General features: G+C 43.0%; 1 long non-coding RNA gene and 1 pseudogene across 1 annotated transcript; both read left to right on the top strand.

Annotated features, from left to right (window-relative positions):
* Nucleotides 1-31,040: 31,040 nt before the first annotated feature.
* Nucleotides 31,041-71,098, top strand: LOC121039767 (uncharacterized). The gene is made up of 3 exons (XR_005794976.1): nt 31,041-31,326; nt 35,147-35,431; nt 70,840-71,098. It is a non-coding gene; the product is annotated as an uncharacterized LOC121039767 (long non-coding RNA).
* LOC121039766 (14-3-3 protein sigma-like) lies at nt 56,054-57,039 on the top strand (annotated as a pseudogene).
* Nucleotides 71,099-72,089: the final 991 nt, after the last annotated feature.

Raw genomic sequence — 72,089 nt, 5'->3', positions numbered from 1 at the left:
GTGACGAGAGTTTTCACATTTGGGGCAGATGTCTATGTAAACAGCTATGCACAGGTATTACACTTAGGGGTGCTCAGAAGACTTGTTTGGCTTATTAAAAACTGAGGCCTCAGGGCGCCTGGGTGGTTCAGTCGGTTAAGCATCTGACTTCAGCTCAGGTCATGATCTCACAGTTCGTGGGTTCAAACCCTGTATCAGGTTCTGTGCTGACAGCTCAGAGGCTGGAGCCCACTTCAGATTCTGTGTCTCCTTCACTCTCTGCCCCTCCCCTGCTCACACTCTGTCTCTGTCTCTGTCTCAAAAATAAATAAACATTTTTAAAAAAAGCTGAGGCCTCAGGGAGCCTGGGTGGCTCAGTTGGTTAAGCACTTGACTCTTCACGTTGGCTCAGCTCATGATCTCACAGTCTGTGGATTGAGCCTCGCACCGCACTCTGCGCTCACACCTGCTTGGGATTCTATCTCTCCCTCTCTCTCTGCCCCTCCCCTGCTCTCTCGCTCTCAAATAAACATTAAACAAATAAACAAAACTGAGGTCCTGCAAAAGGAAAGCTTAAAACAGCTGAAACCCAAATGATTCTGGTAATGTCTCTGAGCGAAGCCACCCCGTCACTCACCTGCATAGGAGTGGCTTGCTCCGGTACTTTCTTGAGAGCACCTTTTGATGGGGAAGACGGCAGTAATGGATGGAGGCAGAGCCCAGCTAAAGCCCGAGGACAGAGGTGGCCGCTCTATAGGTGTCCGCCCTCTGCGCTAACAGTCCTAGAGGTGGCCCTGCTCAAAACCTTCCAAGGGGAAGGGTCGCAGATGCTCTTCCCACCTCAGAAATGGGTCAGAGTAAGCGGCATCCTGAAGGCCAGCACGTGCAGCCACACACAGCCCACGGGTTCACAATCAAAGTCCTGCTACTGTTTTCCACTGTACATACTAAGATGAGGACTCAAAAGCAGCATCTGTTTTCAGCAAACTTCAAATTTCATTCAGTTTTAGTAAAATTTAAATGCAAGTTTCCTTCTGTTTTTGGAACTGGAAGAGGCTTTGACAGGTCACATCACCCACTGCCTTGTCTTCTCTCTCTGCCCCTCCCCCACTCACGCAGTCTCTCTCTCAAAATAAATAAATAAACTAAAAAAAAATAGTTATGAGGACAAGGACAGGAGTGGGGGCAGGGGGATATGAAACAAGACTGGCCATCGGTTGATGACTTGAGATTGAAGGAGGAATATATGGGATTTTGTTTCATTATCATCTCTTCTTTTGTGTGTACCTAGCATTTTCCCACCACAACAACAAATTTTTAAAAGGGGCATCCACCCTGTTAAAAGGGCTAAACATAGAGATTTCATTTCCTTCTAAGATAATGTGTTTTATTGTCTCAGAACATTTGCTTTCAGTTAATTCTTACTATTACTTTTTCTCCTATCTTTCCATGGCCATTTGAGTCTCTACTCGTCATCAGGTATTCCGCAGCAATAAGAAAAGGGGCCTGACCCCTCACTTATCCATTCCATAAATGTTTACTGAGCAACAACTATGGTCACTGAAGAAGACAGAGAGTGGCCCTCTTCTCTCATGGAGTTGCCTGGGAAAACTAGAGTGCAAACAAGTAAATAAGAAAAAGAACAGATGATGTATATGCGGAGAATTTTCGTAAAGGGGGCTTGATAATACCAGAGAGGTTACACTGAATTTGCTGGTCAGGAGAGATCTCCTAGGGGAGACAGCATCTAAGCTGAGATGAGCCATCCAAAGTTAACGAAGAACATTCTAGGTAAAAAGACCAGGCAGTGCAAAGGCCCCATGGCAGAGCAAGCATGGTGATGTCTGCAAACCAGAAAGATGGCTGCTATGATTGGTGTATGGTGGGCAAATGGGACTGAGGCTCAAGGTGAGAGAGAAAGGGGGGCGCGTGATGGCTCAGTCAGTTAAGTGTCCAACTTTGGCTCAGGTCAAGATCTCACGGTTGATGAGTTCGAGCCCTGTGTCGGGCTCTGTGCTGACAGCTCAGGGCCTGGAGCCTCATTCAGACTCTGTGTCTCCCTCTCTCTCTGCCCCTCCCCAGCTTGCACTCTCTCTCTCTCAAAAATAAATAAAACACTTAAAAAAATGTTTAAAAAAAGATGAGAGAGAAAGAATGAGATGAAAATTCAAGGCAGACTTTGAAATCCAGGGAAGAATGCTTGATTTTCATTCCAAGTGTGTTAAGAAAGCAGTAGGAGGGTTTATGGCAGGGAAGTGACATGGCACTCCATGGAAGAACAATCGCAAGGCAGGGGTTAATGGCAGGCAGACCAGTTTGGGATCTCTTGAGGAAGTCCTGGCCAGGGAAGGTGGAGATTTAGGCCAGGGCTGCTGGCCTGGATGGGGGTAGGACACTGGTGAGGACAGAACAACTCTTGGGTTTGGAACTTGAACAGTGGGGTGGATGGAGACACTGTTTTCAGAAACGGGGAAGACTGAAAGGAAACCAGGCTTTTTTGGCATTTGCGTGGGTCGAGGGGGTGGGAGTAGGAATCATCTGTGTGTTCTAAGTGGTTAATGCCAAGTAACTAAACACAGTCTTGTCATAAACGTGGGTGGCAGCTTCTCTCATTGACATTATATTTAGATATGCAAAGGAAACAATCACCTTTGCAACTGCCTTTTTGTTCATGAGCAAGACTAAAACTGCTTCTTAAATAAGTTAGTAGAACCAAGCACGTGATTGGGTTTTCTTTTCTTGGTACATCTTTATGTGAAACGAGGCCCTAAATGAATGTTTTCTCATGATATCAATGATGATAACTCACAGCAGGTAACCTGACCTTTATCTTCCAGATTGCATCAGAATAACTGTGTAATTGCTGGTTTAACGGCTGTCTCCATCAGCAGAACATAGGCTTCACATAGGCAAGGAGTTTATCTGTCTTGTTCAGTGCTTGGTACATCATGGATGCTCAGTAAACAAATGAATAAAAGCTTAAAGTTTAGAGAATCTTTGGAAAGTTATTCCAGTTTTGACTATTAAAAAGAAGTTTTTAAAAATAAGGTAGCACGGAGAATTCCATTTCCTGTCATTTGAAACAGATGTCTATGAAATAGATTTATTCCCCCTGCTAAGTACAACTAAAATAAACATTAGAGGACTCTGGCAGTAGAGAAAGGAAGGTGTGGATGTAGGGATCTCAGAACCTGAGGAAAACCCAACATTCTTTGGGTTTTCTTTCAGCCTCATCTGTCCCAGACCAGGAGCTGAAAAAGCCAGATGAAGCTTCTTCAGCCAATGGTGCATACGAGAGAAATCTGCAGCAAAAGCCTGCTCTCTCTAGCCAAAGGGCCAAAAAGGGGACAACCTTGCAAATCAGGACGCTTGCATACAATAACCTCTATACTCCAAACACCTTGGAAAAACCTGCAGCCTCACCCCATCCATGTCACTACAGCTCAGTGGGGAGACTGGACTTACACCCATACAGGCTGTCACAAGGTGAAAGTAGTGTCCAAAAAAGCCAAACACATAGTCAATCATGAGGCTCCCTTGTCACATCAGTGGAGACCACAAGGGGAGCCTGGCTCTTCTTTCTCACCCACAGTAATGAGGTATCTATCCCCATACTACCTGGGGTGGTGTCAGGGGAAGCCCAGTAGGGATCAGGACTTCCAAGATCTACCAGCAGTAGTGACACTTCCCTCAGTGTCAGTGAAGACCACGAAGGGAACCAGGAATCTCACTCCCAACCAATGGCACCAAGGACTTCCCTATCCACCACCTCCTCGGGTGTCAACAGAGGATATAGTGAACCTGCATTTCCACCTGTACCTCTCAGTCAGCAAGAAACAGCTAAAACAGAAAGTTCAAATAAGATTTAGGGTGACATAACATAATGCAAAAATGTCCAGGTTATAAGAGAAAGTCATTCATCAATATGATCAATAGAAAAGCATATAACCAGGAAGATCTTTAAAAGAAGGGAAAGGGAGAATCAATAGATGCCAACAGTGAGGTGACAGAGATGTTAGAATTATTTGACAAAGATTTTATTGCAGCCATCGTAAAAATGTTTCAAAAAGAAATTAAAGGGCACCTGGGTGGCTCAGTTGGTTGGGCGTCCAACATCGGCTCAGGTCATGATCTCACAGTTTGTGAGTTTGAGCCCTGCATTAGGCTCTCTGCTGTCAGCACAGAGCTCGCTTCAGATCCTCTGTCTCCCTCTCTCTGCCCCTCCACCTCCCCCTCCCTCCCTCCCTCTCTCTCTCAAAAATCAATCAACATAAAAGAAATTAAGAACTTGAAGTAAATGGAAAAAATAGGAAGCCTAAGCAAAGAAATAGCAAATCTCGGGAAAGACACAGAAGATATAAAGAAGGAACAAATGGAAATTTTAGAACTGAAAATATAATAACTGAAATAAAAAACTCACCAGCAGAACAGAGAGGGTAGAGGAATATAGGCAGGGAACTGGAAGACAGAACAAGAGAAATCCCCCAATCTGAACAAGAGAGAGAACATAAGCTAAAATTAAGTTAACAGAGTTTCAGGAACCTGTGGGCTCTAACAAAAGATCTAACATTCATGCCATTATTGTCCTGAGAGGAGAGGACAAAGAGGGCAGAGCTGAAAATACACTTAAAGAAATGATTGCAGGAAACTCTACAAGTTTGGTAGGAGATATAAACCTACAGATTAAAGAACCTAAGTGAAACTCAGCACAGTAAAGCCAAATAAAGTTATGCAATGACACGTTATGACTGAACTTCCAAAAACGAAATAAGAGTAAAAAAAAAAAAAAATTTTTTTTTGAAAGCAGCAAGAGAGAAATGACACTTTACCTGCAGAAAAACAATTAGAATGACAGCATACTTCCCATGAGAAGTGACGGACCCAGAAGTAAGCGGCCCAAGGTATTTCAAGCCCTGAAAGAAAAGAACTGTCAATCCAAAATCCTATATCCAACAAAAGTATCCTTGAGGAATGAAGGGGAAATGAAGACATTCTCAGATAAAGAAAAACTAGTAGAACCTGTTGTCAGCAGCCTACTCTAAAAAAATGGCTATAGGAAGTTCCCTAAACAGAAAAGACATAGTAAAAGAAGAGACCTGGGCTCAAAGAGGAAATCTCATGGGAAATAACAAAATATGATAAACTGAGTAAAAATGAAAATACAACATAGGAGAACTTGGGGGATACAGTTAAAGCAGCACTGGCAGGGAAATTTATAGCACTAAAATGCATACGTTGAAAAAGAGGAAAAGTCTCAAACCAATACTCCCATCTCAAGAATCTAGAAAGAGAGGAGCAAAATGAACTCAAAGCAAGCAGAAAAAGGAAATAATGAAGGGTGTAAATCAATAAAACCAAAAACAAAAAAAAAAATAGAGAAAATCAATAAAACAAAGATGGGGTTCTTTGAAAAGTTCAGTACAATTGGCAAACCTCTGGCAAGTCTGACAAATGAAGAAAGAAGAGAAAACACAAATAACCAGCATCAGAATGAAGCAGGGGATATTACTATAGACAGTGCAGATATCATAAGGATAATGGAACACTACAGACAACTGTACACACATAAACTTGATTACTTAGGGAAAATGAACCATTTCCTAAAAAACTCCATAAACTACCAGAATTTACTCAGTATAAAATATGTAATTTGAACAGCCTAATTGAGTTTTAAAAAAACTTCCAAAAAATAAATTTCAAGGTCCTGAAAGCTTCACTTGGAAGACACTTCAAATGTTTAAAGAAGTAACATCAATTCTATACAATCTCTTCCAGAAAATATATGAGAAATGAATTATGTCCCCAATTCATTGTGTGAAGTTAATATTACCCTGATACCAAAATCATACAAAGACAGTACAATTAAAAATACCTATAGACCAGTATCCCCATAATTAATGATACAGAGGTTCCTTTTTTAATGTTTATTTCTGAGAGACAGAGTGCAAGTGGGGGAGGGGCAGAGAGAGAAGGAGACACAGAATCCGAAGGAGGCTCCAGGCTCTGAGCTGTCAGCACAGAGCCCAATGTGGGGCTCAAACTCACAAACCTTGAGATCATGACCTGAGCTGAAGCCAGATGCTTAACCGACTGAGCCACCCAGGCGCCCCAACGATATAGAAGTTCTTAGCAAAATATCAAGAAACAGAATTCAGCAACATATCAAAAGAATTATGCACTATGACTAAGTGGGATTTATTCCAAGGATGCAAAGCTGGTTCAATATTTGAAAATCAACCATTATGATATACTATATTAAAAGGCTATAGAAGAAAAACTGCATTATATTAATCAATGTAAAAAAAAGGATTTCACAAAATCAACATCTATTTATGATTTTAAAAATCAGAAAAATAACAATAGAAGGGAACTTTTACAACTTGATAAAGATTTATCTACAAAGAAGCTATAGCTAACATACTTAATGGTGAAAGATGGAATGTTTTCCTCCTAAGATCAGAAACAGGGCAAAGATGTCTGCTCACCACTCTAGTTTAACAAAATGCTAGAAGCTTTAAGAAGAAATAAAAGTATTCCTTTTTGCAACTAACATGATTGTCTTTGTAAAAAATCCCAAAGAATCTCCCAAATCTCCTAGAATAAATGAGTTCAGTACGGACACAGGATACAAAATAAAAATACACAAATTAATTACATTTCCATATATTAGCAATGAACACGTGAACAATGAAATTAGAACTACAACACCACTGCATTCTCTCAGGAAAGAAATGCTTAGTATATATCTAACAAAACATATTCAAGACTGGTATTGTGAACAGTGCACCATACCGGTGAAAGAAATCAAAGATAAATAAATGCAGAGATATACTATGTTCATAGATTGGAAATCTCAACAAATTGATTCCCCTAAAATTGATCAAAATCCTAGCAAGACTTTTTTGTAGATACAAACAAAATTATTACAAAATTTATATGAAAGACAAAGGATCTAGAATAGCTAAAACAATTTTGAAAAAGAAAAACAAGATGGGAAGAATCAATCTGCCAAGTTTCAAGACTTATTATATAGCTACAGTGATCAAATCTGTGTGGTACTGGCAGAAAGACACAAGATCAATGCAATGGATTAGATGTTAGGGGCTGAACTGCATTCCTCCCAAAATTCATATGTTAAAGTCTTATATTAGTTCTTCAGAGAAACAGAAACAATAGGCTGCAAATATATATATATTTATTGTAGGCACTGGTTCACATGATTATAGAGGCTGAGAAATCCCACAATCTGCTGCCTGCAAGCTAGAGAACTTTTTTTTTAAATTTTTTTTAATGTTTATTTATTTTAGAGACAGAGCATGAACAGGGGAGGGTCAGAGAGAGAGGGAGACAGAATCTGAAACAGGCTCCAGGCTCTGAGCAGTCAGCCCAGAGCCCGATGCAGGGCTCGAACTCACGGACCGCGAGATCGTGACCTGAGCCGAAGTCGGACACTTAACCGACTGAGCCACCCAGGCGCCCCTAGAGAACTTTATTTTAGTGTTTATTTATTTTCAAGAGAGAGAGAGCACAAGCGGGGAAATGGTAGAGAGAGAAATGGAGACACAGAATCTGAAGCAGACTCCAGGCTCTGAGCTGTCAGCGCGGAGCCCGACACAGGGTTCAGACTCACGAACTGCGAGATCATGACCTGAGCCAAAGTTGGATGCTTAACCGACTGAGCCACCCAAGCACCCCTGCAAGCTACAAAATTAAAGCCAATGGCATAATTCAGTCTGAGTGCAAAGGCCTGAGTGTGTAGTATTTAAATCTGTATCTATCCATATCTATATCTATACCTATACCTATATGTATATCTCTGAAAGAAAGAGAGAAAGAGAGATTATAAACAATTGACTCATGGGGTTATAAAGTCTTAGAAGTCCAAAGATCTTCATTCAGAAACCTGGATACTCAGGAGAGCTGAGGGTGTAATTCCAATGAGTCTTTTTTTTTTTTTTTAAGTTTATTTATTTATTTAGAGAGAGAAACAGAGCACATGAGTGCGACGGGGCAGAGAAAGAGGGAGACACAGAGAATCCCAAGCAGGCTCTGTGCTATCAGTACAGAGCCTGATGTGGGACTTAAACTCATGAACTATGAGATCATGACCTGAGCCGAAGTCAAGAGCCAGATGCTTCACTGACTGAGCCACCCAGGTGCCCCTCCAGTCTGAGTCTTAAGCGTAAGAACTAGGAAAGTCAATGGTGCAGTTTTAGTACAAATGCCAGCAGACCCAAGAACTAGAAGAGAACTGATGTCCTGGTGTCAGGCAGTCCGGCAGAAAGAGCTCCCTTCTACTCCCAGGAGGAGGATCAGTCTTTTTGTATTATTCAAACTTTCAGCTGATTGGATGGACCTGCCCATATTAGGAAGAGCAATCTGCTTTACTCAGTCTACCCATTTGAATATTAATCTCATCCAAAAAAAAACCTTTGCAGACAGACCCAGAATAATGTTGACCACATGTCTGGGCCCAGCAGCTCAGTCAGGTTGACACATCAAATTACCCATCTGGAAGCTCTAGCCCCAGTAGCTCAGAATGTGACTATATTTGGTGACAGGGCCTTAAAAAGAGGTAATTAAGTTAAAATGAGATCATTAGGGTGGATCCTAATCCAATATAATCAGCGTCCTTATAAGAGAAAAGGAAATTTGGGCACAAACACATACAGAGGGAAGACCATGTGAAGACACATGTCAAGTCAAGGAGAGAGGCCTCAGAAAAAAATCAACCCTGCTGACATTTTGATCTCAGACATCTGTTGTGGTGCTCCCCAAGTCTGGGGTACTTTGTTACGGCAGTCCAAGCAAACTAATACCATAGAGAATCCAGCTATACACAAATATGTCCAACTGATGTTTGACACCAAGGTGCAAAAGCAATTAAACATCCGTAGGCAAAATGTAAACATCAAAGTCTAACACCTTTTGCAAAATTAAGTCAGATGATGGACTTACATATAAGACATAAAAGTATAAATCTCTTAGGAAAAAAATAGGAAAAAGTCTTTGGTTTCCAGAGTTAAAAGATTAAGACTTGACACCAAAACCCAATTCCTACAAAGAAAAATTGCTAAGTCAGACTTTATCCAAATTAAAAACTTTGTTCTGCAAAAGGCTGTTAAGAGGGATGTTGTTATTTTAAGAGGATGTAAAGATAAGCTACAGACTGGGAGAGTATATTTGCAAGCCACAGATCTGACAAAGGACTAGAGTCTAGACTGTATGAAGTACTCTTAAAATCCCTCCTAAAAACAACAGCAAATCTGATTTCTCAATTAGAAAAATCGGCAGAAGACACAAACAGACATTTCACCAAAGAGAATACACAGTCAATAACCACATGAAAAAATATTTAACAGCATGAGCCAATAGGGAAATGCAAATTATAACCACAATGAGATATCCCTTCATATCTATCAGAATGGTTTGAATAAAAAATAGCGACAAGGTATCCAACACTGACAAGAAAGCAAAGAAACTGTATCCCCCATACATTGCTGATGGGAGTGTAAAATGGTCCAGCTACTCTGAAAAAGTTTGCTGACTATGCAATTTACCATATGACCCAGCAATTACATTCCCAAAGAAATATTTATGTCCACATAAAGCCCTATACATGGATGTTTTATGACTGTTTCATTAATAACAAAAAAAAAATGGAAACAGATGTCCTTCAACAGGTGAGTGATCAAACACACTATGGTACATCCATACTGTGCTATGGAATTCTGTTGTATAGAACACAGTGCAACAATAAAAACCATGGACATAGTGATACACACAACAAGCTGGATGAATCTCCAGAGAATAATGCTGAGTGAAAAGTAACCAAGAGGTTACTTACTGTAGGATTCCATTTCACTTTTTATAAAAGTGAAAAAGAGATTAGTGGTTACCACAGATCGAACAGGTGATAGGGTAGGAGGAAAGTGGGTCTGGCCATGAGGGAGCCTTATGATGATGGAAATGTTCTGTGTCTTGACTATATCAACATCAATATCTGGGCTGTGACATAATACTGCAGTTTGCAAGATGTTACCACTGCAGGAAACTGAGCAAAGGATGTATGGATTTCTCCATATTATTTATTACAACTCCCCATGAATCTGTAAATTAGCCCAAAATAACAAGTTTAATTTAAAAAATGAGTTATAGGGGCACATGGGGGCTCAGTCAGTTAAGCGTCCAACTTCAGCTCAGGTCATGATCTCATGGTTCATGGGTTCAAGCCCTGCGTTGGGCTCTGCGCTGACAGCTCAGAGCCTGGAGCCTATTTCGGATTCTGTGTCTCCTTCTCTCTCTGCTCCTCCATCTCCCCCCACCCAACTCTCTGTCTCTCTCTCACCTGTCTATCTCTCAAAAATAAACATAAAAAATAATAAATAAAATAAAAATGAGTTAAAAAATAAAATAAAAAAATAACAACACGCAGAATGGAAGTATAGGACATGACGGCTAGAAGGGACTTTAGTTTTCTTCCAATCCAAAGTACCCTACACCAGACAAAATTCATTTAATCATTTTGGTTTAAATTAATAGTTTCCCTTATATATATGTTAGGACATGCGATTATATGAAGAAACTTTATTCAGCGGCTGTTTAGTCTGAATTTATTAATGACATGCAAAATATAATCCAGAGTATCTTGTCCTTAAGGAAATGGGTTAAAATAATCCTCTATGGCTATGAAGGAACTGTCAGCGTGAGGTCCAGCTGTATTGAACAAAGAAGTGCTCTGGCCCCTTCTTTCCTGAAGCCTTCGTATATTTCATGAGAAATTTACCTTGAAAAGAATCCTAGTTTACCTCTTTGAGAATGTGGACGTAGATCCTTCTAGTTTCTAGCACAAGGACTGATACATGGTAGATCTTTAATAAATGTCTGTTATTTGGCATGGACATTTCTTGCTTTACTTTCTAGGCTTACCTATTGCTTTTTCAAGTGTACATACTTGTGGCAGATCACTGAAGTGAAGAGATTAAGGACAAGATGACCTATCAAAGAAGTATCGGTGACAAAATTCCTCAGTACCCTATTAAGAGGGTAAGAGACACCTTACAACTCCTTCCGGTATTCCTCTGCTGATGGGTGAAAATGTGAAGAAATCCAAAGTGTACCATTACAGTGTTTTATTTTTAAAGGCCTTGGATGCTTACAGATATTTTTCTAACCTAATGTGCTAGATTCTGCTACTGGGCATTGTCCTCCTCTGACACAATGGATGGCTCTAATGGCAATGACTGAGCCATCTCATAGAATGTTCTTTGTCTACATTTCTCCTGAATTCTGTTGCCAGCAGAGAAAACTGAGAGGCAATAGAATCGGAGGGCCAGAAGCTGAAAGGGAAATTTAGATGGCCTGTAATTACCCTCCTCACTCTCTAGGTAGATCATTGACATGTAGGGTTCTCTGGTACCATAACAGTGACAGGATGCAGATTTCCACATTCCAAACCACTGTTTCCCTCACTTACATTCCCCCCTAAACATATGATGTCTACTCTCAGGAGAATAAAGGCTACACTGTGTTTTCATCTTTTGCTTGTATGAGAAATATTAAATCCTAAGTCCCTGAAGGGTAAAATGTCTGCTCTTTTTACACATTGTGTATACAATCTAGCTTGGTACTGTGTGTAGGCATGTAATATGCTCAGTTTTTGAATCGATCATTTGAGAACTTGTCTCTTCTTTCTTAAAGTGAATACTGCTAATTTTTCTTAAGGCCAAGGGCTTGCGTGGCATTTGCACAGCTCAGAAGGGAGTGGTTCCATGGAGGGAATTCTGTGTCAGGACAGCCAAGCCTTGTCAGACGAGCCCTGGCCTGTGCTCTCAGCAGGCTTGCTTTCTCACAGGCTGCTAACCCAGGGGCCATTTGATCTCTCTGGCACGGTCCTCAAAACCAAGGGGTGGCCCCAAACTGCAGCAGAAAGACACTCTTCTTACTGCTTATTTGTCCTTAACAGATTGATTTAGGGTCCAACCAACTTGCAGTGTTACCAGGAACAAGCGCGTGCGCACACACACACACAAACACATGTTCACATTTTATAAATGTGCTAAGGAAATAACCTGAATCAGATTTCTACTTAGGCATCCAAAGCCAACTGAGGACCTTTCAGGTATTTTGACATCTACTAGTATAATTGCTAATTATCTGCTTTTATTTGAATCCTTTTAATTCCCTCAAAGCTATCGGATCATGCAACTTCTCTGAGAATCTAAAACTTATCGTACAGGTGTGCAGAGTTTGAAAGGAGGTCACCAATCATATGAAAATCAGCGTGTGAATAGCTCCTGAGGCAGAATCTCGTACTGCTTTCCAGGTATCAGGAATGAAAGAATAAGAAACCTTAAGGTTATTCACAGTAATTGGTGTTAGATGCTGAAAGGTTGGCCACGTCCATGGCTCTCAGAGGGCTGAGCTTCTTAATGCCCTCTAACTGGGAGCATAACTTGACAGAGACATGAGGTAGCACAAACTTGAAATGATAGATTTGCTTTTGACTACCATACGGCAATCCTTGTTAGGCAGCGTAGCCAAATAACTGATCTGGAGAAGAGCTTTGCAATCGGGAGCCGCCCACTGTTGGCTACTATCTTCCCCATCACAAAACCCACAGTTCTGCACTATCTCTGAACCCTGGTCAGTGACCCAACTGCTATGTGCGCTTCCTCCTGTGGGAGCAGGTCAAGGAGGAAAAGACAGGTCAGCATTAATCATTCTGTTGCCTCATGAGTAAGCCAGGGTTAGTGGCCTTTTGTACATGAAAAGCAACCTGTCCCATTTTCTAATCTCCAAATCTATATTGCTAAAAAGACAAGGGTCTGAAAAAGAGCTCCAAGCAGGACCATAGTTCAGAGCCCTGAGGCTCAATTCATGATCACAGATGATTGCATGGTACTCCTTCACCTATTCGTCGTCCAAGCTCCTGGATGATAGATGAGCTTGTTTAAAAGGAAAAGATGATGTTGGCAGATTGCTGCCTGGACAGAGTGTCTCACAGAAGCAAGATTGCCCTTCGCCAAGGCTCTGTGACCGTTGAGATGCCTGGAACCTTGGATGGTAGCTGGTTTTACAGTTATGTCCTTTGATGTGGTACCTAACTGTTTCTTTGAAAAGTTCACAGTGCATTCCATTTTTTAAGACGAACACAGCAGAAGGCATGGCAAGTCCAAACCCATCCCTTTATTCCCAGAGGTAACATTTAGCTGGTGAGCATTTCTGCAGCCCCTCTGGCTGTTACTCCTTTGACTTCTAAACAGGACTAATCAAGTGAGAACAGAATTGGAGAATAGGTTAGTGCACCCACAGATCTGGGCTTCTATGATAAGTGAGAAAGGAGAAACACTAAGAAGTAGAATTTATGCAAAAGTAGTAATTAATTTTGTTGTGAATTTTTGTGTATTTTGTACTGAACTATAGTTTATTAACAGTATAGCATACAAATCACAAGAATATAAGTGGATCTTGACAAATGCACATGCTGGTGTCACAATCATTCAGTCAATCATTATTTTTAAGTGCTTAGGTTTCTAAAAGCACATTAACAGGCCAATCTAGTTTCTCCATTATTTTCAAGTAAACCTGTAACATTTTTTTTTTTCTTTTAAAGGCCAGATCAGATCTTGGGAAGTTGATAAATAGAGAAGGGATACAGTCTGCTTCTTCCTAGACTGAAGTGTCTTATGTGTTTGATCTAGGTCTGAACACACTCTTCAGAAAGAAACAGATCTCAGGGTAAACCAAATTTTCTTTAACTTTTGGCATTATGGAAATCTTGATGCAACTCATTTAAAAAAATACTCTTTCTAAATGTTACAAATTTCACAAGTATTACTATTTTTTTATTATTATTATTTTTTAATTTACATCCAAGTTAGTTAGCATATAATGCAATAATGATTTCAGGAGTAGAATCCAGTGATTCACCCCATATGTACAACACCCAGTGCTCACCCCAACAAGTGTCTTCCTTAATGCCCCTTGCCCATCACAAGCATTATTTTTGATGTATAATTTTCATTCAACAGGGTACTAAATTTTATCAAAATCCTAAAACATTGGACTTATTTGAGGTACTTACTAAAAATGTAGTCCCCACTCCACTCCAGTTATATTGAATCTCTGAGAATCTGCATTACATCAAATGGCTCTGAAGCTGGGAGACCTGGAAATACTTTGAGAAACCCAAACTTATCGGGACCCAGGGAACAGCCCTAATGAATATCCAGTAGTGCCTACAACCATGCTAAATTATTCTTTTTTTTTCCCTTTTTAATTCTATGAGCACCCCTTTTGGTGAGCAGGCTCTGAAGTCCACAGAGATAAGCTTGCAATCTGGCAGCACAGCTGCATGGTTAACTGTGGAGCCAAATGTAACAGGTTCAAAGCTGGACTTTGCCATTTCCGAGCTATGTTACTTGCCCTCTCCGTGACTTGGTTTTTCATCTGTTAAAATGGCATTTTTGAATTTTGCCAATAAATTTTTCTAAAGGTTATCAGGATTGGGGAGGGGCAGGGACAGTGCCCACCTCATACTGTGGTGTGGATTAAACAAGTTAATACAGGCCCCAAGCTTATTTGTAACCCCCAAATCCACACCTGTGGCATGGCCACGGCCATTCTTGGACACATGCAGTGTTCAAGAATGTGAGTCATGTGACGTGCACAATCTCAGCTGAGACTAAACAGGACAGACACTCTGCCTTCTTGTTTCAGCTCTCAGACTGTAAACAAGTGTCACTTTTGAAGTCTATTTACAGTGCCACCTTTTTGCATTTTTGTGCTCTTCATTGGTGATTCTGCTGTTTAAAATGGCCCCCAAGCATAGCTCTAAAGCACTGTGTAGTGTTTGTAAGCACAGACGGCTTTGATGGGCCATGCGGGGAAAATAAGTGCATTAGAGAAGCTTTATTCAGGCATAAGTTACAGTGCTGTTGGCCGGGAGTTCAATGTTGATGGGTCAACAATACCAAGGTGTCTTTAAACAGAAAACACACATAAAGCAAGTTATGTACTGACTGGACGATGCAAACGCTGTGACCGCAGGCTCTCAGAAACCTACCCCCAAATCTCCTCCAGGAGCAGCGGTTCTGTATTCCCTAATTCAGTATTTGCTGCGACTCTCTAGAAAATCACTACCACAAATAATGAGAGCTTGCTGCATACTAAGTAAAGAGCCTACAGTGCTGCCAGGCACACAGTTACTGCTAAAGAAGTGTTTGTGAAATTAAGAAATCCTGACTGAGTTTAGGGAGTCCAGATCCCATCTTTAGGGAGGCTGTACAAGAGACCCAGGAGGAAGCAGAAGCAGGAGATCAGGTGTCTCCACAAGTCCTTCTAAGGAAAGCCAGGGATCCAGGTAAGGGGAATCACAATGGGCCAAGGCAGACTGGGCGGATGGGATTCCCTCAGGTTTAAGGCCCTTTACAAGCACTGGGGCTACTTGAAGCGGCAATCAAAAGTGCTGGTGGGAAGGCAGTGTGGTTCAGTGGTCCAGTGCCTGAGGGTCAGAATCACCAGGAGGGATTTAGAAACAAACATCTGCTGAGGCTAATTTCCCCAGCCTCACCTCACAAGTTCTGATTCACAGTCTCTGCAGGTAGGTCCAGACATGTGTCACCTTGAGCAGCTCCCCAACACCAGTCCAAAAACAGCACTGGGAGCCACCCAGGTGAGAGAAAGATCTCTTCCTTTCGAATAGGACAAGCTTGTGTTTGAATCCAGCCACATGGCCTTGGGCGGGTGAATGAAATCCGTGAGCCTGGGTTTCAAGAGAAACCTTGAAGCATCAGTGCTGAGGAACACCAGAGAACGTATGTAAATATCTAGACCTGATGTCTGGAATGTTGTGAAGTATCTAATGCATGGTAGGCTGACCTGCCTTCTCGTTAATTCATCCCCAACTGCTGTTCCCCTGTCTCACTTTATGTATGAAAGGGATGCTGCCCTAGGAAGCACAGGGTTATTTTCCAGCAGGGTGGAGAATTTGTGGCACCCCTCCCTGTGGCGGGCCTCACACATCTGGCTTAGAACAAATGAGTATGAAGGCACCTGGGCAGGACTCGGCCCAGGCTCACTTTCCTTGTAGTTTTTGCAAGCCAGGGAAGGCTGCAGCCTACATTGTTGGTGAGAATGGGAACCACAAAGAAAGCATTCCTTCCTTGGGCCTCATGCCAGCCTTCCTTAGGAACTTGATCTGGAGCCCCGGGGACTTTGCAGATGTCACTGGTGAATTGAGTAAATGCAGATGGGCCAGGTGGGTAGCGTGGGCAATGAGCACAGGTGGCCACCGGCCTTCGCTGCATCTGGCCCTGGCTGAAGCTTCCCCAGAGTCCTCAGCAGGCCCTCCAAGCCCCATCTGTTTGCCACTGTCCAGGATGCAGGCCCCTGAGGCCCTGAGCAATAGCTCTGTACTGCAGGACAAACTGTCCTTAGTGAGAAGGCCCATGCGGCCTTCTTCACTTCCTCCCCTTCTGCCCCTAACATCTTGTCCAAACCTGTCTCCCTTCCTGTTCTCTCCACCCTCTGCCCCAACTCCTACCCAATCTCCAAAGCTAAATTTCTTCAGGCCACTCCCAGCCTTTGTCATTCATGGTTTCCCTGGATCTTGGCTAAGGGCTCTGCAAGTAGAAAACCTCGCTGGTGGCAAAGCCATAACCGCCAATAAAAGCAATTTCCCTGTGACTCTTTGGCAGGGTGAGAGGAACCCCACATGGTTTCCCTTCATTCCCCTTGACTGGGTTTTGTTCCAGCCAGTGTCCAGGGCTTGTTGAAGTTCAGTCCTGTCCATCAGAAGGCAGGACTTATATGAGCACTCATCAAAGCACGGGCAGTGGAGTGGAATTTTCCTAGGCTTTTAAGTATGTTCTGTTGACATCTTCCACCCTGACTGAAAAATGAGGGCAGCTACACAGGGCAGTGGAGAGTTGAAAATTTACAAACACATACATTATATTACCTGACATTTCTTCGGTGCCATGTGTCAGGCCTGGTGTGAACGAAATAACTCATTTAATAGTTTGAATACCCAAGGAGTTAGGAACTCTTAGCATCAGGTACTATCTTGATTTTACTGATAAGGATATTGACACATAGAAAGATTAAGTAATTTGGGGCAAGAGCACAAAGCTTGGAAGCAGCAATGTTAGCATTAGAAACAGCAGAATGTCCCCAGAGTCAGCTCGTGTGGCCTCTTCACTAAGCTGGGCTCTAAAACAGCATTTTTCAACCTAAGAAACCATTGATTGAATCTTAGGGTTCCTGGATACCCTGGGGACTGTCAGGGGGTGGGAGGTACCAAATTTGGGGGGTACCTAGTTACCCAGTCTGCACCCCTCTCCACAGCCCATTTCCCCAGCATCTGCTGCAGCCCCAAACCTTGTGCTTTTCTCTGTTATATCCCGTGGATTCTCATGTGAGTCTTAGTTGGAAAGGGGAGCCTAAGGGAAGTATGTAACTCATCAGACAGTTCCGTTGGTCCAGGACAGTTTGGTTGGTGTTCACTCCAGCAATTAGCAGGAAAGCTTGTATTTGGTGGTTGCCCAACAACTGTTTGTTGAATGAGCAAATGATGCTGCCACCCTGCCTTCCCTTCCTCCCCACCGATGAGGAGATGAGCGCAGGAAGGGGAAGAGTGGGACCGAGTGGCAGAATGCAGCAAGCAAAGCCCTGGGAGTGACGCTTCCTGACTGTGGCACACGTCCAGGGAACTCAGCAGGCCTTGAGGGTCTCGGCTGTAGACTCTGGGTGTTGGGACTAAAAACCTCGAGTTCTAGTACGAACCTTACATTTCTGTGAGTCAACAGCCAGGACGCCAGAACCGGGAGCCAGCTAAGCATCAAAGGTGTCAATCACATCTCTTATCTCTAACAAGGGAATCCTCCTCCCTCCAGTGAGTGCACAGGGCTGCTGTTCAATGTTATCTCTGGGAGCTCCCTTAGGGGAAAATTAACATGAAACCTCCCAAGGAAAGAAACAGACATGTATAGACAGTTACTTTTAAGTATAACTAGGTCAAGGATAGTAAGTGGGAGTGGGACCATGAAGAAGGTTCTGTCTACAGGGACAAGGTGGAAAAAGGAATTACACAGGCTGGAAAGTGATGCACACTTACAGGAAGGCCCCACTGTCATTTGGTCAGAGGCAGAAACAAATGCAGAGACAATGCCAATCAAGTGACATCCCTCAGACTCGTGTACACACATCAAAAGTCAAATGTATTAACACTCGCCTGCAGGAGTGAAAAGTAGCCCTTGTCAGAGGCATTAAGACAATTTTAAAAATCATTCCTTTTACAACATATTCAAAATGGGATTCTTTCTACTTTACTTTTAGGTGAGGCACCCAATATTCATTTCCTGGGGCTACGGTAACAAATGAGCCCAACCTGGGTGGCTTAAAACAACTGAAATACCTTCTATCACAGCTCTGGATGCAGGAAGTGGCAGGCAGTATAATGGGGCTGAAATCAAGGCATCCGGAGGGCTGAGCTCCCTGAGAAGGTTCTAGAAGGTTTGGACACCAGTCCAAATGGGAGGGCGGGAGGGTTCTTGCCTCCTCTGGCTTCTGGTGGCTGCTGGCATTCGTTGGCTCGTGACCACCGCTCTCTCTTAACTCTATCTTCCTGCTTATGTTACCTCCTCATCTTCTACGTGTCAAATCTCCTGACTTAATCATAAAGACACTTATGATTGCACTAAGAGCTCACCTGGACAATCCGAGATAACCTCAAGATTCTTAGTTTACCATGTCTTTTGGCATCTAAGGTAATAGTCACCCGATATCTTTGGGGGATGTTTTCCAGCAACAAAAGGCCAAGAATGAATTGCTACGTGCCAGGCCAATGCAGGACTCAAAAACCATCCAGATGAGGGCGTGGGGGATAGGGGTAGGGGGTCAAACACCCAACACCATCACCCACCTTGAATCACCCACCTAGATAAACAGAGGTGGATGCTGAACAGCGCCAAAAGGATGCTGCTCATTTTCCCCCACCCCCGAGGAGGAAGACAGAGAAATTTCCCCTTCTCTAGGCCGTGGAAAGTGCTGCCAAGAACATAGAGGAGCACGGTGAAAGTTTTAGCTTGACTGCACCCGCCTTGAGTGTGCACCTGCACTGGGCTGTGCAGGAGGCGCCGGGGGACAGAGCACAGGGACTAAAGTCAGTGCTGCTCATGGCCACATCGGGCTTTGGAAGACCCGGCCCCACATGGCTTCCAGGAGGGGCACCGGGATCCAGCAGAGGGACCCACATGCAGAGGCCCCAAGACTGAGGAGGGAATTATCATAAGGAGCTTGCCAGAGAATGGCACAACCCGAAAGTGCCCCAGAGAGGAGCACAACTGGTCAACTGTCAGAGCCCACATCCAATCCACTATGATTACATCTGTGCCCCTCCAGAAAGACCTCTGGCTCCTTCTCACACATCCCTTGGCCCAGCTCCAGCCTCAGAGAAACCAAAAGCAGTTCAATGAGGCAGTAATAGGAGGGAAAATCCTATTGTCGGACCTTGAACCCAAGGCAGGCACAAAACGGGAGAAGGAAAGCTTTAACTTTGACGTCTTCTGTTTGGATGTCTATGCTGGCCTGGTTATTTTAATTATTGAAATGCTTAATTTTCAAAGTGAGACTCATTTGGGGACTTAGAGAACCCAGAGGGCTCTTTATTACCAGCAGTGATGAAGTCATTGGACCTGCCCAAGTCTTTCCCCAGCAGCAGGGAACAAACCAGCCCACAGAATTAGTAAATGGATTCAAACACACCAGGGTGAAAATAAAGTGGTTTTCTGCATGCACCTCATTAAGGCTAGCTAGCCCATTCACTGTGATGTCTGGATTTCTTTTTATCCTTTGGTCTCTTTTTATTATTTAGAGCAAAGAGTTGGATTTCACCCATGTTCCTGAGCCTCAAGGGAAGGCCACAAAGGGCACATGTGCCAACTAGAACTGCCCAGGTCTTTCTGTTTTCGAAAATGAACTGCACAAATCACCTTCACAATGTATGTCCTTAAGCTGTGAATTGCCAGGATTTCTGGGTCAGTGGGGAGTGCCTGCATTTCTACAATTAGCTGAACCAGTAACCTCACTAACTTGAAGAGCTACAGTTCACTTGGCTTCCAAAGGCCATCCTCATGGGCTCATTTCAGTGTTGATACAGCATTGGTATCCAGCCTGGGAAGACAGTTCACTGTTTTACTCATTCTTCCAGTGCCTGGGAATCCCCATGCCTTTTATCACCCTTTGTGACTAGCACAAATGTGGTCATCTCTGCATTTATCTGCTCCTAATGTTAAGTGGCCTTAACAGTTGTAGCAGATAAAGAAGGGCCAGGATGGAATAAAAGCATTTTAGACCAGGCTTCCCTCTTCTATTTCTCTTCTTTGTAGACTCAGGCAGTGAACTTGAAATCTGAATCAGGGTGATAAATGGAATCATGGTTTCCCATAATCTCTGGTGGACCAGAGAGCATCATCCTTCCTAGTTACAGATGGTGTCCTCAATACAGGCCAAAACACAATACGGAAACATGCAAAAGGCACCAGGTTAGAAGTCAGGAAGCCTGTGATGTGCTTCCAGCCCAGGAATTTATTGTTTGCATACCATTCTTCATCTGTGCGATGGGCATTTGACGGCCTCATGACCTGTCCAACCAGGCTGAGAAAAGCCAATGAATCAAGGACTGGGAAAGTGCTAATACCCAATTTCAGCAGCATGAAAATAGCCAATTGTCTGTCCTTCTAACAGAGGTGGTGATGAAGAGCTCAGACTCCTCCGTGAGGATGATGATTGATCACTTATTTAACTCCACTCCTATTTGTTTCCCCGGAAGAACGAGGGGACAGCATTAAATCACTAGGACAAATAGACTGGACAGAAGATCCTATAACAAATCCACACATATGGGAATGGATATGTGCGTGTGTGTGTTATATTCTTAAAAAGGAGAAGCACAAATGATAACTCACTGGGCATATTCTAGCAGATGCATGCTAAGTCAACAGCAAGGGAAGCTGGAAAACAGTTTGCATCCAGAACCGTGAGAAGCCTCAGGAATTGGCAGCAGTTACCTTCAGAAGTGAGGATGAATGAGGGGCCAAAAGGGGAGCAGTTGGTTAAAAGTCTATTTACAAAGCAGTGAGGTGCACAGTCCTCCTGCCAACCCTGTACAGGTTTCCCACCCCTCCCCCTGGAGATTGGAGGCTGATTCTCTAGGGAAGACAAAACAGAATCTACAGATCAGTGATCTCCAGACCAGCTGAGGGCAAGAGTACTTGGTTGAAAACAGGGGGATTAACTGAAATAGCCTCACCCTTCTTCCCTACTTCAAAAGTGCTGGAATCCAGGGTAACACTCTTCAGAGAGAAGACTAGAAGATCCTTCTCTGGGGAATGTGAGCATCCTGAGAGAAAAGATCCAAAGACACTGACCTTGGAGTTTCCTGCGGAAATGCACAGTGAAGCCAGCTAGATGCCCCCATGTGCATGTTTCAGATTTCTTTAACACCTAGGAGCAGACAGCCAAGGGCCACAGGACATCTGAGGCAAGCCTCAGATATGAAAAGCCGATTCCAGAAAAGATAAATAGAAAAAAGCAACTTGGAGTAAACAGATACTATGCAAAGATATGAGAATTACTCCCTGTCCTTGTCAAAAACAAACAACAAAGAAATTTATCTTTATCATTCCCAGAGAGATAACAACAGATATTACAACTCAGAAACAAGCATGGAGTTGTTTAAAAAAGGAAAGCATAACCATGTAGCGAACGTACTACACAGCTCAGCCGAAAACAGTATTTACATAATCCACATAATGCAATCTGCTGTGATATAATCAAAAGAATGGTGCAGTTATATATAAATGAGCAGTGATGGGTGGTAAAATCTATGCCATCATCTTCCATGTGGGAAGATCAGAGCTAATGCTTAAAACTGCAAAAAGCAAAAGTACCCTTATAAACAATACTGGTGAGAGACATACACATATATATGAAAAGAAAAAGTAAGACCACTGAAAGTGATAGCTTTGAGAAGAGGAAATTGGACAGCTGGGGGGTGGAACTAGAGGACTGATAGAATGGTATTTTGGCTAATGAGCTCTGAGAATTATTTGATTCTTGAAACCATGTGTGTTTCATATGAAACCCAAATCGTAAAAGAGCTTAGGCTCTGGAATCAGGCTGTCTGATTAGTAACTGGTTCTCATCCTTGGCTCCCTATAAGTCATTGGGAAGTCTATGTAACCTTTGAGTGTCTGAGCTATCTCCTCATCTGTCCAGCTGGGATCATGGAATTTTTGGAGGATGTAATGGGATAATGCATATAAGGCATGGAGCATGGACCCTGGCACATAGTATGTGCTCAGTAAATGCTGCCTAGTGTTTTTATCATTGTTTTCCCACCCTCAGGGATCTGACTGAATTGGCCTGGGGCACAGCCTAGATACAGGGGTTTGAAAAGCTACCCAGGTGATTCTAACACATGAAGGAAAACCAGCAGTCTACAGCCTAGAGAAGTGATGGGGAATATAACTACTGCTAAAAAAAAAAAAAAAAAAAAAGATTCCTGCATGTTTCATTGTCTGTCATCCCACTTGAGTCCTACAGCATCCAGACGATAAAGATATGGAATGTTAGCACCCCAGTGATTTTCATTTTTCAAAAGAGTAAAAGTTGATAGAAATGTTGACTATACACAGAAGTTTTCTAAGTCAAACCCCACTTGCTCACTGAATTAGATTTGACTTCAAACATAAGTTTTCATAGGAAAATGCTGACCCTAAGACGATACTAAGACTCAGGCTTCAGAATGTAGCAAAAACTTTAAGAGCACACAATGTAAGCATAAAAATATTATGAAAAATATTAGCAAGCTCTGAGTTTTTTTTCATTTTTTTTTAACGTTTATTTATTTTTGAGACAGAGAGAGACAGAGCATGAACGGGGGAGGGTCAGAGAGAGGGAGACACAGAATCCGAAACAGGCTCCAGGCTCTGAGCTGTCAGCACAGAGCCCGACGCGGGGCTTGAACTCACGGACCGCGAGATCATGACCCGAGCCGAAGTCGGCCACCCAACCGACTGAGCCACCCAGGCGCCCCAGCAAGCTCTAAGTTTTTGGGAGGTTCAACTACTGGCATCTTCAGAACACTTATGTCGAACCAACATCAAAAGCTTGGGAAAAAAGTCAATTTATTTCATCTTTAGAGATTTACAGTTCCGCCTCAAATTTCCAACACAACACAAAGTAGCTTAAGCAGAAGAGGGAGTTTGTAGGCTCGGGTAGCTGGGAGGACCCAAAGGGTGGTCAGCAGAATGAAAGGATGGGCAGAGGGAACCAGCACTTTAGGGGCCAGCATCGGAAGTCACGGTGCTCCTCACATTCCAGGGCTCCCCGTATGTGCAATGAAAACAACCATACAAAACTAAGAGATTTAAACAGCATGCAAAAATAAAAAGATGTCCACCTCAGAGGATAAACATTTGTTCAAGAGCAGTGAGGAGGCCAGTGAGATCCAAAGATGAGGGGGACAGCAGGTTATAGGGTAAACTATTGTGAGACTTTGGCTTTACTCTAAGTGACATGAGGTTCCTTTGAAGGATTCAGAGGAGTGACAGAATATAATTAATGCTTCAAAACTTTGTGCAAGCAAACAACCAAATGACCCCTTTGTTGTATGCAAAAGTGAATGTGGACGAGCAAAACAGGAGCAGGAAGCTAAGAGGCTAGCAGGTAGGAGGTTACTACTTTTCAGGGGAGACACTATGCTGGTTGGACTTAAGGTTGTCATAGCAGAAATGATGAGATGTCATCATGTCACCAGGATCTGGTTCTTTTTCAAAGGTGGGGGTTAAAGGACTCACCATAGATTTCACTGGGCTGCAAGGACAGCGAGACATGGTTGATTTCATGCTACCAGGACTCTCTCCCTCCCCATGAATCCTCATGAATGCATCAATCCATCTTTCACCTCTGTCTGTCCTTGGCTTCATTCTAATTCTCTACACGGCAGGCAATGACATGGTGTCCAAGAGCCCGAAATTCATACCCTCCCAGCTAGCAACCATAGGAGCATCTGTATACATCAGACCTCAATAAGGTCCTATTTGGGTCATGGGCCTAACCCTTGGATCAATCACTGTTGTCAGGAAGATGCATTCAATGATTGTCCAGACCTAGAATACACACTCACCCCCATGAGTGCTTACCCCCAGGGCCGTGTTTCTGGAATTGGAAAGTCAGGAAAAGCTCTCCAGGCATGCAAACGGTCTAACCCACGTTCCCCACCCCAGTGAAAACCAACTTGTTTCCCCTTTGAGATTTCTCTTCTTCCCCAGACGCTGAAGTCTCTCCCTTTCCGCGAAACTCAGAACAGCTTTCAACATGGGGCACTCACCTCAAAAGGGATATTGTTCTTTCATTATCTAATGATAAGAAATCAAATTAAAAGTCCCAGTAATTTTAAATCTGGCCTCAGGATCCAGCTTAGTCTGTCACTCAAAAGCAGGTGGAATAGGGAGGGGAAGAGAGAGAATTTCGAATTGCCAGAAAGATCCTCCAGCCCCGATGAGCCTAACTGTTGAAAGAGTCTTTCAAATACTTTCACAAAAAGATGCCCAGAGAAGCATTTCTAGTCAGTTCTCTGAGAGTCCTGACATGTTTTAGAGCAAGATATGCCTGCATTTTTCACCTTACCTAGGCTTTACCTTAACTCTTTGTCAACTAAGAATTCTTGGCTACAAACCAGCTCTACCCCCAACATTTGTGAGTTTTGGAAAACCTCTGCTGAAGAACTGAGGAAATAGTCCATAGTCTGAAAATAAGTAAATGATTTGGCCATTCGGGATCTTGAAGGGTGTGTTTTCAAAATGGCAGGGGGCCCCGTGTGCTGTGGCACGGGCTGCCAGTCCACATTAACATTCAGGGACTGCTGCGATGAGTCCGATCATTGATCCCACTGAGGCTGCCATCTTTATCCTTCCTTCTGGAACACCTGCTCCCACAGTCACTGAGAAAGACTGATCTCTGTTGACAGTTTTCCCTACCCCAAACACCCCCGGGCTGTTTATGGTAAATAGCGCACACTAGTGAGGTTTTATTGATCTCTCTTTCCCAGACACCCCACCATCTCCTCCCACCCCACTCTGATTTTTGTTCGTCTGCCACCTGGAAGCAGCAAATGCTGCTCCTCTTGCTTTTCTGCATACCAGAGGCAATGATAATATTTACAGTGGCGGCGAAAGGCCCTTCCTGCTGTCTTCACAGCTCTGGAGTTCAACTGTGGTGAGACCCAGGGAGAGCCAAATGCAGAGAAAGGGCTCCTTCCCTCTGCTTGCCTAGAGAGGTGTTCACTTCCGGCCTAAACTCCAGATGTGACTCTGTATAGAAGCCCCTCCCTTGACCATCTGGGGCAATGGTAACCAGGGACTTCCCAGAAGTTTCCAAAAATGAAAGGGCCCCTGTAGGTGTTCAAGAAAAGGTTACATTTCCTTTTGGAAGAGAGTTACAGAAGAGAGGAACACACCTGGTTGAATTTGATGAGTTGCCTTCAAACAGATTTCATGTGCCCCAGAGGAAACAAAGACAACCATTAAGGTATAGGAATAAAATAATACTAATTAATTAATCAATGTAATTTTGTATATATTTTTACTTTTTAAATCTTTTTTAAGTTTATTTATTTACTTTGAAAGAGAGAGCGAGCAAGAGCGAGCTGGGAGTGGCAGAGAGAGAGAAAGAGAATCCCAAGCAGGCTCCACACTGCCAGCATGGAGCCCAATGCAGGGCTCAAACTCACCAATTGTGAGATCATGACCTGGGCCAAAATCTAGAATTGGGTGCTTAATCGACTGAGCCACCCAGGTACCCCTGTATATATTTTTAAATAAATATACTAGTATAGAAGTATAATTATGTCATTTAAACATGAACATGTAATTTGAGGCTACATGCTCAAATTGTTACTGCTTTGGGTAAATGTTCAAAATAGTTTGAAAACCATTGAACTAGGAGATACTCATTTTCTTTTCTGACACTGAAATTCTACGGTTCTGTGATTTCATGTCTTAGAACAAAGTCTGCCATGACAGACCTGATAAGCGGAGGTGAAAGAGACAACTGGCCTCCCAGTGGCAGCCAGATTCTAGTAGAATTTGTGCCACCTGGGCCTTTTTGCTCCCTCCCCACTCCTCACCTCTAATGCCACAGAAGGAGGTGAGGGAGGTTACAGGCACAGGGCAGAGGATGGGCGTCCTTGCTGCCCACCCAGGGCTCCCTTCCTTCTGGGGGTACAGCTGCACCAAGTATTGAGAACAGGCTGCACCTGACAAAAAAAAATGATGGCTTCTGTCTTTCGAGACGTGCCGCATAGGTGGTACCATTTTATTCTAGTTCTGTTTAGGTTTTTGGCTGCACACTGGCCACATCACCCCTAGCTTCAAACCAGAAGGGCCTGTCTATTGATCTTCTGGCCCAACTCTGACCACATGGTAGTTTCTCATTTGGGGATTAAGATATGATTTTTCTCAACCTTCCACATATCGTTACTCCTTTCCCATTCAACTTTTCTCATTTGCTCTTCTATCATTTTCCTTCTTTCTATTACTTAATTTCACTTTCCTCTTCTTTCCGAGGATCTGTGCCTGCTCATGGCCAGCTCCCTTTAGGCAGTACAAACGTCATTCCATTTGGTAACCGTTTTTTGGTCTTATTTATTTATTTTGAGACTGAGAGAGAACAAGTGGAAGAGGGGCGGGGGGAGGGGGGAGAGAGAATCCCAAGCAGGCTCTGCACTGTCCATCAGAACCTGATGCGGGGCTCAAACTCATGAACCGTGAGATCATGACCTGAGCCCAAATCAAGAGTCTGACACTTAACCGACTGAGCCTCCCAGGCACCCCACATTTGATAATCATTTTGTAAAGATCATGTATGGAGTCTGAACCTTCTCTTCAGTTGTACCACATCCCTTAAGCACATCTAACCCCTCCTCCAAACACTTCCTGTCTGGAAAACTATGATTTATTTAAAAAAAAAAAAAACACAGCTTAGATGTCATCTCTTCCAGAAGCTTTCTCTGGTTCCTTATACACCATCCACACAAGCTAATAAATCCCTTCCTTGCACTTTCTACAAATACTTTATTTTTTATTAACATATAACTGATATATAACATTGTTTTAGTTCCAGGTATAGAGATGAGATTTCATATTTGTATGTATTGCACAATGATCACCATAATACATTTAGTTGACATCCATCACCATACAAAGTCAGAAAATTTTCTTCCTGATGAGCCCTTTTGAGAGCTACTCTCTTAGCAACTTTCAAACACACAATCCATATTATTAACTGTAGTCACCATGCTGTACATTGCATCCCCAGGACTTGTTTCACAACTGGAAGCCTGTGCCTTTTGACCCCTTCTGCACACTCTTCATTCACAGCACCAATAACCCTTGGTTGCACCAGTATATTTACATGTCCATCTCACTTGCTGGTTTGTAAACTCGTCCAAGGCCAAGGCTGAAACGCTACCCATAGCTCCTAGCACAGTGCCTGGTGCAAATCAGATTCCTAATAAATGCAGTGAAGGAAGGAAGGATATCTGAAGTCAACTACTCTTGGCCTCCCCATTAACCCCCTAGAATGTGGCCAACTGCAAAAGTAACAATAACAAAGCTAATATTTATTGTATGCTTTCATTTGCTTTCAGTGAGAAGCCAATTAAATATGTAAGTGGTGGAGTGGAGACTGCCAGACCAATTATACACTCTGTTAACTAAGAAGCAAACTCCTTTTTCCTACATACCTTGAAAAAGCATGTTCCAGACTAAATGACAGTATCCTACTTGTTTGGTTGTAATGGCCACGTTATTTCTTGGGTTCTTTTCTATCTTTTAATCACAGTGTATACACGATTATTCCTGGACTTCATGGATTTAAATTTTGCACCAGGAACAGTGACATCTCTTGTTCCTGGAAATTTACTGGAAACTTTTCAGTTCTCAAAAGGCTGAATCTAGCTGAAACACAACTTTATTTATTAAAAAAATTTTTTTTTAACATTTATTTATTTTTGAGAGAAAGGGAGAGACAGAGCGTGAGCTGGGGAGGGGCAGAGAGAGAGAGGGAGACACAGAATCCAAACCAAGCTCCAGGTTTTGAGTTCTCAGCACAGAGCCCAATGCAGGGCTTAAACCCATGAACCACAAGATCATGACCTGACCCGAAGTTGGACGCTTAACTGACTGAGCCACCCAGGTGCCCCTGAACCACAACTTTACATGAATACGGTTTTCTTCTTTTTCTTCTCCAACAGGGAATATTATTTTTTTATAAAAGGTGCAGCAAATTGAAAAAAGCAAACAAATGCAATTTACTAATTTTGATGACTAACTTCTCCATCGGATTCCTCATCCACAGCCAGGACAAATCATGTATTTTTTTCATATATCTTTTGCATTTGGTGCTCGTTTACATTCTGTATGTCTCTCCCTCCCTCCTTCTCTCTCTCACACACAACATACACATACACACACACATACCTGAAGCCCTGTAGCTTTAATTCCTAGGCCATGAAAACTTTTGCACATGTGAGTGCTCCCTCCTCTCTTAGCCTTACAACCAAGTCAGCCCTTACTACCCAAAGCTCACCACTGGCAGCTGCTCAGAGACCAACAGAACCCGAAACAGTAATGCACCCCTGAGGGGCTCTGCCCAAGCGTGCCTGTCCCTAGTTTCCACTCCCAGACTGACACGCCCATCCCAGCAATGTGCTATGAAGAAAAATTCTCTCACAAGGCATGGCAATCCCACGCTGTCCTCTAACTTCAAAAAATACATTTTCCCCCTCTCTGGTCGATGCTACAATCACGGTCTCAGGAAACTGATAATTGAACTGATATTTGATCTGAGTGCTAAGATTGTCAGCTACCTGAAAACCGTGATCCTGGGTGACTCAGAGCCTCTTTGGATCATCGTGAAACTGACCAAAATTACATTTCCCCCTCTTTTTCATTCTCTCTCTGATCTGCCCACTCTCCTATTCTCTCTGCTTCTATATAAGGTCATTGTGAGGACAGACATGATAATGTTTGTGAATTGCCCTGAATTCCTACAAAGGAGGTTTATAAACTCAAAACACTATTGCTTTTCAAGATGTTATTTTTAGTGCTCTGCAAACACTGTTAACATATCTTTAGAGATAAAAGGAGTCCTGTGGAGGGATGGTGGTGATGGTCACACAGCAATGGTGAACGTACTTAGTCCACTGCACTGTTCACAGAGGTTTCGATGGTAAATTTTATGTTATGGGCATTTCCCTACAATTCAAAAAATTAATATGCAAACAAAGAGTCCACAACAAAAACAAAAAACCTTTATACTATCTGACTGTTTAGAAAGCAGGTTTCCTGGCATCCAGCCCCTAGGCACCCCGTGTTTTGCCTATTTGCGTCTCCTTGCCCTCTGATCTGTTGTCAAAACCTCACCGAGTCTGAGAGAGGGCTAAAGCTGGAAAGGCTGCAGATGGGTGGCCCTCCTCACCCCTCCCTCCCCCATTACGGATGAGGAATGAGGCTCATCTGAACGAAACCGTCAACTACAATTTAAGGTTCCTAATTTCGGGTCCAAATTTGTTTTTCTGGAAGAAAGTGGGACATCACTCTGTGTATCATTGGTAGCAACACCCCCTACTACTAGTAACGATCACGGTACAAATCTGCAACCTCCTTCATCACACCAATCTTGCTGGCCTTGGGAAGGGTGACAGGGAGCTGCGCCCAGCATGCTGAGACACCCCGCCATCACACTGGCCTCCTCCACCAGCACACCCCCAAGGTTGCTGCTCTAGGGGTGACAGGCCCAAGGGGCTACACACTGGGGTGAGTCTGATTTCTGGCCACCTGTCCCTTGGGTTTTAGGTGACCAGCTTTTAATCCAGTACCATCGCAGATAACTGAACACCAGATCTCACCAGAAAATGGACATTTTACACCTGCGTTATAAAGTCATCAAGGGGCTTTAGGAGAGGCTGACTTAACCTTAGATACCTTGGCTGAGTTGGGCCACAGTAACTGAACCTGCACCTCTCGAAAGAGCTCTCTCTGGAAACAGGTCTGCTGCACACAGAGTGTGATCACCAGGCAGGGCCCATCCTGGGAGAGGAAACACGGCTGCACTAGTAGCAGAGAGACTTTTAGAAGAGTGGGAAGGGTCCTTAGCGACCCAGTCCAACCCCCCTCATTTCATAGATAAGGATCTGAGGACTGAGGCAGGTAGGGTGCACTCAGCGACCTGTCCAAGGCTGCTGGCCAGTCAGCTCTGTCTGGCAGTCGAAGGCAAGCATTTTTACCAGCTGGGATCCAGCGCTCTTCCCGCCACACTATTCCACCCGTGGTGAGGGAGGCAGAAAGGTGTGCACAGGCTTTGGAGCCAGGCCAGCCACACATCCCTCCCCTCTCTCCCTCAACTGTAAGGTTTGGCCAAGTCACCCTCCTTGTGCCTCAGTCTCCACTATAAAATGGGCACATTCATTCCCATCTTTAAAGATGGACACGAGGGTTAAATCAAACGATGTGAGTGAAGTGCCACCAGTTTCTGGCACAGTACGTGCCCCTCGATGGTAGTAGCTAGTATTTATTCCCTTACAACTGCCCCCCATCCATGGGGGATATGTCCCAACACCCCCGGCGGATGGCTGAAACCAGGGATAATGCCAAACCCTCTATATACTCTTTTTCACATACATACATACCTATGATAAAGCTTCATTTATAAATTAGACACAGTAAGAGAACAACAATAACTAATCATAAAATTGTACAAATTATTGCACTGCACTCACCCTCCTTCTTGCGAGGCCTCCCGAGGATGACACGCCCACGTGAGTTGAAGAAGCGAGGAGAAAGACTTCGGCGTCGTAACACTAGGTGGGCGGCTCCCGACGATATGACGTTATGGCGTCACAGAGTTATGGCGTTTTGACGTTATGACGCTGACGCTGACGCTGACGCTGCAGCGTCAGAAGGAGGAGAATTTGCCTCTGGCCGGCAGGTAACGGAGACGTGGAAAGCGAAACCGCCGACTGGGAAGGGGGAACTACTGCCCTTGGGCCACCACGGCTTTCTGAGCATAATGGGCGTCCTCCAGGGCAGGATTCCAAATGCACCGTGGGTCCTGCTTGTTGGACTGGGGCACGTCCAGAGCCAAGAGCGAGGGCTCCAATTTGGAATGGAGGAGCGCATGGAAGGAAGGCTGCCCCGGCCAGCTGGGGTGCCAGCAGGTCTAAGGGACTCTATGCAGCTGGCTGACATGTCCCGGATACCGTGTTCCTGACACCTAATGGTAATTAGATTCCATATATCTAATGGTAATTAGCTGACTTCCACAAAATTCAACAAGGGCGGCAAAGAATAAAGCCCTTACGCTTCCAGGTTGGAAAAAGAGAGGCTGCTCCCCATGAGTAGGCTTGAGGGAACCGGCAGATTAGTGTGGGAGGTGCCGTCCAAGCACATGTAGAGGAGGGTCCACGGGGCTTTATTTCTTGGCTCTGGGGGGACACACAAAGAATGCTAATGGCTTAGCTGTCTCAGGACATAATAACATAGGATCCACCCAGACCAGTGGTCCTCGAAGTATGGTTCTCCAACCAGCAGTACCTGGGAGCTTGTTAGATGCAGACTCTTCGGGCCCCATCTTGAACCTACTGAATCAGAAAACTCTGAGGATGGGCTCCAGCAAACTATTTACCAAACCCTCCAGGTGATTCTTAGACATCTACAATTTGAGCACCACTGACCTAAGCCATTTCTCCTGATTTCCTGGTTGATCGCCCAGTGGCTATCAATCTTGGGTGCACAGAAGCCGCCCGGTGCCGAGTCTACAACTCACGGCAGTTAAATCAGAATCTCTGGGATCGGACCCAGGCACCAGCTTTCTTAAGACTCCACAGGTAATTTCAATGTGCAGCCAAGCTTGAGACCCACTGATTTGGAGCAAGAATTTGAATGAAGCAGTTAAGTCATTCATACCATTTGTGTGAATGCAATAGTGCCTGAGTATCAATCAATTCAGAATGCGAGGGGGTGGGGGTGGGGGGGCACCACCATTTCTGTTGCTCAGTCTTCGTGTTTGTTTTTCCCACTACTACTTCCTCAACTGTCCACTGCAGGTCCTGGATCCCCAAGAGAAGTTCTGAATACATTTGTTCCTCCTACCCATTCACCCACCTCGACTACTATTGAATTAACGTTATTGAATTCACTGGCTAGTGTTAAGATCCAAGAGGAAGCTCTCTTTGTTCTCTTGGAATCCACCAGTGAATTTCCAAATTAAAGGCAATTATTTTTTAGTTTCCATCATATATGTGTCTCTTATGTGTCAGGTTTTGTCTGTAGTGTTCTTGTTAGGTTTATGTATTTTATTCAGCTTTCAGTTCAGATCAGCACCAAAGTAGGCTCATAAAATCCTAGCTGGTTTAGGTTTTGTTTGGCCTTATGAAACATGCAAGTGTTTCACCTGGAAGAAGACTTAACAGTGGAGACAGTAGGTGGGCCTTGCCAGTCTCCTCTGCCGGGGCAGGGTGGGAAGGGGTGCAGTGGTGGACAGGAAAAGAGAATCTGTTGATTCCCCCAGTACTCTGTAGACTGGGTTACAAGAAAGGTGGTAAATAGCCATGGGACCAACACTTTCAGGTTCTAATAAAAATACTATGTTTAAAGATGGGGCCAATAGGATAGTATATCTAAGATGTCATCATAAAGGCTAGCCTTCTGGTTTTAGATTCAGACCAATTACTTGGAAGTTTTAGCCATCTTCCAAGTAGCTCAACATAGAAATGTTTACAGTTTGTGGAGTTAACAATTTTTAGTCTACTGATACAAATCACATGTTCCTTCTCAGAAGATTTCCTAGGGTAGCAATTTTCACAATGTCTCTAGGAGTTCTGAAGCTCCCTAAATTGTATTTAGGGAGAAATGGAGAGTAAATATACTTGTACATGTTTCTCTGTACACATCAGAATAAACCGTCACCCTGATCTCTCTGCAACTTTCCTGTATTAGCACTGAAAGTCCCATGTCCACTTTCCATTCTGAGCAAACTGGGATAACTGGTCACCCCACATATGCCCAGAGATGCTTGTTGAACATCTGCATCTTTATAAATCTTCCCCTCTGTTTGACTCATGCACTGCTTTATCTCAAACCATTATCACTTGGTGCTTAGACCACGCGCGCGCTAAACACCCCCAGTTTCCTCCTCGCAATGCTATTGCAAATACATTCTTTTATTTTGCTTGAATTCTACTTCATGTTTTCCCCACTGCCATCACCACCCTATCTCTCCACAGGATGATTCCAAAAACATCTTGTTTTTTTTAATCAGACTGCCAGAACAAATGTAGAGAAGAAAGGAGAGTGATTCCCGTTGTTTCAGAGCTGAAACTAGATGAAAGACTACATCATAAAAGTTAGAGTGCCATTTTGTTCAATGAGATAAATCTTTATTGCTTATCCCTAAAGTGCCAGATACCGTGCTACACTGCACTCACAGTAAGACGAGTCCCCAATAGCAAACTAATAAATGAGACAAATGTGTCCCCTTCACTCAATAAGACTCCCTGGCATCCTACATTTCCTCGTTCCTTGATTTTCCACTGGAGTGGGCACACACAGCTTAGGTTTTTGCCGTCCCTTATCTCTGGCTGCTAGCAGCAATTGACTGAATCCATTGCCAATTTGTTCTTTCTAATCTCAGTGCTGCTCCAGAATTATTATAATAAATTCAATTAATTTCTCATAGCGATTCCAAAATCCGTCCACACGGAAGCCCCATCCATCATGCAGCACGGGGCTTTGTCGTCTGTCTACGTAAGATCAACGCTGTTTGGTGGGGTTCCAGCTAACATTCGCTTTCCTACATTAAGTTTTCCCGTGCTCATCGTGACCATTTTCTCTCACCCTGTTGCCTTAAATAAGAAAATATATTTTCTCCCCTCTGAGGCTCCTTCCTTCATCCTCTATCATGTCTTTAACTTGCTTCTTCAATCATTTCCCATCTGATGTGTTTTTGTCCTGCCCTTTGACTACTCTTCAGTGTGCAAATGTGCTTATATCACAATTACTTTTAAGAAAACTTTTTTTAAGTTTATTTATTTTGAAAGAGACAGAGGCGGCATAGGCAGAGGGGAAGAGAGACAAGAAAAGAGAGAGGATCCCAAGCAGGCTCCATGCTGCCAATGCAGAGCCTGAACTCATCAAACCGTGAAACCATGACCTGAACCGAAACCAAGAGTCAGATATTTAATCAACTGAGACACCCAAGTGCCCCAAGAAGTTTTTTTTTAAAAGAGGTGATCTGATTTCCCCCAACTATGGAATTTGCATAGCTTTCCCTCTTTCCACCACCCTCTGCCCTTGTCTTTCTCATCTACTGCTCCCATTAATTTCTCAACCTCGTGCAGCCTGGGACTGGCTCCTGCTAAACCGAACTTTTCTCCCAGGGCATACCAATAAACAACTTGTAAAATGTGGTGCCTCTTCTAGGCTCTCACCCAGCCCAGCCCCTTGGCATCATTTGAGAGTATTGTTAGTTTCGGCCTCTCTCACGTTCCGTATCCTGACTCTTCTTGTTCTTCTCTCTCTTCCATAATTCCTGCCTCCTCCCAGTCTTACTCTTGACCTCATCCAGTTCCATTGGCTGCTGCTCCAGCTGTATTCTCTTGACCCCCACATATACCCCCCCTCTAAACTCTCTTCCGCATTTTCTATCCATATTTACAAACACCTAAAAGACTGCTCCACATGGAAAAATTCCAAGATCCTCAGACTCAGTATGCTAAAAATCAAGTTCATTACCATCTGGGTTTTCTGTCTCCCTGGGTTTTCTGTCTTACTTCCTGCATCCACTCCACTAGAGACTCGTATGTTATTCTTGACCTTTTCAATTCCTAATTGCTAGGCATTTGGCAAATAACATTATGTTACTTTTATTTTTGGAACTTTTTGTTGCAAATGGCAGAATCTGAACCCAAGTTCAATAAGAAAACGGGATGTTCTGGCTTGTGGAACCAGACCACAGAAAGGGTAGTTTCACGTGAATGGTACCAGATTTCTTTCCTTACCTCCGATCTCAGCTTTTGTTTGTGTTTTTCTCATTCTTCCAGGTTTCTTCATGTGAGGGGGGGGCCATGGTCAGCAGCAGCTCTGAAGGCACACCCTGTTAACAAGAATGGGAAGAGACCGTTTATATGTGCCAGGCACCATCCTGGGCACTTCAAAGCCCGCAAGTCAAGAAGAAAGAGAAAAAAACATTCTCCACTGCAAATGTAGAGAATCCACAGACAGAGTCTACAGTGGGCCGATGTAAGTCATGTCCCCACCACTAGAGCAATTGCTGGGTCAAGAACCAGTGGAGCAACCGCCAGATGTGGACATCTGACTACACACTGGTGAGCTTGGGTATTTCGAGTCGGAAGAGTCCAATGAACCACAGCAGGTCGAAAACATGCAGGGCTAGATTTGGGGGTAAGAAACTGAAATGTAAAAACTCGACAGTGCTTATTAAGGTCCACAGGGCTTCACATTATCTTACAAAAATTAAGGGGCCAACAAGGAACGGTATCCGAATAGGTGTTCCATCCACCAAGGGAAAACAAAAAACAAAAAAACCCATGCAGAAGAGAACCAAAATGTTCCTCAGAACACAGTTTTTGGAATATACTAAAATCCAAATAAATGTGTCCCCAAAGCCCCAAATTTTATGCCAATAGTTCCTAGCTCCTACAAGTATAGAATACCTTTTGAAATTAAAGTTTTAAACTTCTACATAATAGTGATTATAATGATAAATTGCACAGTGATGATGAGACGGGATGGCATGCCTTTGTACAACATCACCTATTCAGCCTACAGGCAGGTTTCATCTCTTGGACTGAGCCTGAGGGCCCATGGAGGCCTGTGGTCATAAGCTTTGGAAAGAGGTATTGAAATTGATATTACTGATAAAAATCTCAATTATGCCCCCATATGATGTCTGTTTTTAAACAGTCTAACTTTCCGGTGTCCCTTTTTTTTAATGTTTATTTCTTTTTGAGAGAGAAAGAACGCGAGTGGGGGGAAGGGCAGAAAGAGAGGGAGACACAGAATCTGAAGCAGGTTCCAGGCTCTGAGCTGTCCGTACAGAGCCCGACGTGAGGCTCAAACCCATGGGCGGTGAGATCATGATCATGAGCCGAAGTCAGGTGCTTAACCAACTGAGCCACCCAGACACCCCTCCAGTGTCCCTTTTTAATAAGGTAAATAGTTGCCAATTTCACCTGTAGGTAACTGCACAAGTTAACTTGATGCTGGTTGTTGTCTGGGCCTCCATGATACCACACATATGGGCTGCCATTTCTTGTCGTGGTTGGTATTCCCTCTATTTTTCATCTGTTTCTGCCTCTATAGTTCCTCTGATTATTGACTTCTTGTTCACCAGATTTGTAAATATAATGAAGCCTAAAAGGGGCGCACATGAATATGAATTCCATGGTATGTATTAATTAAGCCTCCCGCTGTAATATTTTGGGGAGGTCTTTCTCCCAAGAGTGAATGTTGCCACCCGACAGGTGTGTGATGAGATGCTATTTTCATCTTCCATCGTCTAAGGTTCAGGATGTACCTGGAAACATCCTAGGGGGTAGGGGTGCCCCACATCGCTGTTGTGAGCAGCATTCCTCCACGCCCAGCTCAGTTGGACTTAAGAATGGATGAAAACAAACGTTCAAGAATGTTTGGTTTCCATGTTAAGCTATGTCATCCGTTATCTTCCTTTTGCCTTTAAATGTGACCCAAAGACCTTCCAACAAAATGGAATGCAGCCTTGTATGAAATCAACTTAATCTCTTATTTGTGATTTATCACAGAATACTTGTCCTGAGTATTATTAGGCTGCAACGCTATTCTATTTATTTTGTAGACATTTTTTTAAAGGAAAGGAAAAGCCACTTGAAGTTTGATGTTAAAAAGAGAAAGCTATACAGTGTGTTCTACATTTGAAATTCCACATGCTGTCAATAATCTGGATTTTCCCTGTAAAGAGAGACATACATCCTTTTCCTGATTTCTCTATTTCAGTGTTCACTTTTACTATATGCCCAGTTCCCCTCGTTCAGTTAAATGTGTGTGAAGTCTGAAGCTTTCTAAGAAATGCCCTGCCCCAGCCGGGATCAAAGGGAATGCTTCTGGAATGGGATATCAGTAGCACGGCTCCCCTGGTTCGCTTTTTCTCACTCCACATTTTTTATTGTCAGCAGTGAATACCTTTCAGAAACAAAGCCACCTGCTATCAAATACAAGGATTGCTGAGTCTTTGTGTGTACGTGCGTGCGCGTTGGGCTGGGGGACACTCAGTGTGTGTGTTGCCGGGTGGGAGTTATTTACATGTCTGACTCTCTTCAGGCTATTGCAAACTGTTCCACAAGCTGGCATTAACCTCCCAGGAGGGCGTGAAGCTCCAAATGGCCAGGTCAGGGAGTGACCACTCGGTCACCTCTCCATAGGAAGGGTCAGAAGTCATGCCATGAAGGCTCTCGTGCTGAGAGGCATCTAGCTTAGCAGAGTGAGCATTGACCTGTGGCGGGGGGAGATCAGGAGATCCTTGCCTTTCTTAACTGTAAAAATAGGAGCACATGACAGTATCTTTGGGAGCCTCAGTTTTCTTATCTGTAAAGTGAAAAGTCTGGACTAAATCAGGGGTTGCCTGCCATTTGGCTGCATGCCATTTTTCTAACAGTGATGCAAAGGTCTTACCCCAGGCCAGTTAAATTAAACCTCTGGGGGTGGAACCCAGACATGGGTATTTTTTTCTCAAAGTTCCCAGGTGAGTCTCCGTGCAGCCAGGGTGCAGAACTGCTGGGTAAGGGAGCTCCAAGGTCTCTCTAGTGCTAGCACCTCTGGGGCCTGCTGCTGTCACCTCAGGGCCCCCTAGTCAGCTAAGTGTCCTCAGCTATATGTCCTGCCAAGCCCACCCTTCCAAGTGCATAGCTTGGTAGGACCACAGCTCCAACAGGATCTGCAGAAGCAGTCAATGTAATTAACCAGAATACCCAACCTGAAGAATGAGGAGTTTGACAGAGGGGAGGGCAGGATCTATTGTTAAAAGGGAATCATCATGGCTCCTAGGAAAACTGCAGACCAGCTGCAAAGCCCACTCTCGTTTCTCTTGGAACCCTGCACGGCAAGCTCATTTGCCTCTTCATAACCAGCTCTGACTTCTCTTGTGCAGCGCAGCGCTGTGCTGCAGAGATAAACTAATTTAATCAAGGACGGGAGCTGCATTTTGATCTTGCAATCATGTCACATAATTCCCTTTCCCAGGGCAGTGCCACACCTCTTTCTGCCCAGTTATCTTATCTCTCAGATCCCTTTTCCCCTCTTATTCCTTCTTAATCTATCCATTCCCCACACCCCCTCATCCACAGATCTGCCCCACTGCCATGTGCCCCCCACACCCAAGACACGATTTTCCTTTGTAAGGTCCCATTTTTCCCACTTCTTCCCGCTCCTTTATTTCCAGCCAATATTGCTGGGCCACTGATGGCTGTGAGGATGTGAAAATCTGAGACACAGGCATGAATAATGAATTGGGAGAGCCAGACTGAAGTCAGTCGGAACTGAGAACAGCATTTCAGAAATGCAGCCAAGTGACTTAGCAAGAAGTGATATCACGTTACTGCAAACCCCAAAAGCTTCAGACACACTGTTAATTATGAGAATGCAGTTCTGAGTAAGAATCTGCAATTGTCCAAAAGCAGGCTAAATCTTCATACTCTGTTTGGGGCTAAAGCTGGGAGTTCTCAAAGGTGCGGAGATGCTTACTCAACTCTACTGCGCTGGCTAGCCAGTGCAATGACCATCTAGTGGCCAGCTTGCTCATTCCATGAATAGCACTGTCACACCAGACAGGATGCAGCTGGACAGGGCGAGGGGATGGAATTTTTTCTTAATTTATTTGTTTATTTTGGGGGCGGGGGGAGAGAGAATCCTAAGCAGGTTCTGTGCACTGTCAGTGTAGAGCCTGACACAGGGCTCGATCTCACAAACAGTGAGATCGTGACCTGAGCTAAGGTCAAGAGTCTGACACTTAACCAACAGAGTCACCCAGGTGCCCCTAGAGGGGATGGAATTGAAACTCCACATAGCAGCCAGGCCAGGAAGCAGGGAAGTGGGGGAATAAAGATCTTGAGGTTGCCAGAGGGGAGACCGGCTGGAGATTGGGAAACCCAGGAGATTGTCTGTTGTTCTTCTCAGCCATTATAAGCCAACCTAAAGCCCAGTCCTCCGCTCAGGTGTGCCTGGTCCTATTTAGTCGGAATAGGGATTCCCGTTTAGTCAGAAACCTCCTTTTACAAGCAATACTTGGTAGATGGGTCTGTGATGCCCAAGGTCCAACCTGGGGACTTGCCAGAGCTGGCTAGTAAGCAAGAGGCCTGCAGGACAATCCTAAGTGGCTTTCTTGCTGTCCCTTACATCCCCTCCCATCTGTCCCCCAAATGTAGCCAGACATGTTGTTGTAAAATATAAACCTGGCTATCCCACTCTGTTGCCAGAAACTGTCAGTAGCCTGTCAGCTCCAGAACAGAGGCTAAATTCCTAATCATAGCATTCAGGGCGTCTGTGACTTGGCCCAAGCTTCCGTCTCTAACCCCACTTTCCAACCAGTGACTTGACCTGACAGACCAGAGATGCTGGATGCTTTCTCTGTGTACTCTCCGCTGTTCCTCTCCTGCATGCCTTTGCCCAGGCTGTGTCCTCTGCAGAAATTTCTCTCCGCCCATCTCTATCTGCTGTATGAACACGCTTAGGAGCCCACTTTTCTTCCAGAGCCCTGGAATCGGACAAACTCTCCTCCCCTCACGTTCCCATCGTGCCTGCTGCCCACTTGACATTGAGGGATCTCTTTGTGAGACTAGAATGGACCCTCTGGGGGCAGGAACCTTGTCCTGTTCACCCAGGAATGTTCCTAAGACAATGCCTGGAATACAGTAGACATTGTATTGTAGATATTGATTGATATTTATCTGGAGAATGCCAGCTGGAAAAGAGTTGGAATGTAGGATAACCGTGCTCCAATCTGACAGGCATGGATATTCCCCTAGTTTCTGCTTAGAATAGAGGTGCAGAGGTCTGAGCAATACTCTTCTTTCTCACCCCTCGTGATGGAGAGAGTTCCCCAGCACGTGCTTCCAATTCCCCCCCTCCCCATCCTCGTGTGCTACCACTGTGATCTCATGGTGTCAGCGGCTCCCAAATTCCCAGGCTCTTCTCATCTTTGTGGGGCCTTAACAGGCAGTGGAGACATGCCCGGGTGACTCATCTGTTGCCAGTGGTGAGTTAAATCTTCCAAGCCAAAGCTTACTTCATTTTCCCGATGTCTGAGTCACGGAAGAAACAGGTAGAGCAGGTATGAATCTCTGTCTGCAAATCTGAATGTGCAAAAAAAAAAAAAAAGTATCTTGATTTTTTTATAATTCAATTGAGTTTCTATTTCAAATCTCATTTTTTTTTTCTGAGGGTGGCAGAGTCAGTTTTTCTTCCTCTCCCTTTTCCCTAACACGGCATCTAAGCACCGAGGGTTTATGTGGTGCCTGAGTGAAGGCATACCCGGTCCTCATCCTCAGTTTCATCTATTCATTCTGCTTCCTGCTGGGAAAGCCTGTCCCTCTAACATTACTGCCCACCCACATGGATCCTGAGGCGGCCTCGTTGGCATCTCCTGTGCTGCTCTTAGGGCCGTGACAGAGCCCGGGGAACTCTGTAGGCTGACCGAGGCCACATCTGCCAAGTCAATGTGAGGGTTGGTCGGTTGGTTTTTGTTTTTGTTTGGTTGGTTTTCGGTTCCAGCATCTCTAACATTTGACCTGGGAACCAGGGCTCGTGGCCTCCTTCCTTAGAGACCTACCAGTATCTACGCTTTCCTTACTCTCCCGGTCCAACTCAGTCTCATCCCAGACTGTGACACCTTCTCGTAGCCAGTGTGTATGTAGGGGAGAAGGGAGGAATACCTCCCTGCTACTCCTCTCATTTACCTCTGTCCTGATTTACCTCTGTCCTGTTTCCATTTCCTCACGGTCAATTCTTTTGAAACTCATAGGCCACAGAGACTTTTTTCCTCTCTGATCTTTCCTGTCACATTCCTTCCCTGTGTCAGTGATCACCTGCTACAGTCTAGTTACTGAATGGAGAGAAGGGGTAAGATCTAAGAGGGAACTGGTGGGAGAAGTATCATTAAGAGTGTTAGCGGGGACATGGCGCCTGGGTGGCTCATCGGTTAAGCATCCAACTTCAGCTCAGGTCATGATCTCATGGTTCGTGTGTTCGAGCCCCACATTGGGCTCTCTGCTGTCAGCGTAGAACCCACTTCGGGTCCTCGGTCCCCCACTCTGCCCCTCCCCCACTCATGCTTGCTCTATCTCTCATAAATAAACATTAAAAAAAAAAGAATGTTAGCAAACATGAATGTAGCATTTACAACGAATCAGGCACTGTTCTAAGTACTTTCCGGACATTACCTCATTAAGTCATGGCAGCCCTATGAGGAAGATAGTGTTGTCATTCGCATTATATCGATGAGGAAACGGAGGTGAAGTGGCGACAGATCATAGGAGCTGAGACTTGAACCCAGGCAGTTTGGCTCCACTGTCAGTGTAGAGCCAAACTCGCACACATCAGTGCCCTGCCACACATCTTATTCTTAGCATAGAGCTGTCTTCCTTGAAGATGTGTAGGAAAAAGAAAAGTTTTAAATATTATGATGGAGCCTTCTCTCTCTATTCAAAGTGCTTTTGCTGGGATTTAACAAATTTTGATTTTCACAAGACACCTTATCAGTCATCCGAGTGCATGTCAAAAAGGGAAAAAAGCCTAAAAGTCTTTAAAAATAGTATCTCCCAATACCACTGCCTTCATGTGCCTGGAAGCATTTCATCACGCCCCTCAGCCGTGGGGTAAGAGTTAGAGGGCTCGACCTCTGAAAACGTGTGCCAGTTCCTTATATTGCACTCTGCATGCCCCTGACCATTCTATCTAAGATGAAAATATGAAAAGATACCCAAGGAAAAGCACTTGTGGGCTTCTAATTCCTCTGGAACAAACATTTGTAACATTTTTGAGGATCACAGACTTATTTGTGAGTAAGAAATATCTCCCCACGAAAACCAAGTGCATAGAGCCAAATGCATGTATAATTTATCAGAAAACCACGGGGAAATCACTGAGGCCCATACTGTGTGTGAATCTTACTGGAAGGGAAGTTCTGTACCTTCAACACCTAGCAGAGAACAAACTAATAGAGTTAGGCCCATCCTGCTCCCATTCCAGTCCCCCCGCCCCCACATCCATAATGTCTCCCTATGGTACCATAAGAGACAGAAAATCTTCCCCTTCCTTTTTTTTTATTTAAAAAAATTTTTTAATGTTCATTTATTATTAAGAAACAGAGAGAGACACAGCATGGGCAGGGGAGGGGTAGAGAGAGAGGGAGACACAGAATCTGAAACAGGCTCCAGGCTCTGAGCTGTCAGCACAGATCCTGACGCGGGGCTGGAACCCATGGACCGTGAGATCATGACCTGAGCCGAAGTCAGACACTAAACCAACTGAGCCAGCCAGGGGCCTCTCTTCCCCTCCCTTCAGTGCACCCCAGATTCTCTGCAAATGCTTGGTGCTAATGAGGACTTTGTCCTTCTGCATTGTATGCCTGTGCATTTGCCTCCGAAGGAAAAGCACTGGCTGTTGGCAGGAACTGATTAGAAGTGGCCACTCTGATTTTTGGACAATTTGGAGGCCACACATAAAACTCTGCATGCCCCATGGGGGCCGTTAGGGAAGGACCAAGTCTCTTCACAACCCATAGAGGACTCTTTCCCAGCCCATTACTGCAGGGTAGCCAGTCTCCCAACTGGTCTTTCCCTTTTCAGGAGGGAATTCAACACATCAAGTTTTAAAATACCTTCTCAAAGAAAACCATTAATAGGTTTTCCAGTACCTCAAGAGTATCATGGAAGTGCAGTTAACTCAGCGTCTCAATTCTCTAATCAAGCAACGGAAAGAGTGTTTGAGTCAAGGCCAAACATTATTCTTTCATGGAAGGAAACATGTAGATGGTTCAGGATTAATTCTGTGAGCAGCACAGGGCCCTCTGCAAGAAATAATTGTACCCTACATGTGCAAACACTTACGTGATTATCATTTGTGCTTCATTGGTCTCATGCCACCAGGGTGACTATTAAAAATAAGGAGGGCAAGTATGGGGCACCTGTGTGGCTCAGTTGGTTAAGTGTCTGACTTCGTCTCAGGTCATGATCTCGCAGTTCATGAGTTTGAGTTCCACATCGGGCTCTGTGCTGACAGCTCAGAGCCTGGAGCCTGCTTCGGATTCTGTGTTTCCCTCTCTCTCTCTGCCCCTCCCCCACTCATGGTCAGTCTCTCTCTCTCTCTCTCTCTCTCTCTCTCTCTCTCTCTCTCAGAAATAAACATTAAATAAAAAAAGAATTAAAAAAAGAATAAGGAGGGCAAACAAAGCAGACAGCTAAAAGATACTGGGACATGAAAATAGTATTTTCTTCATTCTCATTTCCCATTGCCTTTCCTCTAGTTTGGGGTGGCATGATGTATCCTTTTCATTCCTTCCTATCAACCTTCTCTATTTCTTTGATGATTTTTTTCTTATGACCTATTCTTGCTATCAAGTTTTAATATCTGAACTGTGTTCATGGATGCGCATACCATGAAAAAGGCTAGTTTTGTTTCTCTGAGCCTTTGTGATGCATACCCATCAGTAACTATTCTAGACATGTTCCTTGTTATAAGTATGTTTGTGATTATATAAATTTCATGCAAGGAAAACTGTACTAATACGTTCCATATATTATAATATACGACAAAACTGAATTACGAAAGGGTGAGATGAAATAATTACAAAAGAGCAATAACATTTTATTCCCTCTCCTAACAGATTGCCCATTGCCCTTTGGGAAACGCAGACATAGTGTATCAAAGCAATTAAACAGAACAAAATCCTCCAGAAGGTTTTAGGTTGGATGGCACTGCCTCAAATTGTAACTTGTAATAATCCTGTAACACCCTCTATTCATATAAGTGAATTCGTAAGAGACTCTATTGTAAATAGAATGTTTGTGTCCTCCCAAATTCATATGTTCAAACCCTAACCCCCAGTGTGGATGTATTTGGAGACGGGGTCTCTAAGGAAGAAATTAATGTTAAATTAAGGTAGTGCTCTGATCCAACTCTGGATTAGATAGGTTTTGTGTCCTTATTAGAAGAAACACGAGAGAGATCACTCCCTCCCTCTCTCCCTCTGTGTGTGTGTTTGTGCTCATGCTAAGGAAAGACCATATGAGCACAAGCAAGATGGTAGCCATCAGTAAGCCAGAAGAGAGTACTCACCAGAAACCAACCCTATCAGACCTTGATCTTGTACTTTCAGCCTCCAGAACTGTGAGAAAATAAGTTTCTGCTTAAGCCACCCAGTCTGTGGTATTCTGTTATGGCAGCCCAAGCTGACTAAGACACTCTGAGAAAGCATACCAGATTGTTCCTGTGCCCTGAAGCCTATAAACGCGCGCGTGCGCGCACACACACGCACGCACACACGCACACACTCACACGTATATAGTCATTCAACATAAAGTTAATAGTTTCTTCAAAGCTGGTCATAAAATTAGTATTAGGTAACAAACTTCAGGAGTGTCAGAAATATGGTGGTATGGGAAACTCACACAACATCCTCCTAACTTGGGCAAGTGGAGAAATGCAGAGCCAGTGAAATCCTGGTGCTGTAGTCTCAGTGTAGACCCTCCCTTTTCCATCAGATATGCACCAGCTTCGCCAGTGCACTGTGTTGCGACCGCCCCCATTATCATGGTTTTAGTATGTGCTTCAGACAGGCAAGAACTGAAGTGTCTGTGGGAATTAATTAAAAACTGAAGCTCGCTTCTTGAGAATTTTATGGACTGCTGTTTCTTGACATAATTTTGAAGAGACGGTATAATCTACTTTTCCACTGAAAACAGCAAAGATAGATGTTATCTTTGTTTATTTTTTTAAAGATGAACCTCTTGCTAAATGCACTTGTGAGCAAGTTAGAAAGGAAAAATGAATTGAGGGTAAAAGTTAATTAAAAGGAGAAATACATATAGGTAACCAAACACGGAGTCTGGTGTTTGCTCTGGGGTAGGGTATGAAACTCTGATGACTTTGAACTCCTCTTTTTAACAACTATGTAATGTGTAAGAAATGAGACAAATCCTTGGGCCAACTGAAGACAAAGGTCTGAAAGGAAAACACATAAGCCATGTAGAGACATAAGATAAATAAGAAGTCACAGAAAGGTCTACTAAAAAGTACTTGTTTCCCTCAGCCTTGAAGCTAGGTTGAAAGAGAAAATCTTTCTCCTGAGAATTCATAACTATAATCCAGTTTTTCATGGGAATTTTCAGCCCAGATTCACAGTACTTCAAGTCTAGAATTGATTTTAAAGTAGCCCTTGGTTGAGAATGCCTTATTGGTAGTAGGTAGAATTAAATGTGTACTGTTTTTGAAGGAACTTACCTTCAACCAAAGCCTCAAAAATTACTATGGGTAAAATTCCAGGGAACATAAGTCCATATCACAGCAAACACATAAATGAAAGGCATCAGGAATGATGGATTATAAAATCAATCAAGAGGATTCAAAAGGCTCCAAAAGAATGTCTAAAAACAAAAATAGAGCAATTGAAAGTCAGAGCCTGATATTCAGGTTACACAGCATAGACACAGTTTAAGACTAATTGTGAAATGGAAAATAATGTAGCAGAAATTACCCAGAATGCAGCATAGAAAGAAATGAGGTGAAAAAGTTAAAGAGTGATTAAGAACCTTATAATATAGAATGAGTTGTAGAATTACAAAATCAGTCAAAATTTTGGAGGGACATAATAAAGAGAATAGAGAAAAGACAATATTCAAATTGAAAATGGCTCATTATTTTCTGCTACTGTTGAAAGATTTCAATACTCAAACTAAAAAGATGAGCACATGTATATACACAATGGAATGTTACCCAGGCATTAAAAAAGAATGAGATCCTGCCATTTGCAACAACATGGATGGACTTAGAGGGTATTATGCTAAGTGAAATAAGTCAGCCAGAGAAAGACAAATACCATATGATCTCACTCATATGTGGGATTTAAGAAACAAAACAAACAAACAAAGGGAAAAAAGAGAAACAAACAAAAACCAGGTTCCTAAATACAGAGAACAAACTAGTCATTGTCAGAGGTGATGTGGGTGGGGGGGGGGGGGGGAGGGGGAGTGGTGAAAAGAGAAAAGACATGAAGAGTACACTTACCTTGTACTCTCATTATATTGTACACCTGAAACTAATATAACACTGTATGTAAATTATACTTCAATTAAAAAAAGAAAATTTTAAAGAAATTTTTGAAGAAAATTAAGTTTTTAAAAATCTACAACTATACATATGATAATCAAACTGCAGGAGGGGAGTGATGAGACAGTCTTGGAGCAGCCAGAAACAAAAGATCATCTGCAAAGAAGTGTCACCCAGCAACGACTCTGTCACCTGATTTCTTAACAACAACAATGAAAATCAGAAGACGGTGGAATATTTTCAGTATGCTGAGAAAAAGTTAACTCAAAAACCAAAATTTTATATCCACTATTTATGAGTCAAAAATGAGGATGAAATAAAGATATTTTGAGACAAAGAAAAACTAATAGGGTTTCCAAGAAACAGACCCTTGCTACAAGAACTTATGAATAAGCATTTTGTATAGAAAGAAACTAATCCTAGACAAAAGGCTTAAGATGAAAGAAAAAAACGCTAAGTAAAGAAATTAGTAAAATTGTGGGTATACATAAACATGTAAGGTGGAAAACAATGATTATAATATAGTCTTTCAGAGTTAAAAAAAAAAAACACTAAAATACGGTAATGGTGTAGAAGTAAGGAGGAGATTATTGGAGTTGAGGTGTTTACAGAGCAAATAGTTTGTGTGGATGGTAAAGATGCTGACTGATTTTAAACTTTAAGTCTCAATTCATATTAAAAATTTGCAAGGTAACCATTAAAGGAGAATAATGCATATATTCAACAATTCTACTTTTAGGAATTGACAGGAATAGCAACAAATTGGAAACATAACTGGCTATCAGTAGAGAATTGGTTAAAATAATCATGGGTAGTAAAATACTATGAATAGAATTCAGATAATTGAATGCTATGTAGCCTTTTAAAAAATGCAGTTGCTGTGGAGTGCCTGGGTGGCTCAGTCGGTTAAACGTCCAACTTCAGCTCAGGTCTTGATCTCATGGTCGGTGAGGGTGAGTTCGAGCCCCGCATAGGGCTCTGTGCTGACAGCTCAGAGCCTGGAGCCTGCTTCAGATTCTATGTCTCTGTCTCTCTCTCTCAAAAATAAATAAGAATTAATTTTTTTTTAAATAATAAAAAATGTAGTTGCTGTGTATCTATTTATTTGGAATAATCTCTAAGGTAAAAACAAAAATGGTGTGTATCATGTATACTGTATAGGGTTTTTTTTTTTTTTAAAGAAGGGACAAAAATATGTGCATACATTGTGCTTGTACTTTTCATAGGATATCTCTGTAAGATACATAGGAAATTCACAACAGTAATTGCCTCTGGGTTAGCTTTTAAGTTTTCTAGTGCATATTCAAAAGGAAGATTTCTCTTAAAAACTTACAAAAGCAATAGAAAAACCATACACAGAACCCTCATACACACATACACACACACTCATACCCAAATACAGCAAGGAACCCGTGGCAAAATACACTGTCTTTAAACAGCAAAGGAGTAAAACATCTAAAAAAGCACTCAGACTTTCTCTTTTCTCATATATAATGATAGAGCTCTAATCCTTACATTTGCTGGGATGCCTGGAAGGCTCATTCAGTTAAGCATCTGACTTCAGCTCAGGTCATGATCTCTTGGTACATGGGTTCAAGCCCCACATCAGGCACTGTGCTGACAGCTCAGAGTCTGAAGTCTGCTTTGAATTCTGTGGGTGTGTCTTTCTCTGCCCCTTTTCTGCTTTCTGTCTCTCAAAAAAATAAACATTAAAAAAAAAACGAAACTTAGGGGCACCTGGGTGGCTCAGTAGGTTAGCCATCGACTTCAGCTCAGGTCATGATCTTGCAGTCCATGGGTTCGAGCCCTGCATCGGGCTCTGTGCTGACATCTCCGAGTCTGGAGCCTGCTTCAGATTCCTCCCTCTCCCTTTGCCCCTTTCCTGCTCACACTCTCTCACTCTCTGTGTCTCTCTCTCTCTCAAAAATAAATAAACATTAAAAAAATTAAGTCTTTCATTTGCTACAGAGTATAGTATGAGCATTTACTCTTTCACTCTTACATCCTGTTTGTATACTTTTTGAAGGCCTGACTCAAGTATATTATTTCCTTTGTAGTTCTTGAAATATTTTTAGTATAAGCTTTATATATAGTAGTTTAATAAATAAATATGTGAGGTACTGTGTATCATATTTTATGGATTTGAAGTGTTTATGCTACCAAACTGATCTGAATCATGTTAATGAGTTTTTGTAACATATGAAACTCAATGGGATGTTATATGAATTTTGAATGGCTTTAAAATTTGAAAGTCCACTTGTTTCTTTCATTGTCTAGATTGCTTGCTCAATTTGACACAATAGGAAAGACTTACTTCAGGCATTTAGGAAAGCAAACACCACACTACAAAATTGTTTTATAAGCAGCCATATTAACATGTTCTTATGTCTTCATTCTGTGTGACCTAAAAGCCAGCATGTGGAATGCATTCCGCGATCATGTTTGTATATATCACATTCTTAAACTTTGTCTCAAATGAGGACTCGGGCTGAAGGCCAGATTTGAGGACTGGAGGGGGCTGGGTGTGGTGCTGGCTGTGCCACGGAGGGGAAAGCATTAATCCCAGACACCAAAGCCAGCACTCATGGGGGTCTTCAGGAACTCCCGAGTTGTACAAATCAGTTGCAGCTGGAGGTACAGAACCGTGTCCTTGCAGTACATGAGATGAGTGGCTTTTTGTGTCCTGAAGTTATCTGGACAAAATCACTTTCTTAGGCATTCATTTGAATTAAAAAAAATTTTTTTTTCATGCTTATTTATTTTTGAGAGAGAGAGAGCGTGAGCAGGGGAGGGTCAGACAGAGAGAGACACACAGAATCTGAAGCAGGCTCCAGGCTCCGAGCTGGCGGCACAGAGCCCAATGTGGGACTCGAAAGCACAAACCGTGAGATCATGACCTGGGTCGAAGTTGGACGCTTAACTGACTGAGCCACCCAGGTGACCCTATGCATTCATTTGCATTTTAAACAGAAAGACATCATCAGTGAAGACAAGCATGAGAAGGCCCCTTTCAGATATTTATGCTGGAGTGATTGTTTCTCAAGTGTTTCAGGGTTTTGGTTTTGGTTTTGGTCATAGAAGCGTTTCTTCAAATGAAAGCATAGGGGCGATTCCAGTGTGTAAAATGGGTGAGTTGGAAATGGGGGGTAGGGACAGCCCAGGACCCTAATTTCCAACTCCTAGATCTAGGGGCTCCTAGCCAGCAGTGTTCCTCAAGCTTTATTTAGTGTGTGAGAGAATCATCTGGCAGTGGATAAAACATGGGCTGGTCAGAACATCTGGGTACGTCTGAGAGTCTAAATCTCAACAAGCACCCCAGGGGATGGAGAGGCTGTGCCCCGCCACGCCTCACAGTCATGTGGCCACAGTCATATGACCATGCTCAGCAGAGCCCAGGGTGAAAACTACCCTGCAAGGGGATCCAAAGTGAGTCTCACTCTTTGATTTACTCATCAAGTGATAACAAGCACAAGATTCTTGATCACTTTGGTTGATTTTCCCACAATTTCCTAAGCCCCACAAACCTGAAGTGGCATCTAGATTTTATCAAGCTGGTAGAAAGAATTCCAAGAATTTGTTGATTTTAAAGCAGCAACAATGATAGATGCAGAGGCTAAAATTCCATCTCATGCCCTTTCCCAAATTATCTCAATAGAAGTCAGGAGAGCAACTTCTAGATCATGCAGAACTGGTAAGGACAGCAGCTGAAGCCCCCAAAATAGCTGAATCTTGTTCCGAGCCCAACCAAGGAATTCCTCCCCAACATTTGACTTCAATGGATTGTCTTGAATGCACAGCTGTCTGGGCGATGTGACACTGCCACTCAGTGCTGAAACAAAGGGTCTTAGACTCTAGAAACTGTGGTCATTGGAGACCCTGCACTAGACCGGCTACTTTCTTGTCTAAGACATTGGACACTGGCAAAATCTGTATATCCAGGAAAGGGGAGTTGTACAGGGCAGGAAACACGTTTCTGTTTCGCTTTTGGAGGTGGTAATGCATCACACTTGGTGCCCACGCTGCCTCTCAGATTAGACAGTAGAGAAATTACAGGGCAGGAGCCAGCATATGTGTCTTTATCTAGATTCTCTCACAGCATTTTCTTTACAGTGCTTGATAATACCAGGTGATTCTGTCTGGGCAGGAAAAAGCCTGGGGGTGCTAGCTAAGATGTGCGAGATCCATTTTCCTTCAGAAGAAATCAAGAGCTCACTTAGATATGTCGACAGAAGTTGCAGGATCTCAGTTTTACAAACATAACACCTGGGACTAGGTTTGGCCCAAAACACCAACAAAAAACAACTAAACTGTGGGAAATTACCATCGGTATTTCTCTAGGACCTGAAATTTCCTGAGAACCTGAGAACCCATTTAACAAGATACTGTATAATTTGCTCTTTTTTCATAAGGATTGTTTATTCTGCAAAGTGCTTCAATTATTGGAGGAAACATCTAGATAAGAAAGATGATTATCAGGGTGCCTGAGTGGCTCAGTTAGTTAAGCGTCTGACTCTTGGTTTTGGCTCAGGTCGTGATCTCACAGTTCGTGAGTTCGAGCCCCGAGTTGGGCTCTGTGCTGAAAGTTGTGGAGCTTGCTGGGGATTCTCTCTCCCTCTCTTTCTGTCCCTCCCTGGCTTGTTCTCTCTCTCTCAAGAAATAAATAAATAAACATAACAAGATTTTTTTTTTTAAATTTTTTTCAACGTTTATTTATTTTTGGGACAGAGAGAGACAGAGCATGAACGGGCAAGGGGCAGAGAGAGAGGGAGACACAGAATCAGAAACAGGCTCCAGGCTCTGAGCCATCAGCCCAGAGCCCGATGCGGGGCTCGAACTCACGGACCGCGAGATCGTGACCTGGCTGAAGTCGGACGCTTAACCGACTGCGCCACCCAGGTGCCCCAACAAGAATTTTTTTAAAGGCAAGGTGGGGTGCCTACATGGCTCAGTCAGTTAAGCATCCCTCTTGGACTCAGGTCATGATCTCGCAGTTCGTGAGTTTGAGCCCCAAGTCATGCTGTGCACTGGCAGCTCAGAGCCTGGAGCCTGCTTCGGATTCTGTGTCTCCCTCTCTCTCTGCTCCTCCTCAGCTCGCACTCTGTCTCTCTCTCCCTTTCTCTCATTCTCAAAAATAAACAAGCATGAAAAGAAAAGATGATTATCAAGTAGCAATCTAATTTTTAAGTGAGAATACTAGAACTGTAATATTACAATGAGCATTAACCTTCATAATAGTTACTCTATTTTTTTTTCAACGTTTTTATTTTATTTTTGGGACAGAGAGAGACAGAGCATGAATGGGGAAGGGGCAGAGAGAGAGGGAGACACAGAATCGGAAACAGGCTCCAGGCTCTGAGCCGTCAGCCCAGAGCCTGACGCGGGGCTCGAACTCACGGACCGCGAGATTGTGACCTGGCTGAAGCATAATAGTTACTCTAGAAGACCATACCTATATTTTAATGAAGCTGCCACTTCTCAAAATATTTCTGGACTCCTATTTTGTGAATTGCCCTTAAATCAGGTTAGGAGCCACACAAGAAAAAAACAGTCTTATTACAAGAATATTTCTTAACCTTTTAAAAGTACACATTTTTTGAAATGTGTAAAAAAAAAAAAAAAAGATCACCAGCTATTCTCTATCCTACAGCCCATATCACTGATCATATCACCCAAGAAAGTTTAAATTTAAAGTTTATTTTTTGTTGCTTATTTGGTGAAATCAAGATTTTCTTTTCCTGTTTCCCATCCGTGAATGCATTTTCAAAATACATCACCAACACGCCATCCCCAGAATTTTTATTTCCCACTGAGAATCACTGCATTATATTTTAGTAAAAACTTATTTCTAACCAAAAAAGCAGCTTAATACTCAGTGTGATTATTCCTTTTACTCAACAGCCTGCCTCTGAATGAGGCCTTTTTCAAAACTCAAATCCATTTTGAATAGGGAGAGTTTGCCACCCTAAAATAAGAGATGTCACAGACTTTGAGGGCAATTTCAGATGGATTTGTAGAGACTTTTCATGTTGATACTCAGACAAAGACAATACCTGTTTGTGTGCTCAGAATCTAATAGGTTAAGAAGTTAATCTTAACCGTCATTATATACTGATTACAGTTTTTGTAAAGAATTTTTTTAATTTTACTTATTTATTTTGAGAGAGAGAGAGAGAGAGAGAGAGAGTGCAAGTGGGGGAAGGGGCAGAGAGAGAGAGAGAGAGGTAGACACAAAGAGTCCCAACCAGGCTCGGAACCGTGAGATCATGACCTGAGCCGAAGTCAGACACTTAACCAACTGAGCCACCCAGGAGCCCCTACTAATTACAGTTTTTAAACATAGGGATGTTTTATAATACAAGTCATTATAGATTAGAAGCTATGATGTACAGCCAGTCTGATCACCAGTTTATTAGACATACAGTGTATTGATGGCAGACCTCAAAAACCAGGCACTGAAACATTCATATATGTATAACATAAATCCATAACCAAGAACTAAATATTACTATAGAAACAAGTGGTTTGTGTGTGTGTGTTTTGAAAGGTAGAGGAAGAGGAAAAAGATACATTCAAACTTACTTCAAAGACACTTTGGAAGCTGATCACTTCCAAATAAACAATGAGAAGAATTTGATCAAAAAGAGAAGTTTGCAAACTACCTTTGCCATTAATGCAGCTTGGATATTTGCTTTTATTTACTAAAAATCTGTGTCCTGTCAGTCATGTTTAAAATATTTGCGGTTTGAACAGGCATGGGTAATGATGGGATATAACTTTTTAGTGAAAGGAAAATCATAGATGTGATATTCGCTTAAGGACGAAAAAAACTACCACATCCGTCTCAGCCTAAGGAAACCGGATGCTGGTGGTGGTTGTGGGAGCGGCATTTTTGTTAGTGGGAGTGATCCCCCAACTATTTCTCATACCTTTCTCCCAACCTGTTCCTCTGAGGCACACAATGTGATTTCCTGAAGCTTCCTGTCATTTCATAAGCAAAAACACAGTTAATGAGTTACTTATGTTTTGAAAGAAGAGAAGAAAATAAGCCAAAGTGAGAGACCATGTATCTTATGAGAAATAATACTGTTAGTCCATAGGGAACCTGGGACCAGGTCTTCATATCCAGATATAGTGCTCCAGCCATATAAATGCAATGTGACATTCAGTGGTGTATCTAGGCTCATTTTTCCTCTGGTAAAGGTTACAAAACTGTTCATTTTGAGGTGCTACTGTGGGTTTCTCGTGAAACACATTTTTTGTCAATACTGGAATTAATATGAATGTTCCAGAAATTAAACAGGTAAAACAGAAGACAACATGGTATTTGGTTCAGATCCCAGCTCTCCCAGTCTCATGTTGTAGAAGTTGAACAAGTCAGCCTCTCTGAGCCTCTATAAACCATTTTTACTCAACACTATGGCCCCAAATGTGGGGTTTCCACATTAAGCAATTCTCCAACTTTCCAGACACCAAGTGGGTGTCCTACAATTTAACTTAATTATGACACTAGCTACCCAGAGATTAAGGGTTCAGTCCCACAGACCTGTCCCCTACTTTAGATGAAAGTACAAGTTGTGGCAGCCTCCCATACTTCTAACTGATTGACTAGCTACAAAATTGAGGATTTCCATACCCCTCTTCTTGGGTTCTGTAATATGCTAGAATAGCTCATGGAACTCAGGAAGGCACATTACTTACCATTACTGGCTTATAAAGAATACAACTCAGGAACAGGCACATTGAAGAGATGCACAGGCCAAGGTATATGGGAAGGGGCCTGGAGCTTCCATGCTCTTTCCAGGTGCACCACCCTCCCAGCACCTTGATGTGCTCACCAACCAGGAGGCTCTCTGACCACCCTCTCCCCCACCATAGTTTCAGGATCTTTATGGAAGTTTCATTAAATAGGCATGATTGATTAAAGCATGGCCCCTGGTGATTACCTCAATCTCCAGCCTCTCCCCTACTCCCCTCCCCTGAAATCAGAGAGTGGGGGTGAAACTTCTAACCCTGTGATCATGTCTTGGTCTTTCTGGTGACCAGCCCCCATCCTGGAACTATCTAGGGGTCCCCAACCACCATCATCTTGTTAGCATACAAAACACATTCTTATCACTCCAGGGATCCCAACAGCTTAAAACTCTTTATGTCGGGAGTCAGGGACTAAGACCAAATACTGTAACAAAAGATGCCTTTATCACCCCTGTGGCTCAGGAAATTACAAGTGTTTTAGGGCACGGTGCCAGGAACTGAGGACAAATACCAAATATGTATGTCTTATTATATCACAGCCTCTGTTTCTCTGCCTGGGAATAGGATTATGATTAATACACCACATAGTAGATAAGAGGATTCAATCTGGCACTTGTTAGCAAGCACCTGCGACTGACAGAGTTCTCCTTTGGTGGCAATTACCTTATTTTTCCCTGTTCAACAAAGACACAGTAGCCACTCCCTTTGTGCCAATCTCTGAGCTGGCCACTCGGAGTGATACCGAAAAGGGAGCAGACAGGTTGCAGTCTGACAAACACTGCAACAGAGCTGTGTGGGCCCCTTAAGGGGATAATTCTTCACCACAGTAGAAACTTAGTTTGTAGAGTGGCTGGGCATTTATTGTTTAAGTGTGTCAAGTAGCAGAGTGTCTCGAATGTCAATGATTAGCTTACTTCCACTCAGAATTTAGAGACCCACTTCATGTATTTGTTTAGAGATCAAGGCCTGTGATACCAAGAATGGAAATTGAACACAGTTCTCCTGTGCTAACCCTTTGAGGCTAGTCGGAACTAACGTCTGCCTAGTCTTTTAAAATGAGCTGTTTTATATACCTCAGCGAACAAATAAAATAAGAAAGAAACTTCTACCAGAACACTGGCAGAAAAGCATTATTCAAATGAAGTCAAATATTTTTAAAGCGCTTTATGAACGGTATGGTACTCTACAAATGTTTGGCAAGCTTCCACCTACACATTTTATTACCTTTGTTATTTTAGCATGAGTTATAATCGAAGGTTTTAAGATTGTAAGAACATAAGTCCTCCACCTGCACTGAGGATGTTTGAGAGGGAACAGTGAATGTGTGTGCACGTGAACACACATACACTAAGGGCTGAGAAGAGAAAGGGGTCATGAGGCTCCCACAGACTGTTGTTATCTTAAAATATTTAAAATATTGTTCTGTTTTGAAATGCTAGGGTTTTTTTTTTTTCCAATTAAGTATGGAAGTTGCTTCCGATGAGCAATAGCATACCTTTCATGGTAGAAATTTTATAGAAAAGTGTTAAGAAGCTGATGAAAACTAAGTGTAGCCTCTGTGTTCCTGGCATTCCAAACTATGACCTTGAACTGAAACAAGTTACTGTCTTCATACACCCAAGACATTAATGCACGAGCCCCTCCCCCAGGTTTAGTTACTGGAATATGGTCCCCTCCTCCCCAGCACCCACATACATCCTCATCCCATGCCTCCCAGCCAGTGTGAGGTGTCTCAAGGTGCAAAACGTATGTTCTCAGGGACAAGTCTGGTTTTGCTTATTTCTTATTTCTTGGCCTGTGGCCTTTACTGCTGCTGCCCCGGGTCTGGCACTGGTCTCGAGGCAGCCAGTTAGCCCGCTGCCTGTCTGTCTGTCCCCAGAGCCATGGAGGGAGCCACTGTGATCCAGAAGGCCAAGTTGGCAGAGCAGGCCAGGGCCATGACAACATGGCAGCCTTCATGAAAAGCGCCATGGAAAAGGGGAGGAGCTATCCTGTGAAGACTGAAACCGGCTCTCAGTGGCCTGCAAGGGTGTGGTGGGTGATCAGAGCGCTGCCCGGAGGGATCTGCCCAGTGCTGAGCAGAAAAGTGATGAAGCGGGCTAACAAGAGAAGGGCAGGGAGGTCCAAGTGTCCTGGGAGAAGGTGGAGACCGAGCTCCAGGAGGTGTGTGACATTGCGGAGGACCTGCTGGACACCACCTCATCAAGGACACTGGTGATGCTGAAAGCAGGCTCTTCCACCCAAAAATGAAGGGTGACTGCCCCACTATCTGGCAGAGGTGGCCACCAGTGATAACTAAAAACATTTCAGCATCTCTGCTCTGTGGGCCTCCCGGGAGGCCATAGACATCAGCAAGGAGATACTGCACACCAACCCCATCCACCCGAGCCTGGCCCTGAACTGTTCTGTCTTCCTCTATGAGATCTCCAACAGCCCAGAGGAGACGGTCTCACTGGCCAAGAGCACCTTGGATGAGGCCATGGTTGACCTACACATCCTCACCAAGGACTCCTACAAAGACAGCACCTTCATCATGCAGTGGCTGCAAGACAAGCTGACGCTGGGGGCGCCGACAACATCAGGGAAGTGGGGGTGAGGCTCTTGAGGAGCCCCACGTTGAGCTGCCCCTGCTCCCTCCCACAGAGGGGACCCGGATGGGGTGGGAGACCCCCACCTGTGAACCACTTCACTGCTCACCTCCTTGACTCTCTCCTGCCCCTGTTGCTTCCGGATCTTAGGAATTGAGGAGTGTCCCACCCCTGTGGTTGAGAACTGGACTATGTGTGTGGGAGAGGCTGGAGATGAGTGTGTGTGTGTGTGTCCAAGAATCAGAATGTGAGGGAAAGCATGCCTGTTGGCATGTGACCATGTTTCCCCCCAATAAAGTTCCCCTGTGACAAAAAAAAATACAGCTCTTCTAGGCCAACCATCTCTGTAGGCTACAGGAAGATGGTTCTCCTTAATTCCCTATAGTACATCTATACATGGTATCTAGTTCACTGGAGGCCAGGCTCTTAATAAGGCTTAACAGACGACTTGGTCACAAGCTAAGTGAAACAACAGCTTGTAGAATTTTACACTATTGGCATTTTAGGCTCAGACCCAACCTCCACACCTTGGCTTGGGTGCCATACACCTTCCCATACCTCAGAGCCCAGGCCCAGCTCAGTTCCCAGAAAAAAAGAACAATCTCACCTGGCCAGTCCCAAATCCACCCTTTTCCTGTCCCAGGAAGAGTGACCATTGTTTCTCCTCTTTGGGGGAACACCCACCCCTTCTTCCAGAGCATGGCAAGGCAATCACCGGAGCCATGGGCACTCTCCCGGGGGCCAGCACAGGTCACCTTAAATAACAGCTCATCCAGGCGACAACACAGGCTAGGCTGCAGGGACCCCAGGCCCAGCCATTCCTTTTCTTATTCCTTCCAGCCCCAAATGAACAGAGGTTCAGGTAAGCTTGTTTTTCCTGATGAAGCTGGTTCTTGCTCCTTACTTTTTAAAAGCAAATGTTTAGACAACAAAGTTAACATACCTCCAATGAACAAAAGTAATATTCTGGAAAGTTTTGGGGGACACCGTTTTCTATCTTTTTATAATAGATATATCTATTCCCCATTGAATATCTGCTCACCTTTGCCAAGCACCTAATAGCATCACCTGAAGCATCAGTCCCTGGATTCCTTCTCTAGAGTCCAGTGTCCCTTTGACAAGGGGCAGTCATTTGTTTTATAACTAACATGTTGAAAGGTCCTACTGAACAGTCCTCCCACCACAGGGGAGACTCCACCCCAAAGAGAGCTTCCATTCCTCAAAGTGACTGTTTTGCACATCAAAAGATGGAGCCCAGTGTCTTAGTAAGTGTTAAGATTTTCATCTTTTCAACTTTTTTACTCAATCATACAACTCTAGAGCATGCTCCTACAAAGTCCTCGACGTTTTGTGGCAGTGTTAGAAATAAGCATCCCCCACTGGGGACAAACTTAGACAACCATGGGGTAGACGGTCATCCAAAGAGTCAGGCAAGATTAAGTCGGAAAGGGTTACAAAGCATTAATGCCCTTAAGGAAGCGAATCCATTTGTGAATTTGCTAATGCCAGCAAGTCCTCTTTCCCATCACCATCCCCAAAGATAAGAGCAACAACCAACCATTGCCTTTTCATCCTTTATGGGCATAATTTTACACATGCAACTTCATTAGCTGTTTGGATAATGCGGTGGGTGCAAAAAATAAAGCCCATAAAACAACAATATAGTAGATCCCTTGAAAGTGTAGAGCAACTTAATTGTTGTTTTCAGCAAACCCAGAATGACAAAGGGGATTATAATTTAAGTTGTACTGATGGCATATGTGTTAGACAAAAGCTAGTAGTTGACTTTGGTGGTTATTATCCTCCCCTGCAGTTTAAATTACTTTCTCTCTAGGAGCAAAAGAGCAGTAAGAAAAAAAAAAATTCTCACCTTATGTAAATGCAGTTCTCCAAATAGATTCGTTTTGCAGACTCTGGAACCGCTGAGGGAGATGTGGTTACACCAATCTAAAGAATCCTAGAATTTTAGAGATGTGGCCATAAATGTCACAACCCAATTTCCTTGGTTCGTGCTTCCTAAGCTGACACGCATATGCCTCGGTTATGCAGGGAGACACCAGGGATGCCCCAAGGGAACTCCAAGATAAAGAGTGACAGTTATAAGTCCTAACACAAGGGAGGCACTGGGAAAATACTTGTTGGATTAATAAATCTCTGTGGTTTATCAGTTTTGCTGGTTGTTAAGTAATTTAAAACATTATTTTAATATTAAAATAAATCTGTACCAAGCATGAACATGAATGTAGGCAGATTTTAAAAAATCATCTGGGCAGTGAGGGATCCCAGGGATGGGATGCAGAAAGTAAATGTGTGACAAATTCACTGAGGGTATGTGTGCTGGGGGTGGGGCGGGGACGATGGGGGGTGGCACTGACCTTAGTAACTTTGGAAATGAGTGGCATCTGTAAGACCAAACACAAAGGAATCTGTACGTAAGCTTTGTGCTTTAGTTGATAAAGTTGTTTTCCATAGGAGTGCAGATTACCAAGAGTTACTGCTAAACATAGTGGAAATGAACAAGTAAGTGAATGGATAACCAATGATGGGAATCAGCTTTCTCACTGTCGGAAGGAGAGTTGACAGATAAGCAAAGGGAGAAGGCTAGAATGATCCCTGTGTTAGTGGATTCACATTCACATTCACATGGAAACACTGTATGAACTTATGTTTAGCTGAATATAGGTATAGATGTATCTGGATGTACTTCTGGTACATATGTATGTGTAAATATTTATAGACGTGTACAGATAGGAGTTAGAACATGCACATATATTTCCTTGCTCTGTCAGCTGAGAGGACCTAGAAGCCAGCACACCTAGAACTCAAATCTTGGTTTCTTATAGTATTCTCCAGTAAAAGGAACCAGGACTCCTTGGATAAATGGCTGATTCTAGGACCAGGGCAGGAAACACACAAGATGAACCTGGAGTATTTTATAGTGCCAGAAAGTTCAAAAAAAAAAAACCCCAAAAAACAAAAAAAAAAAATCTAGAGAAAAAGGAAACCCCCAAACAAAACCCCACAACGATAGGGGTATGTCAAAGGGACACAGGAACCAACTGAAAGAACTCCTAATTGAAGCCAAAATTAGAACAATTTGAGCAACAAAATAAAGTAGAATTGGATTATAATCTAAAGTAAAAAGAAACAACATATCCATAAGTTTATGCTACTATAAATAAATGATTGAATAAATAAATTGGAAAAAGACAAATCTCAATAATTCCAAATAATTTCTTTTTTTCTTTTTTCTTTTTTTATTCAAAAACACTTTTTTAATGTTTATTTATTTTTGAGAGAGAGAGAGTCAGAGCCTGAGCAGGGGAGGGGCAGAGAGAGGGAGACACAGAATCTGAAGCAGGCTCCAGGCTCTGAGCTATCAGCGCAGAGTCTGATGCGGGGCTTGAACCCATGAACCATGAGATTGTGACCTGAGCTGGGGTTGGATGCTTAACCCGCTGACCCACCCAGGCGCCCCCCAAATAATTTCTGTACTCTGCCTTCACGGAGGTGGAGCTTGAGTGTCCACTTCTCAAATATGGGTTGTGCTTAAGTGACTTCCTTCCAGAGGGTATAGTATGGAAAAGAGTGGAGAAGTGTAACTTTGCGGTGGGGAAAACTGATAAACAGCACCTCAGCCTGGAGAGCAAGGTCAACAGCAACAATGATAATATTGATTAGTATGTTCTCTGGATATGATGTGATGGGAGGTGCCCTTTATCTGTGGTCTTCCTACCAGAAACCCATAACCCCAGTCTAACCATGAGGAAAACATCAGACAGACCCCAACTGAGGGAAGTTCTATTAAATATCTGACCACCAGTCCTCAAAATGATCAAAGGAAGGTCTGAGGAACTGTTAAAGTCCGCAAGAGCCTAAGAAAATTTGACAACTAAATATCACAGGGTATCCTGGACAGAATCCCAGAACAGAAATGGGTATTAGGTAAAAATTAAGGAAATCTGAGTAAACTACATTATTATTAGTTAACAATAATGTATCCATATTGGTTCATTAATTATAACAAATGAACTTGCTAATGTAATGCTAATAATAAGGGAAATTGGGTACAGGGTGTATGGGAACTCTACTGTTGTTGCAAGTTTTCTCATCTAAAACTGTTCTCAAATAAAAAAAAATATATTAAAAAAAAAAGTCTAAATAGGTCATGGGGTAAAAAGCCAAGTATGAGGAATCTTTAAAGAAATAGGTTGAAGTCAGGCAGAGTAAAGACTATGCCAGAACATCAGGTCCTTTCCTTTGAATCTTTGCCTCCGTTAGGGGTACCATGGTAGCAAGGTTTATGGTGTATAGAACACTACCTTAAACTTTGGACTTTACCTAAGATAACTCCAAGGAAACCCCAAGGATTTACAACTTCTTGTTTAAGGAGTAGAACAAAGACGAAGACTGGGAGTCCTCTAATGATTAACCAACATATGTACATTATCCATGTTAAAAAAGAAAAGAAAAAACTCCATTGACAAAGAATTCAATCAACCACTCATCAGTAAGACTTACTACAATAGTTTGTTTTCATAATATATAAGTATAATACATAAGGCTGATTTCTTTTTTTTTTCTTAATTTCTTTTTTAAATTTATATCCAAGTTAGTTAGCATATAGTGCAGCAATGATTTCAGGAGCAGATCCCTTAATGCCCCTTACCCATCCCCTCTTCCCCCTTAGCCCATCCCCCCTCCCACAACCCCTCTAGTAACTCCCTGTTTGTTCTCCATATTTAGGAGTCCCTTATGTTTTGTCCCCCTCCTTGTTTTCATATTATTTTTGCTTCCCTTCCCTTATGTTCCTCTGTTCTGGGTCTTAAAGTCCTCATATGAGTGAAGTCATATGATATTTCTCTTTCTCTGACTGACTAATTTTGCTTAGCATAATACCCTCCAGTTCCATCCACATAGTTGCAAATGGCAAAATTTCATTCTTTTTGATTGCTGAGTAATGCTCCACTGTATATATATACCACATCTTCTTTATCCATTCATCCATCGATGGACATTTGGGCTCTTTCCATACTTTGGCTATTGTTGATAGTGCTGCTATAAACATTGGGGTACACGTGCCCCTTTGAAACAGCATACCTGTATCCCTTGGATAAATGCTTAGTACTGCAATTGCTGGGTCATAGGGCAGTTCTATTTTTAATATTTTTAGGAACTTCCATACTGTTTTCCAGAGTGGCTGCACCAGTTTGGATTCCTACTAGCAGTGCAAAAGAGATCCTCTTTCTCTGCATCCTCGCCAACATCTGTTGTTGCCTGAGTTGTTCATGTTAGCCATTCTGACCAGTGTGAGGTGGTATCTCATTGTGGTTTTGATTTGTATTTCCCTGATGATGAGTGATGTTGAGCATTTTTTCATGTGTCAGTTGGCCATCTGGATGTCTTCTTTGGAAAAGTGTCTGTTCATGTCTTTTGCCCATTTCTTCACTGGATTGTTTATTTTTTGGGTGTTGAGTCTGATAAGTTCTTTATAGATTTTGGATACTAACCCTTTATCTGATATGTAGTTTGCAAATATCTTCTTCCATTCCATCGGTTGCCTTTTAGTTTTGCTGACTGTTTCCTTCACTGTGCAGAAGCTTTTTATTTTGATGAGGTCCCAATAGTTCATTTTTGCTTTTGTTTCCCTTAAGGCTGTTTTCTTTGTTCACTTTTAAAACCCTTTGGAAGTTTGTAGTGACTAATATTTATGCAAATAATCCACTTGGCCTCCTGTAAGCAATCTCTCTCTTTTTGCCTGTTAACTCTTCACAAAGCTCCTACCCTAGGTAATTCTTGAGATTGAAAAATCTCATCAGTTTAGTTTATATTTAGTACTTGAAAGCCTTTTAAAAGGTATTGTGTTTATTTTTCATTACAAAAGGCCCATAGTACCTGTTAAATTATAATTTGTGTTTAAATTTATTTTTTAATGTTTATTTTTGAGAGAGAGAGAGGTACAGCATGAGCAGGGTGGGAGCATAGAGAGAGGGAGACACAGAATCCAAAGCAGGCTCCAGGCACAGAGCCCAAAGCTGGGCTTGAGCTCATACACTGCAAGATCATGACTCAAGCCAAAGTTAGATGCTTAACTGACTGAGCCACCCAGGCACCCCTATAGCTTGTGTTTTAATTCTGAGTAAATTATACTTGGTTCTTAATAAAATGGCTCCTCAAACTAAATACATGTTTTACTTTGACCAATACCTTTTAAAATTTTTTTTTTCAACGTTTATTTGTTTTTGGGACAGAGAGAGACAGAGCATGAACGGGGGAGGGGCAGAGAGAGAGGAAGACACAGAATCGGAAACAGGCTCCAGGCTCCGAGCCATCAGCCCAGAGCCTGACGCGGGGCTCGAACTCCCGGACGGAGAGATCGTGACCTGGCTGAAGTCGGACGCTTAACCGACTGCGCCACCCAGGCGCCCCAAGACCAATACCTTTTTAAACATTATATGTGAACTTTTGCCTCTCTCTTCTTCACTCCCTCCCTGCCTCCATCCCTTCATCCCTCCCTTCTTTCCTTCTTCTTCCCTCCCTCCCTCCCTTCCTCCCTTCGTTCCTTCCTCCAAAATGCTTATTGAGCATCTAGTCTGGCCAGGATTCGGGAAAACATTTTAAATAATATATGGTTGACATCAGGGAGCTCACAGGGAAGCAGACAATGGGAAGATAATTAACCCTCATTGTATGAACATTAGGTTTGAGGTGTTCAAAGGATGCTTATGATGGCCACGCAGGACAGAAGGCTGTTACTCAGAGGGCGGGCAAAGTCCTCATGGTGTGATCCCCTCTCTCATCCAACACTGGTCTCCAGCTTTCAGGGGATTACTTCCTTTGCCCTGAGGTACATCTGCTATCTGATCATTTCAATCAATTGACTAATGCATCAGCTGTAATAGAATCAGCTAAGCCCTCTTTCTTATCTTGTCCCAGCTTTTCTTTGTAATACCTCCTAGAAGTAAAACACAAGGTATTTGTGATAAATCCTGGAAGGAACAGTGAAATTCTTTGTGGCCTCTGGCCCTCTCCACATTAAATATATAAAACAGAAGGTGTTTAGAAAAGTGATCAAATTTAAGTGCTTACTGTATTATTTAGCCAAATATTTGAGTGGGAAGCCAGATTTCTTCAAGAGTTTACTTAAAATGTTTGTGAAAAAATTTTTTTAATATTTCTTTAAAACTTTCTTCTCTGATAACATTGTGGTCTTCCTAAGCTGTAAGTGATTAGAAATGCCTGGTTTTTACATCAACCCGAACTGATAAATAGCTATCAAGCCATAATCTAATAGTGCTGGTCTCATGACGGACTTGGAAAAACAATGTCCCCATTGTAATACGGCAAGGGGCAAAATGAGAGCCTGTCGGAAAGGGTCTTAGTGTCATGCTTTTGCTCCAAAATGTGCTGAATATCATGGACTCATGTCACAACACTGTGTAAGGCAGTGCCCATGTCACTACACAAAACTGTATTATGTAGACCTGATGAGGGCTACCAGCAAATCTTAACACTGACATGTGAGCTCTGAAATTATTAATCTTCTAAACATCAAACTTAGCAGCAAACTTTCTAAAGTTTTTATTCAGGAAGTGTTTTATTAAAATTTGTATTTCTTATTTAATGCAGGAAAAAGACATTTCTAAGTGTATGCACATTAGAGGGAAAAATTATATACATGGAAATTATACATGCCCCACTGGGCGCTGTCTCGTGTGAAATCAGATCCCGCAGAAACTGTGCTAACATGAATTTTAATCGAAGATGTTTATGAAACCACCAGACATCTGAACTCTCTTTTCTGGAGCCAAAGATTTCTGGAAAGAAGCTGTTACTTATACTTAGTATCATACCTTGAATAAATCGTGGGTGTGAGCGTGCGTGCAGTTTTGATTTGTCAACAATAGTTTCGCTAAATAAGGAAAGTCCTAAGGGCAGTTCTTTGATTAAATGCACCACTGGTAGATCTTATGTCTCATCTAATCCAGATAAAGGGAATTCCGGGGTGCCTGGGTGGCTCAGTCTGTTAAGCGTTTGACTCTTGGGTTGGAGCCCTGCCATCAGGCTCTGAACTATTGCGTGGGCTCACATGCTCTTTATCAATCTCTCTCTTAAAAATTAATAAATAAACTTTTTAAAAAATGGGGCGGGGGAGGGGATTCCGTGGTGATAGCTACAACTGGCACCACCCAGGGCGAGCCTACCCTGCAAGGCATGTGGAGGAAAAAAGCTGCCTATGTGTTTTCTACCACAAGGCACTGTTTCCGGAAGGCACAGACAGAGAAGTTAGAGCTTAACTGAGGTCAGAGGTCAGAAGGCATTTTGTCAATTTCAAAGATGGCTTCCTCGATCTTTCCCTGGTAGCATCCACACTGTGGCAGCAAGCAGTGGGGTGAAGCAGGAGCTCGCTCAAAGGTAAGGGTCTCCAAAACAAATGAGGTGGTGCATACTTCGGTCCAGACTCTTCCCTGCCCTTCCATGTGGTTTCACTTTCTGGGAACAGCTATTACTCATTCTATGAGATCCTGATCAGATACCATCTCTCCTGGGAAATATCCCTTGTGCCGTAATAGCTAGCTCTTCCCATCCCCCTCCCCCATGTTCCTATGACGTCTTACAGCAGGCACCACCCTTGGGCACCCCCCCCCACCTTTTTTATGGTGTCATTACTCTAGTGGTACGTGACTAACCTCATCACTGCCTGGACATTTGTCCAGGAAACAAATCTACAGAGCACGTGAAAACAGTGATAATGAGGGGTGATGAGAAATTGTTGGAGAGGAGAAGGAGGTGCAATACTGAATGCAACCTGCTGTGAGATCATCAGTGTGGATTCTGCACAAAAGGAAAAAGCCAAGGCAAATATAGTCTCAGATTGGAACAGGAGAGTCATAGAATGAAGACAGGGCTAACTCTGGTCTCTTGGAAGCAATGGAAGAATGGCAAACCACAAAAACCTCTCAACTGGTGTGCCTGAAATGTGTGTGTATACAGTGTGTGGATGTGTATCTATGCATACAGCATAAACACTGTTATGTAAACAAGGGTACCAGCCACACTAGATGTGTTTCTTGTGCTTTGGAGAGTAATTTTCTTGGCATGCCATGACTTGCACTAATTCAAAAGAGATAATCCCAGAAGAATCACTGACTTCGTAGTTCCCAAACCCAGATAATGTTCCAAGTTTTTTTTTTATGACAGTTTAAAACTTTATTAAGAGAATCTTAATAGTCAAGTAGCTAACATAAGAACATTTTGCAGAGTTTCAGCTTGTCTTTGTTTAAAACCGGATTGTCCTTTTCCTGAGTAATTCGGTTAAACTCTCTCAAGTTTTAAAGTAATTATTTGTGTCCTTCTCTTAAAGGTGGTTGGGCCATATGACTAATTCCCAAACTAGTAAAAAATGAGATCCTTGAGAAGTCTGTTACTCATGATACTGGCATTCATAATAGATCCAAAAGGATACTAGTCCAGAAGGACTGATGTATAACTCTTTGGTTTTTAAAATGCCTGTTCTGCAGTTTTTTAGGGAGCAATAATATATAGCAGGTAAATGATTTTGTTCTGGATCAGACTTGGACTTGAATTTTTACGCTACCCCTAACTACCTGTGTATGTTACTTTACCTTCTAAGCTTTTATTTCCTTATCAATAATACAAGTTAACAATGGTACTTATTTCATTGGTTGTTGCTAGGATGAAATAAAATAATACGTGTCAAGCACAGAGCACCACTGCTCAATAATGTTATCTAGTTCATGCCTTTACATTGTCCTACAAAAGGCCACAATCACCAGCAAGAAAGCCAAACACTGCCTAGCCTGCCTGCCTGTGAACTATGAGTGGAGTTGCACTCCACAGGGTGATCCCAACGATTGTAAAGTTCAGCTCTCTAGATTTCTGCTCCCTGACGGTCTCTTTCAGGGTCTCAAGAGGTTCAAGAGATAGATTCAATAGCACCTTGGCTACTTAATAATAATCACTTTTAAAAATAAAAATTCAGGTAACTTCCTTTAAGCAGATCCTTTAAGAGGAAAGGAAACTGAGACCATCTTACATGTTTTTAAACCAATTTAATTTTGTCATTCCCGCGTGCTTGCTCACATTTTTGTTCTCCTCCTGGTAACAAGCTCCCTTGTCTTTGATTTTCCAGTGATCGGCACATTGCTGGCATGCACCAAGCCCTTACCAAAATTTTTTTGGAAGAAATATTGACAGCTGGATGGAATGAGCTGAGGAACCAATATAAGATAAACATATATGCCCATGACTCTCAGGGTATTTTCTTGGGACCATGATTTCCCGCCCTTCTATCCAGACCCTTCCAGGGATAAGACTATTACCAAGGCAGAGAATCATTTTCTCTAGTTTCTTTTCATTGAGGAATTAAAGCCGATGTAGATCTCATTCGGTACACTCAGTTGAGCGAGGACTATAACTAGATCCTTCTATCACCCAACTGAAATTTTGTTTCATGCCCCATTGTTGTGTCTAGGACACTGTGGAGTCTGGGATTCATCTAGTCCTTGGACATTGCCCATCTGGGCCGGCATCCCGGAGAGGCCCTCGTCATCAGGCACACCGGTATCCTCACTGGTACCTGAAAAGTTCCTTCCAATGCAACGCTCCTTCTGCTCTGTCCCAGAATTGGCTGTGTCCTCAGTCTTCCACTGTTTTCCCTTCCTTGAGGCAGTAGACAGAAATGTCCTAGGTGATTTATGAAGGAAGGACAAGGCAGGTACATAGAAATGTGTAAACGCACCAACAAAACTACTTGATATTTCAAAATTACTCTGCCACATAGATCGTTCAAATTAAGATGAATTGGACAAGGGGAGCACATACCCGTGTGCAAATAGCCTGCCTGGCTCCCAGGTACGGGATTGTTGCCGAAGGGGAGGAGACATTGGTAAATAGACTGGGCTTGTATAAGAAGCAAACAAAACAACAAAGTGATGCATTTAGAGCTATCCAAAAATAGAAATAGCTGCTTCAGTAGCCGTTGGTTTCCTGGACAGAAAATATTTAGCTGAGGCTCAGTGCTCGTTTAAGCGGATGCTAGGGAAGAGATAAACGGCTTGAGAGAGGGTTGGAATAAATTGTCTAATGTTTTCCCAACTGTGGAAGTTTTGTGATTCTTTAGGAGTTTTTGTGCATGTGTGCACATGTGTGCATGTATATGGGCATGTGTGTCTTGCTTTCAGTTTGATGTTGTGGTGACAAGTCCCCCAAGTCTGTGCTATTGCCTTATTGTGTGACCTCAGGTGACATTCTTCACCTCTCTGCCTGTTTCTTTACCTATAAAATTGGGATAATAATGTTCACTGTGTGTTTGTTTGGTGGATTGAATTTAGGTAAAACTCTGCATTGTAAGTACTTGATAACAAGTAGATAAATCTTGATAGAAAGGCTTACCTAGATGTAACTGTTCGGTCATCCCAAAACTTGTGAACACTGCCATATTCAAGGCTTCTAGAAACAGTACATTTCTTTGCAAACCTGGGCCATTTTTTAAAGAAGTGCCACTTGGACTCAGATATTAATTATAATGATGATTGCAGCTGGGTTCCCAGAGCCCTTGTGCCTTCACATTTCCACAAGGGGAGTAGACTTGCCTCCCAGATGAGGAAACTGAACCCAGCTGATGATTGACAGAGCCTTCATTTGAGGTCAGATAATTGGCTCCAGAGCCTCTGTCATCAACCACTGCACTCAGTCTGCCACTGACCTGTGGTGTGTGTTAGTCAAGGTTCTCCAGAGAAACAGAACCAACAGGGTGTGTGTGTGTGTGTGTGTGTGTGTGTGTGTGTGTGTGTGTGTGTGGAAAGAGAAGGGGTTGGGAGAGAGATTTTAAGGGATTGGCCCCTGTAATTGTGGAAGTATGATAAATCGAAAATCTGCATGGCAGGCTGGAGACTCAGGGGCAAAGTTGCAGTTCAAATCCAGAGGCAGTCGGCTGGCAGAATTTCTTCTTGTTCCTGAGGTCAAGACTGTGTTCTATTCAGGCCTCAACTGACTGGACAGGGCCCACCGGCATTATGGAAGTAATACACTCTACTCACAGTCCACAAATTTAAATGTTAATCTCATTCAAAAAATATTTTCAGCAGAAACATCCCGAATAATGTTTGACCAAATATCTGGGTAACCCATGGCCCAGCCAAGTTGACACATGAAATTAACCGCCACATTGTGGTTCTCCACAAAAATTCTTTCTACTTCCTCCCTAGTTTCCCCTGTCCTGGCAATCAGGTTGATTCTGGCAAGCGGGTTGATTCTGAACACAACTTTTGAGATTCTAAGATAAAAAGTGCTGTATTAAGACGTAAGTTTTCTACTTCCTTCTTCTCCACTCCCTAACCCCTTTTTCTCTCCCCCCCCCCCTTTCTGGGAAAAGAAGGAGGTTAGAGAGAGAGGGAAGTTTCAACAGGGATAGTTTTGCAACATGATACCACAGTACCACGGCATGTTGTAACACTATGATGCCTGAGGCGAATGAATCTAAAACACAAATTCCATTTTAAGTGCATTCGCTATATGATAAATCAGCATTTAACACATCTTGGCAATTTGATGTCTTTATAGGTACTGCTCTTCTTCCTTCTCAGGTATGAAATTTTCAATATGTAACAGAGTTTGAAGAATTAAAGTTGAGCCCCTAGTTTCCTATGGAGGAACTTGACAATCCGTTCACATACAATTATTGACATCATGGCCTTATTGCAAAAGGGACTGCTGGACCTTGGGCAGCTATAATGGCCGCCTTCTCAGTCCCTTTGGCCAGCAGTACATTTGCCTGTTCAGATAGGGATAAGAGGTAGTGCTCTGCTCTCCAAGTGGAAAGTCATAGGCCTTGAATGGCAAGTACAGAAAGAAGGCTGCCTGTTGAAACATTTGTGACAAGTTCCCATGGCCAGCCTGCCCTGGTTATGATCATATTTTGGAACAAATGCTTCAGCTGAAAAGGCAAAAGATAATTTCTTTTTTAAAAATTTTTCTTTTAATGTTTAATTTTTGAGAGAGAGGGAGAGAGAGAGAGAGACAGAGCATGAGCAGCAGAGGGGCAGAGAGAGAGGGAGACACAGAATCCGAGGCAGACTCCAGGCTCCAGCTGTCAGGACAGAGCCTGCCGTCGGGTAGAACTCACAAACCATGAGATCATGCATGACCTGAGCCGAAGTTAGCTGCTTAACCAACTGAGCCACCCAGGCACCCTAAAAGATAATTTCTTAGTATCAAATCAGACCGAAAGTATAGTTGCTAATTGTTACATGAGTAAGTTATGGTAAGTTACTAAAAAACAATATTGACCTAACTGGCAAAAAAAAAAAAAAAAAAAAAAAAAACCTTTTGAAATCAATTTCCATTCAAAATCACCAAAATGCACAAATTAATCAAATATCCATCTCCTGGTGGATGGGTAAACAAATTTTCGAATATCCATGTCATGGAATACTACTTAGAAGTAAAAAACAAACAAACAAACAAACAAATTGCTACTACATGGAGCTACACGGATATATCTCAAAAGCCTTACACTAAGTGAAAGAAGCCAGACACAAAATGCTATGTGGTGTATGATTCTCCTAATATGATATTCCAGAGAAGGCAAAACTAGAGGGAAGATGAGCGATTGCCAGGGGCTAGAGATGGCAGGAAGGGGTTGACTCCAAAGGGGTATGAAGAAACTTTTTGGGGTGATGAAAGTATTCTGTATCCTGATTGTGGTGGTGGTCACAAGACTGCAGGTGTTTGCCAAGATTCATAGATCTGCAATACCTAAAAAGGGTGAATTTACTATATAGAAATTACGCCTCACTAAATGTGACTTCCGAGAAAGAGGTGTATGATCGTGCAAGTGTCCGGAGAGAGAGAAAGACCACGATTCCTGGAAAATGAAGAAGGGCAATTCTGAAAGCCTTACTGACCCTGCATGCTCTCCCAGACCTCAGGTGAGCAGAAAGGAGAAGGAAGGGAAGCAGCAGAGGGCAAGCCCTGTTCTCCACCCAATTCTCAATACTTCTGCCGAGTTTGCCAGTGCCTGGGTTTATTTATCAAACCCTCTCCCTATCTATTTGAAGGTTGAAAACATCAAGTCAGTGTTAACCTTGCTGCACGAAGATGCTGCAGGCATGGTCCCCCAGGAAGAGGAGCCTCATTCTCATTCCGGCTTCAGAAGGGCACTAAAAGCACGTCAACCGAGTGAGTTTGGTTGCCCTCTTTCTATGCCTGGACTGCAACTCAAGAAGGTAGAGTGGAGAGGCAAATAATAAATTAAATAAAATGAATGAATGAATGAATGAATGAATGAATGAATGAATAAATAAGGCGTGTTTCTCATTTGCCTTGAAAAGCTACAAAAGTCAGGGGCACTGCTCCTAAGTTAGCAAAGGAGCTTCGGGGACAGCGATGTGTCACTTTAAGTGCCAGCCCAAGTTACAATTGGATTACAAGGCAGGCACTGTTAGCAGAAACAGTATGGTTAAATCCCAGTTACTGTAAGAAGGTGAAGGGAAGTGAAATAAGAGGTTTGACCGGTGGGAAGGGGGCGTCAAAAGAAATATAAGAGCATCTAGGTCTTTCCGATGGAAGGGAACACCTCAAATTGCATCACCGGTAGCTAGAGCTACTGAATTACCTCCGGAATATAATTTAAACATTTCCTTTCCCGGTGCCAAGCATGCCCCTCATTGGCTCGGAGTTTTGCATCTGCTTTTTTCTCTGCAAAATGGGGTCTTCCCACAGGGGAATGTGTCTAAGTCATTCGAGCAGCTCTGACCTACTGTTGCCTTCATCGTGAGTGTAGTCTGTACTTTGCTTTGAGGTCCTGGGAACAATACCATTCATCATGATCACCAAGCTGTTTATCACCCCAGTCTGTACTTTGTGTAAGTGGTAAATTACTGCCTTTTCTAAGCGGTGTGCTCTTTTCTTCCTCCAAATGAGACCAGCTACCTGAGTGAATGGGACAGTGAGCATGTGAGCACTGTGTGAGGCACTGAGCGAGAGGTAGGGAGAGGATTCCTTTTACAGAGGAATCCATTACAGCCAGTAAGAGTGCTACTGTTACCAGATAAACCTAACTTCCAAGGCACAATCTGCTTGTCCTGTCTCTCTCTCCTCTGCTGTTTCCCTATAACCTAGCTCTACACTAATGTCTTCTGACCCCCACCAGCAACCTTCCGAGTAGAGAGCTATAAGGTGAAAAAGAATATATATTCTTCGTAATGTCTGGAACTTAACTTTCTATGTTCATGCTATGCTAGGTGCTTTCTATGTGTTCTTTCATTTACTATTAATCACATCCCACGAGGAAGGTACTATCAGCACT

The sequence above is a fragment of the Herpailurus yagouaroundi genome, unplaced genomic scaffold (assembly GCF_014898765.1).
Source record: "Herpailurus yagouaroundi ecotype Mexico unplaced genomic scaffold, PumYag 181, whole genome shotgun sequence".
Classification (NCBI taxonomy): Eukaryota; Metazoa; Chordata; class Mammalia; order Carnivora; family Felidae; genus Herpailurus; species Herpailurus yagouaroundi.
This window is presented reverse-complemented; position numbering and strand designations above follow the sequence as displayed.